The following is a 72,089-nucleotide window of genomic DNA, read 5'->3' as shown; positions in this document are numbered from 1 at the left end:
TAGAGATGTGTGGGTGAGAGGCAGCAGAGAAGTGCAAGTGATAGATGGTCGAAACATTCAGTGACTTGAGTGTAAAATGTGTTTTTATCGTTTAAAACATTCCGTCATGGAAATTAGGGGCTTCCATGTATAAGCCAACCCCAAAATGGCTTCAAAGTGGTATTTTGACACACCATTGTGTCACGGCTGCCATTTAAGAACAACGAGGATGGGATTGAGAATATGTGATAGCTTCCATTTTATTCTGTTAAACTTTAAATCTCCATTAATATCTACCTTATGCCTCAGATTTGAAATTATTAATGGCCTTTTGTGCAAATTTTCAGGCTTTGGTACAGATGAAAAATTGGTTCATGCGGTTTCCAACTTTACTACAGTCATGTGAATGCATCATTGAGATGCTTAGAGGCAAATATGCTCATTCTGTTGGCTGTTATGACGAAGCCGCCTTTCATTATATTGAAGCAGTAAAGGTATATAGGATATGTCTGCATAAATGTGATATTTTGTAGTCATCAAGATGCGGTCTTTTCAGTTTTTTTTTTTTTTTTTTTTTTTTTTTTTTTGTGATACATTCATATTCCCGTTTGGCATGCTTGAGATTTCAGATCACACTTATGGTTTTTTGTTAAGATATTAATATGAGTTGTTGATCGGGATAACTTAATGGTGATCCAAAAATAACTTCATATTTTTGTGTAGCTTACGGACCGCAAATCAATGCAAGCCATGTGCCAAGTTTATGCAGTTGTTTCTTATATCAGCATTGGTGATGCTAAATCTTTTTCACAGGTGGTGTAGTACCTCTAATTGAACTGGTGCCACTTTTTGAAGCAGGTTGATCCCATGGACATTATTTTTTAACCAAAACATAGTTTTCTTGCAGGCACATGATTTGATTTTTCCACTCTATGAAGCAAAAGATTCTTTTGTAGGAGTTAGAGAGAAAGCAAATATTCTTTTTGCTTATGGTCTTTTATTGATGAAGCGACAGGATCTGCAACAAGCAAGGTAAATTTTTGTGTAATTTTGTTTAAATTCAATCACGTTGTTTGTCTGGATGTGAATCTGCAATTATTGTTTTATTAATGTTAAAGGTTGAAGAAAGAAATAGTGAGAAAATTGTACTGATTGATATATATAGACCCTTGATTCTTTGATTTCAATGGTTCAGTTTTTCAAACACTATATGGACACAAACAATAAGAACAGTTTATGTGCCTTACTTTGATGTTTCTATTTCTTCTTCTTTCCTCTAAGTTGAAAATTTGCTGTAGAATTTGTTTGGCAAAGGGATTGCAGCTGACGCATACTTACTTGGAAGACCATCAACTTATTTCCCAATATTTGACAACCCTTGGCAGTTTGCTTATTATATTGCGTGACACTGCACAAGCCAAGGAGTTATTGAGATCTTCTTTAACCTTGTCGAAGAATCTTTGTGATGTTCGTTCTCAAGTCTGTGTGCTGCCTGTTCTGACAGGTACTTCTCTTAATATTTTTCTATTGTAACATTTTATTATAGTTTGCAGATCACAGTATTTTATTATTCTTTTCTGCCCAGTTGGATAGCTTCCACGATATCTTGCGTTTCTTGTTCATTCATCAAACGAGTACACATAAATAGTATTGGTAATAGTAATTTTAGTAATAATTGATTACACAAACTATCCTGGTCCCTTGATTTTGGAAAATGTCATGAATTACATGGAAAAAGTAAGATTAGTTACAGCTCTTAATACACAGATTTCTCCATACGAAGGATGTAATCCTATTTGGTAACCTCTATCCTTATTTTACGATCTTACAATGTTCTACGAGTTGAGTCTACAAAGATATAATGAGTTTTCATAGACTCGTGTTTGAAAACTTTGATTCATTACATTGTTCAAGTATTTATAGAAAAGGAACTCAGTAATTAGCTGATCCATTAGTTGTTAGATAGAGGCAACTATGATTGGAAACAGATTCGTGGACAGATGTGTTTTCTTCATTTATTTCTTGTAAAAAATATAATATGAATATACTTCTTGGTTCTTACAGCTTTATACAAAGAATTAGGAGAAAGGGGAAACGAAATTAAGAATGTCAAGTATCAGACAAAAATATCTGCAGATTTGCAGAAGAGGGTGGCTGACGGACGAGAATCCATTTATCATATTGAAATAGTAAGTTGATCTTGACAAAGAAGAACTATCCCTGTGTTTAGGTTTAGTTGATTATAATTTGTTTCACCATTTTGATTAACAGATTGACAAAGTAAGATTTGAAGTTCAACAATTACATAAGTCGGACATCAAGCGTGCAATGACAGTCCCAACTGTGGGAGTTAATCTTGATATTCTAGAGTCTTTTGGCCTGCCAGCACCCTCACCTGTTCCATCATCAAGTTTACATGATATAGATGATCCTAGTAAAACACATGGAGAAAAAACAAGTCTTGATATTTCGGAATCTAGTGGCCTGCCAGCACCCTCACCAGTTCCATCATTAAGGCTAGTTGATATAGATGATGCTAGTAGAACACATGGAAAACAGAGGGAATCTATTGGCCTGCGAGCACCCTTAGTTGTTTCATCGTCAAGGCTAGTTGATATAGACGATGGAAGAAGAACACCTGAAAAACAGATTAATCTTGATATTTCAGAATCTATTGGTCTGCCAACGCCTTCACATGTTCCATCATCAATGCTAGTTGATATAGATGGTGTTAGCAGCAGAACATGTGGCAAACGGAGAAAACTTGATGTATCAGAATCTATTGGCGAGCCAACACTTTCACATGTTCCATCGTCAGAACAAGGTGATATAGACAGTGTTAGCAGTGGAACACGTGCAAAAAAGAAAAATCTTGATACTCCAAAATCTACTGGCCTGCCAGAACCCTCGCCTGTTCCATCACCAAGGCTAGTTAATATAGATGGTCATAAAAAAAGACGTGCAAAATGTAGAATTTAGCATTTTCCTCATGGGGGTGAACAAGTATATTTATAGCATTTGATTTTAGTTCACATATGTCAATTTGTTTCCTCATTTAGTGATGTATTTGAAATCAATTGCAAAAGTGTTAACAAATAAAAAAAAATTGAATACAAAGGTCGTTAAAATCAATTGAAATCGAGTACCACCAAAATTGACTTGCCTCAAAATCTCGTTGATAAAAAAAGGAATTAAGAAAGAGGCATTAAGACCAAATAGAATGTAGCCTTCTCACCAGCTTTAAAACTAAAAGAGATATTATTTAGACTTTGTATCAAATTTATTTGTGTTGTTATTTATAGTAGTAGCAAAACATAAGCAACCAAAGACTTTGAGATCAGTAATATGAGGATTAATATTAAACGTTTAAGTGAGTATAGATAAATGAAATTAAATAAATCAAAAAGAAAAAAAAAGCATGTGAATTAAAATTCTGGAAAAGGGGGCAAAACATCTTCATCTTCAACCTCTTGATTTTTATAAAATCATTCAATTAAATCCTCTTTTCTCTAATCTCTTCCACATCCATAGTTAATTCTTCTTGTACCTTCTTCAAATTAAAGGGCTCAATCAACGTGTGTTCTAAAATGTGAGTATTTTTTCTCTCAAAATCAAATTTTGAAACTCCAAATCAATTTCCGTACGGTACAGCTTCGTGTCTGATTTTGTGAATAAATTCTAATGGATCTTTGGATTCATCTTCAGTTGAATAATAAATTGGTGCTGGAGGTATAGTTGGAGATGAAATTGGGTGATTTTGACCTAATACACTATTTTTCAACAGACCTACGGTTTTATTTTCTCATCACTATTGATACTTGTTATGAAGAAATGAGAGTTAAAGTGTATGCAGGTTTAGTTTTCCAATTAATAGGAAAACACTGTATAGCACGACACATGATTGTCGTATCCACCCACGACATGTATTTTGCCAAGAAGCTATTTCAGTTTTTTAAAATTATTTTAATTGTAATTTAATATAAACAAATAGGATGAAGCCATGTCAGTTGTCGTGGGTTAAATTGGTCGTGCAAAATAGCACTTCTCAATTTTCTTTTCTTACCTGGGTTTGATGTTACAGAGAAAGAAGAGAAGAAGACCAAGCGCTTCTCTCCATAATTCTTTCCTTTTCTTTTTTTTTTATTCTTTTTTATTATTTTAATTCTACATATACACTTGTGGCATTTACATTTATTTTAAATTCAAAAAATAGACAGCTGGCAATTTTTTAACTGATGTGGCGTGACACATAGGTTTGACTAAGTTAAAATTGAGGTTTTGCAAAAGGGGATAAACATAGGGGGTCACTTTTGCCATTTTTTTAATAGGGGATCAAAATTGCAACTTTTCCAAAACTAGAGGGTTAAAAGTGCGTTTAAGCCTAGAAAAAAAATCCTAGATCCAATTTCAAGCTTTCTAGCAATTTCCAAAAGGATTTAATCTCAAAGATCCTGAGTATAATTTTAGTTCAACATAATTATTATTTAATCTCAAGAAGTGGGAACAGATGCGTGAAAATGATCTTGGCCCCAAGATGTAGATGAAAAGTCAACAACAACAAATTCACATAAAATAGACATTGAATGTAAAAAATGTATTTGTATGTCAATTGATATTCATTGATTCAAGTGGAAAGTTAATGTTAATTGTTGGAAACGGCCGTGAGCAGATGAGATGAAAGGAGGAAGAAAGGTTTAAAAGAAATGATAGAGTAGAGAGAGACGTATGTGTTGTTAAATGAGACTTTTTAATCTAAGCCAATCAATTTTAATCTAAGGGTTGATAATGGTTCTCACCATTCTCATATAAAATAGTCATTCTCATAATATACATCCTCCTTAAACAATACCCTAAAAACACTTGTTAACATTTTCTTTTAATTTAACGTAATATAACTTAATATTCAATTGGCAAGAGGCAAATTTGACTACTATTTTCTAACTGAATTTCAATTGCACTCCTTTTAAAAATGTCAAGGACTAAGAGAGAATCAACATTACAATGCACCTCGTGAAAGTATGATAGAGTTCTTCATTCGGTGCAAATGAATTAGTTCAGAGGGTTGTTAGTTAAATTTTCATATTAAGAGGGTAAATGTAATTTTTTAAATGTCAGGGTATGCATGTGCATGCCCTCAGCTCAATATGGCTCTGCCACTGTGTAAGATCCTAGTTTTTCTTTAAACGTATACATACATGAGCAATTCTTGTGTAGGAACGAACCTAACTATCATTCTTACAAACAATAAATTAAAACATGACACGTCATTTTTTTTCCTTTTAACCATGATTGGTGGTGGTGAATACTAACTGCAAATAATGGTTGACAGAGAGGAGGAGCAGTTATTTTTCATTTACTTAAATTATTTCCAAATTATTTTAAAATAAAACAATGATGTGTCATGTTTTAATTTGTTGTTTGTAAGAATGATATGTTAGGTTTGTTCTATACAAGAATTTCTCTACATACATATTTTATTCTATCTATGTTTAAGTCTACTTTATCTTCATTCTTATTTAAACAGTAAACTTTACTTTTATTTTTGAGATCTTTTAGTTTCTAGGAGGAAATAATTTTTAAGGGGATAATAATGTAATGTCCTGATATTTTTAGACATTATTTATGTCTTTCATAAAAATAAAACATTGTTTTGATGTATGATTTATTTAACAACTTAATAAAACATTATTTATTTTATGTCTTTGTCTTAAAACTTATCTTGATCAATTGAATTTTGAGTATATATTTTACAGAAAGCAATAATATGCTAGTTTTAAATTAGTACCCAAATATTGGATAAATAAAATTATTTTATTATTTATCAAGAGGATTTATATATATGGAGAAGTAATGACACGAGGCAAAATCTTATTTATAAAAGGTCTTAAGTTGTCTTAAACAGCTTTTTGGAGCCAAAATTTGAGGTTAATTTTGTCATTTTAATATTGACACCTCATTATTCTTATTATTATTTAATATATATTTAAGCAATTGAACAAACTTTTGTTAAATTTAATATTGACAACTCATTATTGTTATTATTATTTAATATATATTTAAGCAATTGAACAAACTTTTGCTAAATTTGTGCCATAAACTACTAAATATGTTTTTTTTTCTTCCATAATCTTAGTTTTTTTTTCGTTTTTTTTTATTTCATAATTTTATTTTGTTTTTCTTTCACATTATTATTTAATAATATATATTTAAGCAATTGAACAAACTTTTGTTAAATTTGTGCCATAAACTACTAAATACGTTTTTATTCTTCCATAATCTTAGTTTGTTTTTTTTTTTGTTTTTTTTCCTTTCATAATCTTATTTTGTTTTTTGTTTGATGAACATCATAGTTTGTTTTCTATTTTCTCTATTTTTTTGGTAGTGCTATTTTCTCTATTTATTTGGCAATGTAAACACCGATCCCCATATGTTTTTTTTTGTTTTTGTTAACTATGTTTTTCTAAAATTTCTCATTAAATTTGTGCCACCAAAGAAAAAAAAATCCTCATCTAACGTTTGTCTTTGGTAACTAACTCTGTCTACATCTGTGCCACTTTATGCCAAAATATAAGTAACATCAAATAGGATTTATAAGTCATACTTCATCCTTCGATTAAATCATCTTGCTTCAAATTAATCGTACGTCATATTTTTTTGCTTTGAATCTCTTTTTTTATTTCTAACTTCTTTTTTATATCAACGATTAAAGTATCTCTCTATTAATATTTTTAACTTTGTCTACCTTTCCATGATTTATTTCTTTTCAATTCTATGTAGATTGAATAATGGCTTCTCATATTACTGATATTGATGACATTGTTGCTGGAAAAATCGATTGGAAGATACGTGTTCGTATAGTTAATCTTTGGAAAATTCCTGATTTCAACAAACCAAAAGAGGCATCCAGTATTGAATTACTATAACATGTTTGTGTTATGTGTGATGAAACAGCATGCCTCTATATACTTTTATATTGTTCTGTTATACCTATCCATTTTTGTTATTAAAGATCTTTGATTTATTCATGTATTTCACAAGTTGTATCTTCTGTTTTTCATCACAGTCAAATTAGCCTATTAAATTAAAAGAACCATATATGAACATGTTAGTAAAACAATTAGCCTATTAAATTTAAACGATTAGCCTATTAAATTTAGAGGTGGGGATTTATTTGTTTTGGTTGGTGCTGTGCAGTTTTTGGGTGTGCGGGGTTCCTGTTCCTCCACTATAATCTTCTTTGTTATTTTGAATTCACTACACTTTCTTTTTGGGTGACTCTATTAAAAAAAAAAATAAACAGCCAAACTGCACAGCCGCATCTAACAGGACTGCTCAAAACCTATGAAGCCCGGATACTCCAAAATGGTGCCGTACCCGTGTCGGATACGTATCGGATACCGATACTCCGCGGATACTCTGGATACCGTATCCCAGAAGTATCGGAATTAATTATTTTAATTTAAAATATATATTTTATCGGATACTTAAAAGATACTCGACGGATACACACAGATACTTATAAGATACTTCACACAGACGTATCCAAAAAAAATGAAGTGTATAAAAATGAGATTGTGTTGTGAAAATTTAAGATACGAATCACTATAATTACTTTTCAATTAACAAATTAAATATTATGATTTTGGTGGATGAAAGTAACGAGAGAGGGTAGATTTAATCAATCAACATTAAACAAACTTTGTTTTGAGTTCTTTTATTGATACATTTGTTGATATCCTAACATATGAATGAAAATAGAATATGATTTATACAAAAACTTTACATTTTTTATTTTGATCATATGTATTTTTTTTTTTTGTAAATTGTAACTTTTATGATTATATAGTATGAGTAATCAATGTTTTTTTTAAGTATTTTACACGCATATAAATTTTAATATAAATATTTTGTTAACGTATCTTAGCCGTATCGTATCCTAAATTTTAAAAATTTCGCGTATTCGCGTACCCGTATCGTATCGTACCCGTATCGCACTACGTATCCGGGCTTCATAGCCCAAAACACACCCGAAAAACAACCTAAACTATTATAAATTGATAATAAAAGAAGTTTTTTAATTTGATTCATGATTGTCCATACTATGGACGTGTTGATAAGATTATATCATTGTTTTTTTATGTTTCACCTTTATTTATTTTTTTGAAAGAATTTGTTTCAGTTTTATAATTCTCATTATCTTTTTATTCACATAAATTCACATAATATTTTATTTATCTTATTTATAAAAGGTCTTAAGTTGTCTTAAACAGCTTTTTGGAGCCAAAATTTGAGGTTAATTTTGTCATTTTAATATTGACACCTCATTATTCTTATTATTATTTAATATATATTTAAGCAATTGAACAAACTTTTGTTAAATTTAATATTGACAACTCATTATTGTTATTATTATTTAATATATATTTAAGCAATTGAACAAACTTTTGCTAAATTTGTGCCATAAACTACTAAATATGTTTTTTTTTCTTCCATAATCTTAGTTTTTTTTTCGTTTTTTTTTATTTCATAATTTTATTTTGTTTTTCTTTCACATTATTATTTAATAATATATATTTAAGCAATTGAACAAACTTTTGTTAAATTTGTGCCATAAACTACTAAATACGTTTTTATTCTTCCATAATCTTAGTTTGTTTTTTTTTTGTTTTTTTTCCTTTCATAATCTTATTTTGTTTTTTGTTTGATGAACATCATAGTTTGTTTTCTATTTTCTCTATTTTTTTGGTAGTGCTATTTTCTCTATTTATTTGGCAATGTAAACACCGATCCCCATATGTTTTTTTTTGTTTTTGTTAACTATGTTTTTCTAAAATTTTTCATTAAATTTGTGCCACCAAAGAAAAAAAAATCCTCATCTAACGTTTGTCTTTGGTAACTAACTCTGTCTACATCTGTGCCACTTTATGCCAAAATATAAGTAACATCAAATAGGATTTATAAGTCATACTTCATCCTTCATCCTTCGATTAAATCATCTTGCTTCAAATTAATCGTACGTCATATTTTTTTGCTTTGAATCTCTTTTTTTATTTCTAACTTCTTTTTTATATCAACGATTAAAGTATCTCTCTATTAATATTTTTAACTTTGTCTACCTTTCCATGATTTATTTCTTTTCAATTCTATGTAGATTGAATAATGGCTTCTCATATTACTGATATTGATGACATTGTTGCTGGAAAAATCGATTGGAAGATACGTGTTCGTATAGTTAATCTTTGGAAAATTCTTGATTTCAACAAACCAAAAGAGGCATCCAGTATTGAATTACTATAACATGTTTGTGTTATGTGTGATGAAACAGCATGCCTCTATATACTTTTATATTGTTCTGTTATACCTATCCATTTTTGTTATTAAAGATCTTTGATTTATTCATGTATTTCACAAGTTGTATCTTCTGTTTTTCATCACAGTTAAATTAGCCTATTAAATTAAAAGAACCATATATGAACATGTTAGTAAAACAATTAGCCTATTAAATTTAAACGATTAGCCTATTAAATTTAGAGGTGGGGATTTATTTGTTTTGGTTGGTGCTGTGCAGTTTTTGGGTGTGCGGGGTTCCTGTTCCTCCACTATAATCTTCTTTGTTATTTTGAATTCACTACACTTTCTTTTTGGGTGACTCTATTAAAAAAAAAATTAAACAGCCAAACTGCACAGCCGCATCTAACAGGACTGCCCAAAACACACCCGAAAAACAACCTAAACTATTATAAATTGATAATAAAAGAAGTTTTTTAATTTGATTCATGATTGTCCATACTATGGACGTGTTGATAAGATTATATCATTGTTTTTTTTATGTTTCACCTTTATTTATTTTTTTGAAAGAATTTGTTTCAGTTTTATAATTCTCATTATCTTTTTATTCACATAAATTCACATAATATTTTATTTATTTCAGTTGTCAAAGATACAAGCTTCTATTAAAAGCAAGGATTTCAAACAACTTGGAGATTCTATTGAAGAGGGCGCTTCATATACTATAGAAAAGTTCTTGGTCCAATTTAATAAAGGAAATTTTAAGCCAACTAATCACAAATACAAGCCAACTTTGATAGGAAGCACTATTATAACCAAAACATCTTATGATAAAATTCCTGCAAATTTGTTTAACTTCACAAAATTTCAGGACATTATTGGTGGTACTGATAACGATGTTTTAATGGGTTAGTACTTTATACTAAAATTACAAATTAAATATTAACTTATTTTTAGATATTTATGATTTCTTTTTTACGATTCTGCAACCATGTTTATTTGTAGATGTCATTGGCCATATGGTTGGAACGACTGACATTAAGGATGTTCAAGTAAAAGGAAAAATGACTAAAATCTTGGACTTGACGCTTGAAGACCTTGAGTTAGTGGAGTTTTTTTTTTTTTTTTTATCTTTGTTTTAACTACATATATAGATGTTTTTTTAATTATTATTCTTAGTCTAATAAAAATTATTTTGTAAATTTCAGGAGCAATACAATCATTTGTACTTTATGGGGTCCTTTTGCTGAACAAATGAATAGCTATATGAGCACAAATGGAAATACTTTTCCTATTGTAGTTGTTATGCATCTATGTCGACTTAAAGTTTTTGGTGGTAATTAGATTATCTTTTTAAAGGTAATTATTTTTAATTTCTTTGTATTGTTAATGATATATATTACTTAATACCTTTTGGTGTATCGTTTTAATAGGTATGTATGAGATTGCCAATGCATTCAATGAAACCAAGTTGCTTATAAATCCCAACATTGAAGAATGTTGCACCTACAAGAAAGGGTATGCACTAACCTATCGTTATTACACATATATTATATATTGATAATTATTGAAAGTTTTTTTGTTTTTGTTAAGTATGATTTTCTTATATTTTACGATAGAATGGAAACTGGCAATGCATCTTTGACCCAAGGGGTCACCCAGATGATAGCACAATCTTCACTTTCTTTGTCTAATGATCTACTCCAAACAAAAAACATGACAATTTCAGATATTACACAAGCTAAGCAGGTCTACAACTTTGTTGATTTGCTTTGACTTATACTATTATACTATGTTGTTAAATAATTCTTAATCCATATCTTTGTGTTTTAATTTTCTAATTATTATTCTTAAAATAAATTTAATAACTATGCAGGTGGGTGCATGTGTTGTCTTGGCTAAAATTATTGACATAGACACCAATAAGAAGTGGTGCTACGTTTCATGTGATAAGTGTTTCAAGAAGGTTGAACCTGTTTGTACAAAACACTTTTGTGAAAAATGTGATACATTAGTCGATGCTACAAAAAGGTAACGTTTTCGATATTAATTTTTCTTATGTTTCACTCATGTTTTTTAAGCTAAACTCAATTATTCTTTCTATTCGGTTACTTATATAATTAGCAAATCTAATTTCAATTTTTTTTTCTTTCTAATAACTTACTATGTACATGATTATATAAACGACAAGTTGCATCATCACCACTTTTATTCTTTTGGTCACTGATTTTTTTGGTTAGTGATTCCTTATAAGGTTATTGAATCTTTCATGTATATTCACTTTTCATTTTAGGTTTATGGTGCACATTCATGTTATGGATGATAGTGGGTCAACTACCTTTGTGTTGTTTGATGGAGTTATTTCACAGCACTTTGGAAAGACTGCAAAAGAACAAATGGTATTGATAATGAACTTAAGTATATTGTCTTTTGTGTTTTTTATGTTATATTATTAAAACAATAAACATTAGTTTTAATTGTTTACTAATCCCTTTCAAAAAAAATTGTTTACTAATCCAAATCAAAAACAGGGAAAGACCACAAATGATTATCCAACCGAGTTTGACACCTTACGTGATAAGGAAATGTTTTTCAAACTGGAGATCAATCAAAAAAATGTTGAACAAAGGTTTTATACCTATGCAGTCAAAAAGATGTCCGATGACAATGAAATCATTGATGAGTTTAAGAAAAAGTATTATATTGAGTGTCATGCTGCTCCTCCGAATGGTAAGGAAGATGATGATGTTGATATCATAGGTCCTATTACTCCCCAAACTGATGATAAGATTAAGGTAGTTAAATATTCTTTATATCTACTTTAATAGTATTCATAAAACTTATTAAATTAACTATTTCTATGAATGCTTATTATTCATGTAGCTTCTTGGTGATGAAGCTAATTCTATTCCTAAAGATACTCATCTATCCAAGTCTTTGAGAAAGAGAAACGCCGACTCGGATGCAACATATATTGACGTTGATTGTCAAATTCGGTCGTCCACCACTAAATTGCAGAAAGTTGTCAAAATTAAGCAAGAACCTCAAGATTGTTTGACACCTTATTTTTATTTGTCTATTCGATGTGATAACGAGAATTCTAAATTACTTCAAGTTTTTATTGGTTTTATTTTGGACACGTTAATTCATGCTCACTTACAACTATTATTGTTTCATTTACGATTACTTTATTTATTAATCAATGTCATATCTAACTTCCCGTGCATCGCACGGGTCTAAATACTAGTTAATGATGGAAAAGAATGAGCTAAAATGTAGGAAGTTAGTGCCATGAATTGGTCAGAACTACCTTCCTCCCTTCTCCTATTCATACGTGCTACTATCTCCTATTTTCTCTCAACATTCACCTCTTATTAAATTATGATATTAACTTTGTACCCAAAAAAAAAAAATGATATTAACCCACAATTAAAAGGAGACTGAAAACAGTTCTTATGGCCTGTTTCTCGAAAACTACATACACACTAGCTCTCTAAAAGTCTTTACGGCACCATATGTTTTTATATCTTGATCAATCACCATTTTTACTTTCAATTTGTGTTACTTGAGTGTGTTCCATGCCCTTCATTTTTCGATCATTGTCTTGCCAATCACTTCTAATTTTCCCATTTGATTTCCTTCATGACCATGTGGTAGCCAAACCCTCAACAACACCATACGCGTGCTTGAGCTGTAGGTGATAATTCTCCAATTTTAGTCATTTCATTTGCCTTGTGTTTAGGCTTTTAAAGCAAACTATTCTCTCATCAAAATTATTGCCATACGATCGACTCAGCCACACATTTACCCTTGGTATTCATTTTCAACGGTTGGATTGTGAAACAAATTTTAGAGCGAGAGGAATCGTGCGCGCATTGAAACTGCGGATTTATGGGGCTTATAATCATTTGCTAAGGAATACAACGTCTAAGGTAAGGGCTTTTCCCCACACCATCATACTAGGCTGGATAAGTGTTGTGAATTGGTAGTAGAATTCTTGTCCATTAAAAAGAATTAGTTTTTTTTTTTTATGTTTTATTCTATTTAAATGTTTTATTGTATTTAATGATTTTATGTAATTTACATGTATGACTTTTTTTTTATTTGGTGTCTATATGTATGACTTCTTGTTTTGATTGAATATTGTGTTGATTGTTATGAGAATTTGCTTATTAGATTTGACACTTTGATAACTATATATGATTCTAACCGGTCTGGTTCTATTTGGATTCGGTTTAGTTGATCGGTTTGTTTGAAAATACAATTAAAAAATTCATATTCTCACAAAACTGTATTTCATGCATACAACATATTCAAATATTTCCTATGCTCTCTCTTTTTCAAGCAACTTTGTATAACTAACATGAAAAAACTAACCAAGAGATGGACGATCTTAGTGCCGTGAGGAATGATGATGGATTAAGTGTGGCTGACGGCTTGGGTTTCCTTTGTCGTAGAAATGATATAGACTAGTGATGTGATGAGATGGTGAGGGAAGAAAATGAATGTGTTGAGGAGCATTTTATATTGGACTTTGCTTTTCTACCTAATCATAAGTGTGTGCGGGGAGTGATGTTATTAGTAAAATGTGGCATGGGGTTAACATCGGTTTAGTTCATTGGCTCTTTAGATCTCAAGATAAAAAAAACTGATAGCCAAACCAACCTAGATCGGTTTAAGTTGGTTCGATTCGGTTTTGAAGTGAACCAAATAAGGTCGGATGTTTTCTTCGGTTTGAATTTTCGGTTTCGTCGATTTTATCCAAACTGCTTACAACCCTATCTACCACCATGTTTTTGATAGGTTAAAAACACGTTGAGCCAATACGGGGCAATCCAACCCGCTTTGACATCTATAGTATATAAGTACTCCAATTGTTATTAGGTTAATATGCTTTTACCGGCTTCAATTTTTTAATTCCATCTATACTATATTATTGGAAGAATAGGGTTAATAGAAACAAAGAATCAATGATGGAAGCAGTAGCATAGGGACTATGGGGATTAGCGGCGAAATAGGTGAAGCACTAAAACTTAAAACTCGTCGTCTTCGCATAGCCATAATCTTTTTTCACTCTTCCTTTGAATTCATATTCTTTTGATTCATTAACGATTAACGTGTTTTTCATTGAATTTTTGTAGTTATAGGAATTGCCTTTGAAGTCGATATCATCTTGTTTGGAATTGAAGTGAGCTTGTTATCACTTCGTTGGATAGATTCATCAACAAATTTTACTGCTTCTGCTGGACATGTGTATGTCTCCTATCCTATTCTTCAATTTTACTTCCTCAATACTATTATGCTATAAGCACGGACACGTCATAATAATTTGAGAGAATGACATAATTCATATATAATCACATGTGCATGGTGACATGCCTTTGATTGAAGTTTTTCTGCAAACCCAAATTCTTGAATCCATTTTTTTTTAGCCAATGTTTGAACTCCGACCTTGCATATACCGCCCCCAAGGACAGTCTTGAATCCATTAAAATAGCATATATGATCCCAAAGCTAAGCGAAACTTATCCTCAATAATTCAATTATTTTCAAAATTTATATTTAAATATGCACCATAATTTAAAGAACTAAATAACTAACTACAATTTTTTGTAATTTTTCTATAAACCAATTTTTCTTGAGCTAGAAAATTAAAATCGATAAATTACTTTCTGTATATTAATCTGTTCAATGGTATTCCCGTCTCATAATGCATATTTCAAAGGTGTTCACCATTTCATATGATGAACAGCTAGAAAGCTTGAAAAAAAACTCTTTTTAATTTATATATAATTAATTTGGACTTCGAATAGTAAATTATTTATCGCATATTTGTAATGTGCTATTGTCAATAAGACAACATTGAATGCAAATCTTACCAAGTTACCAACTAATGCTGGTTGCTTCTACCACATCCACATGTTCATAGTTTTTTGTTAATTTTGTTGAAGGATTTCAACGAAGTCGTGGACTTGCAATTCTAATTCCCAGCTTGTAATCTTTGTCAAATGAAGGAGACTAAATGGGTTGAATCTCCGCCTTAGAATGGCATAGTCAAGAAAAGTGTTTTCTGATACATAATCTGCTGGAGGTGACTGAGTTGGCAATTTCTTCAATGCTTGTTTTAGAACCCTTTCGAGTTCAGATGCTAATTCTTCACCACCAACGTTGGAAATCACTTGGAAAAATATACCAATTGGATCGGAGATTAGAATGGATGCAAGGTGTAAGGTTATCTTAGCATGTCCTAAACTTATTGCTGGTCTTTTAGCACTAACAAGTTCCTCATACGCCTTGTAAGGAAAATGGTCTCGATTCATTTAATTTATACATTAAAAAAATACAAAAAATAAACAAATAATCCAACTTGAATAAATGAATCGAGACCATTTTACTTACAAGGCGTATAATGAACTTGTTAGTGCTAAAAGACTAGTAATAAGTTTAGGACCTGAGATAACAACCATACACCTTGCATCCATTCTAATTCCATTTGGTATATTTTGCAAAGTAATTTCCAATGTTGGTGGTGAAGAATTAGCACGTGAAATTGAAAGGCTTCTAAAACAAGCATTGAAGAAATTGGCAACTAAGTCACCTCCGGTAGATTATGTATCAGAAGCACTTCTCTTGACTAAAGTACGCATCTGGAGTTGCAGGTTGACTAAAGTACGCATCTGGAGTTGCAGGTCAGTTGTTACAAGAAAAGACATCACATTTCATTTGTTAACTAAATTCTTACCACTAAAAGAGTAGAACCTTTTGGAAGTTTTATCATTTCAGCTTTTGTGTCAAAAACCCTAGAATCACTTTTTAATACTTGTTTTTAATAAATATTAACAAATATAAATCAAATTAAACTGAAATGTTTAAATGAAAAAAAATTCCCTTTTCATTTTTCCTCCCCTAATTCTTAACTCTTCACTTTCATCTTTTTTTAATGCCATTTTTTCTTCTATAATGACAATTTTTCTTACTATCATTCATGTTGTAATTGGAGTACCCTTTATTCTCATGTATTCTGCAAACTTTCTTTTGTGGGGACTGCTGTGGGGATATATCCATATCATATATCCATATCCTATTCCATGTTTTCTTCCCATCTTCTCTTCTCCAAAGTTTGACAGCTTGTGGTTAAAGTTCTAAATTCAAATTCTGGAAGATCGTCTTCCTATTCCTTTCGAAGAATAGCAAAGGATAAAGATTGTTTTGTAACAACATTTCACTTCTGTAAAGTTTGATAACTTGTAGTTGAAGTTCCAAATTCAAATTCTAGAAGACCGTCTTCTAACTCCTTTTGAAGAGTAGCAGAAGATAAGATTGTTTTGTAACAACATCCAATCTTCTCTTCTGCGAAGTTTGACAACTTGTGGTTGAAGTTCCAAAATTGAATTTTGGAAGATGTCTTCTGGTTCCTTTTGAAGAATAGCAGTAGGCAAAGATTGTTTTGTAACATCAGTTACAACAGGTACTAACACATGTCCAAGATGCTTCGAATTTAAGTCAATATTTGAAGTTTCAACTTAAGTAGATACAACATGTTTAATATCTTGAGTGTCTTCTGATTTTATTAAGTCATTATAGTAGTAAATTAAAAAAAATTGGTGTGGTTGGGGTGTTATACTATGATTCTTGTCCCTTTCATTGTTGCCCCTTTGTTTAGTAATAGATCACTTTTTGTTCATGATCAGCGAATTGGTGATCGGACAAGACTAGAATCAATTATTCGAATTGATCGTTGGCCTTTAAAATCATCAACAAAAAGGGATCAAGTTCTTGATATTACTAAGAAAATGGATAACATTAAAAGGGACCAGAATCAGAGTATAACCCCCAACCACACCAAAATTTTCAAATTTACTACTATAATGACTTGTGAAAAGCAGAAGACACAACATATATTAGACAAGTTGTCTCTGCTAAAGTTGAAACATCAAATATGACTTAATATCGAAGCATGTTGGACCTGTGTTAGTACCTGTTGTAACTATTGTTACAAAACAAACTTTACCTTCTGTTATTTTTCAAAAAAGGAACCGAAAGACGATCTTCCAGAATTTGGAACTTCAACTACAAGTTATCAAATTTCCCAAACTTTCTAGAAGAGAAGATTGGATGTTGTTACAAAACAATCTTTATCTTCTGCTATTTTTCGAATGGAACTGGAAGACGATCTTCCTGAATTTGAAACTTTAACCACAAGTTGTCAAACTTTGGAGAAAAGAAGATGGGAAGAAAACATGGAACATGATAGGGATATATCCCCACAACAGTCCCCACTATTGTTTGCTAAAATAAAGGGTACTCCAATTGTGCCGAGTTTGCTATAATATTGTCGTACCTATGTCACATCAATTCCTTGTTTAGTTGGATGGGTCAGATGTTCTTTACCACTTAAATATTGCATTTTCACCTCATGTAACAAGATGATACTAATTTTGTAGAGAAAGTTGTTAATAAGTGCAATGAGATTTGGTTGTCAATTTAGCTAGGGAAACTGAGTGCAAGTGTTCTTTAGGTTCTTTCTTTTTCGTTTCTAGACAATGTTCACCCACAGACATGTGCTTGTTTGCAACAAAACTCAACCATGATTCCTTTTTTTAAATTTAATCTGACACTTTCTCCATTTCTTACACACAATCCTTAGAGAGGACAATGCCCCGACTTTATCTTTTATAATGAATTATTGTATATATTCTTTCGAATGCGGGTGATTACAAGAATGTTGCACCCCAGCAGGCAATCTAGATGTTGTCGTTAAGGCTTCTAGGAAGCGAACACAACATTGGTTGATCTAAAATTGTTTGCTTTAGAGACAGTGCCTCATTGTCCTTATAGTTAAGGTTAGACTTTGAAATACTTTGATCTAAATAAGGCTTGAATATAAGGATATTTTTCAACATAAATTTAATGAGTCCGACATGTGTTATTAAACTCATAAATGTAACAAAAGAATATTGGATTTGTTTAAAGAAAAACATTATTGAATATTTATAAAATACCACTATAATTCATTAATATTTTTGAATGGAAATGTCAAATCCTTCAGTGTTTAGGCTATGAAGAGGATAATTAACTAATAAATGGAAGAAAGTTACACCCATTTATTAGTTAATTCTCCTCGTGATGGCCCCAACACTATAGATTTGACATTTCTAATTCCAAAAATATCAAGATTGAAGATTCCACTAACAAAGTTTATTTTTATCTTATAAACTTTGAATTATCGTAGTATTTTATAGATAAACATCCAATAATGTTTTTCTTTAAATTATAAGATAAAAATAAACTTTGATCATCTTTTTGAATGGTGGAATCGTCTATCTTTATATTTTTATAATTGGAAATGTCAAACCCATCATTATTAGTTAATTCTCCTCGTGATGGTCCTAACACTGATGGATTTGAATTTTCTAATTCCAAAAATCTTAAGATACAAGATTCCAACATCCAAACAAGTGATCAAAATTTATTTTTATCATATTTCCACCATTCAACAACATGTGATTAAATTTATCATATAATTCAAATTTCATAAAGATAAAATTAAACTTTGATCACCTATTTGAATGTGAGAATCTTCTATCTTGATATTTTTGAAATTAGAAATGTCAAGATAGAAAATTCCACCATCAAAGTTTATTTTTATCTTATCAAATTTGAATTATAGTGGTATTTTATAAATATTCAATAATGTTTTTCTTTAAAAAAAAATCCAATATTTTTTTTGTTACATCACATATGAGTTTAATAACACATGTCAAACTCATTAAATTATCTTGAAAAATATCCTTATATTCATGCCAAAATTAGATAAAGTATTACAAAGTCTAATTTACTCCTTTGCTAGCTCTAGCATATATTGTGTTTGCTTTTCCAATCAACCTTAACGGTAGCATCTAGATTGTCTACATGGGTTGCAACATTCTTGTAAAACCTACCCGGATTTGATCGAATATGTGCGGTAATTCATTATAAAAGAGCAAGCCAGGGCATTGTCCTCTCTAAGGATTGTGTGGAAGCATGGAGAAAATGTTTGATTAAATTAAAAAAGGAATCATGGTAGATTTTAGTTGCAAGCATTCACATGTATGCGAGTGAACATTGTCTACACACAAAATAGCAAGAAGCTAAAGAACATTTGCACTCACTTTAATCTCATTGCATTTATTAACAGCTTGCTCAACCAAATTATTATCATCTCATTGCATGAGGTGGTCATGCAATATTGAATTAGTGTGAGACCGATGTCAATGTTATATAGCAAACTCATCACAATTGAAGTTCCATTTATTTTAGGAAACAAGAGTGTTGACACAGTTGCAACATGCGTGAAAATAAGTAAAACTGTCATAATAGAAGCAGGTGAAAAAGAACAAAGTCAGGAGTTAAGAATAATAGGGAAAAAGAAGGGGGAATTTATTTATTTAAAAATTCCAATTTAAGTCTATTGATATTTGTTATAACTTTAACAAAAAAAGTGATTTTAGGGTATTTAGCACAAAATTTGAAATGGTAAAGAGATGCAAATGAGATGTCTTTTATTGTAACCTTTGACAACTATCCTGCAATTCAGTAGCACACACATATTTTAAAATTTTGATATTTCGAAATATATTGGCATTCGAGCACCTTCACATGTTCCATCATAAAGACTAGTTTATATAGATGTTGTTAGTAGTAGACCATGTGAAAAACGAAGACATCTTGATACTCCAAACTCTATTGGTCTGCCAACACCATAATACTCCTTGAATATATATGTCTAAACTAACTTTACAATTAGTGCATAGAAATTCCCCTCAAAAAAAATTGTGCATAGAAATTAAACTCTTTTTCCAAATAATATATAATTTAAATTAATAAATTTACATTTACTTCTACCCAATAAAAAAATCATTATTTTAATAAATAATCACATTAAATTTTATTATTTTTAACAAATTATAAATTCAAGTATATTTATCACTATAAATTTAAAACAGTATCATTTTCATTCTATGTTATTAATCATAATCATGGTCTTTATAGACAAGAAAAAGAATAAAAATATGACCAGAAATTAGAGAGTAGAAGATTTTTTATTTATTTTTAGTTTACATTATACTCCCTCCGTTCCAAAATAACTGAGTCTTTTGTTCATTTCAAACATACTGAGTCTTTTTGTTCTTTTGTTCATCAATAACTGAGTCTTTGTCAAATATTGATGTATTCACCTATTATAAACGTAAAGTATAACATATTGATTTGAGAATGATGAAATTAGTATTAATTGGTGTCTTTGTGACAACTTTTTTGCAAATGACTCAGTTATTTTAAAACGGAATGAGTATTATTTATGTACAAGTAAATAACAAATGCATTTGATTTGGTGTGGCAGATGATTTACTGAAGTCAAAGCCTTAGAAAATGAGGTCAATGTTATGAGTTTTGGCTTTTATGGTAAATAAAAGTCTACTACCAAAGAAAATAACAACATTAAAAGTCCTTTTATGAGAAAATTAATAGCATTAAAATTAAAATTTAAAAGATAGACGTCACCAATCAATATGAGACGCGTGAATGTGGTTCAGTCTTGGCCTCTTGAGCGAGGAGATGCAAAACAAAAATAATATGAAAGTAAGATTAAGATCATTGTTGCAAATAGCAAAAACTCAGAGTGAGCAGGTGGACACCCTCAGGCCTCAACTATACCTGGATCCGCCTAGATAATTCTTCTTCACCATTCTCACATCTTCAACGCTCTGTTAGTATCTTCTTCCTTTGAATTCATATTCTTTTGATTCATTAACGTGTTTTTCATTGAATTTTTGTAGTTATAGGAATTGCCTTTGAAGTCGATATCGTCTTGTTTGGAATTGAAGTGAGCTTGTTATCACTTCTTTGGATAGATTCATCAACAAATTTTACTGCTTCTGCTGGACATGTGTATGTCTCCTATCCTATTCTTCAATTTTACTTCCTCAAACCTATTGTTATAAGTACGGACACGTCATAATAATTCGAGAAAATGACATAATTCATATATAATCACATGTGCACCATGACATGCCTTTGATTTAAGTTTTTTGGCATACCCTAATCTCAATATATCTAGGTTAACCTCAACTAGTTTTAGTCTCGAATCCATTAAAATATCCTATATGGATCCCAAAGCTAAGTGAAACTTATCCTTAATAATTCAATTATTTTCAAAATTTTATTTAAATATGCACCATAATTTAAAGAACTAAATAACTAAATCAAATTTTGATAATTTTTCTATAAACCAATTTTTCTTGAGCTAAAAAATTAAAATCGATAAATTACTTTCTGTATATTAATGTGTTCAATGGTATTCCTGTCTCATAATGTATACTTCAAAGGTGTTCAACATTTCATATGATGAACAGCTAGAAAGCTTAAAAAACAATTTCTTTCTAATTTATATATAATTAATTTGGACTTCGAATAGTAAATTATTTATCACATATTTGTAATGTATTATTACCACCAATATGACTACGTTGAATGCAAATCTTACCAACTAATGCTGCTTCTGCCACATGTTCATAGTTTTTTGTTTATTTTGCTGAAGGAATTCAACGAAGTAGTGGTCTTGCAATTTCAATTCACAGCTTGCAAAAGCTTTGTCAAATGAAGGAGACTAAATGGGTTGAATCTCCGCCATAGAATGTGGATATGTATGTTCTACTGAAGTAGGCATCCGGAGTTGCAGGTTAGTTGTCAGTTGTTACAAGAAAAGCCATCACATTTGCTTTCTGCATCTAAGTCATTAGTTAACTGAATTCTTTTGGAAGATTTATCATTTCAGCTTTTTCGTCAAAAACCCTAAAATCACATTTTAATACCTTTTTTTTAATAAATATTAACAAATATAAATAAAATTAAACTGAAATATTTAAATGAAAAAAATCCCCTCTTCATTTTTCCTCTCCTCATTCTTAACTCTTCACTTTCATCTTTTTTTAATGTCGTTTTTTCTTCTAAAATGACAATTTTTCTTACTGTCATTCATGTTGCAATTGGGGAAATTTTACCCTGTACCCCATCACTTGTACCTTCACCCCTACATATTATTAAAAATTCCAATAATATCCTTTATTTTTCAACATTTATGAATCCATGTGAATTCACCCCCACATCAAATTAAAGTCCAATACGTTTTTGTTCTTTCGGAAAGCATTGAAAAACAATTCCGATTGAAATAATTACGGAAAACTACATTTCTGAAAATTATATCGGAAAACATTTTCACTGGATTTTATATCGTATTATCTCACTTGAATTGAATCCTCCATGTGATTTAACCGGAAAAATAAAATTGTGGTGAAAGCAGTACAATTGATATAGATTTGAAAAATATCAGTGGAATTGGATTATCAATTTGAAACAAAAGTATGTTCATCTTTTTTAATCAATTGAAAACTGACATAATCGACATCCATTTGAAACAAGAAGCAATTTCCTCTGTGATAACGTTGAAACTGCTATCAATTGGATATAATTGAAACTCGAAGGACTTGAATTGGAATATAATTGATAAAACAAGAAGCAGTGGAATTTGAATATAATTGATATTAATTGGGAAAATAATTGGAACAAGAAATGGAAAAATTGAAGAAACCGGCAACCATGGAAAGAAGAAGAAGGTTGGAAACCTTGCAAAGATTTTTCCTAGAAGATGAAATTGTTTTTACGGAAAGGGAGATAGAGGTTTTCCGAAAAAGTTTCACACCCATACAAAGCTGAAAGGATTTGACAAATAACAATTAGAGGGTATAATAGGTATTTTAGGTAAAATTTTAGGGTGAGAGTATAATTGTAAGGGTGTGGGGTATAATTTCCTGCAATTGGTGTACTCTTCATTCTCATGTATTCTGTAAGCTTTCTTTTGTGGGGACTGCTGTGGGGATATATCCATATCATGTTCCATGTTTTCTTCTCATCTTCTCTTCTCCAAAGTTTGACAACCTAAGATTAAAGTTCCAAATTCAAATTCTAGAAGATCGTCTTCCAGTTCAAAAAATAGTAAAAAATAAATATTGTTTTGTAACAGCATTCAATCTTCTTTTTTTGTAAATTTTGATAACTTGTAGTTGAAGTTCCAAATTCAAATCCTGGAAGATCGTCTTCCAGCTCCTTTTGAAGCATAGCAGAAGATAAAGATTGTTTCCAGACAACATCCAATCTTCTCTTCTGCGAAGTTTAACAACCTGTAGTTGAAGTTCCAAATTCGAATTTCGGAAGATCCTCTTCCGGTTCCTTTTGAAGAATAGCAGAAGGTAAAGATTGTTTTGTAACAACAAGGTACTAACACATTTCCAACATTCTTCGAATTTAAGTCGATATTTGATGTTTCAACTTCAGCATATACAACTTGTCTAATATTTGGAGTGTCTTCTGATTTTATTAAGTCATTATAGTAGTAAATTCGAAAATTTTGATGTGGTTGGATGGTTATACTCCGATTCTTGTCCCTCTCAAAGTTATCCATTTGCTTAGTAATATCAAGAATTTGATCACTTTTTGTTGATGATTCTAAAGGTTAGCAAATTGGTGACCAAACAGGACTAGAATCAATTTTTCGAATTGATCGTTGGCCTTTAGAAGCATCAATAAAAAGTGATCTAGTTCTTGATATTACTAAGCAAATGGATAGCTTTGATATGGACAAGAATCACAGTATAACCCCCAGCCACACCAAAATTTTCGAATTTACTACTATAATGACTTAATAAAATCAGAAGACACTCCAAATATTAGACAAGTTGTATAAGTTGAAACATCAAATATTAGCTTAAATTCGAAGCATGTTGGACATGTGTTAGTACCTGTTGTTATTGCTGTTACAAACCAATATTTACCTTCTCCTATTCTTCAAAAGGAACCGAAAGACGATCTTCCAGAATACGAATTTTGAACTTCAACTACAAGTTAGTACCTGTTGTTATTGCTGTTACAAACCAATATTTACCTTCTCCTATTCTTCAAAAGGAACCGAAAGACGATCTTCCAGAATACGAATTTTGAACTTCAACTACAAGTTGTCAAATTTTGTAGAAGAGAAGATTTGACGTTGTTACAAACAATCTTTATCTTCTGTTATTCTTCAAAAGCAGCTGGAAGACAATCTTTCAGAATTTGAATTTGGAACTTCAACTACAAGTAATCAAACTTTCTAGAAGAGAAGATTGGATGTTGTTACAAAACAATTTTTATCTCATGTTATTCTTCAAAAGGAACCGGAAGACGATCTTCCAAAAATTTGAATTTGGAACTTTAACCACAAATTGTCAAACTTTGGAGAAGAAAAGATGGGAAGAAAACATGGAACATGATATGGATATATCCCCACTATAGTTTGCTAAAATAAAGTGTACTATAATATTGTCGTACTTGCTATAATATTGTCGTACCTATGTCACATCAATACCTTGTTTAGTTGCAAGGGACATATGTTCTTTTCCCCTTCATGCAATGAGATGATTCTAATTTGGTTGAGAAAGTTGTTATTAAGTGCAATGAGATTTGGTTGTCAATTTAGCTAGGGAAACTGAGTGCAAGTGTTCTTTAGGTTCTTTCTTTTTCGTTTCTAGACAATGTTCACCCACAGACATGTGCTTGTTTGCAACAAAACTCAACCATGATTCCTTTTTTTAAATTTAATCTGACACTTTCTCCATTTCTTACACACAATCCATAGAGAGGACAATGCCTTGACTTTATCTTTTATAATGAATTATTGTATGTATTCTTTCGAACGCGGGTGATTACAAGAATGTTGCACCCCAGCAGGCAATCTAGATGTTGTCGTTAAGGCTTATAGGAAGCGAACACAACATTGGTTGATCTAAAATTGTTTGCTTTAGAGACAGTGCCTCATTGTCCTTATAGTCAAGGTTAGACTTTGAAATACTTTGATCTAAATAAGGCTGATATTTTTCAACAAAAATTTAATGAGTCCGACATGTGTTATTAAACTCATAGATGTAACAAAAGAATATTGGATTTGTTTAAAGAAAAACATTATTGAATATTTATAAAATACCACTATAATTCATTAATATTTTTGAAACTGGAAATGTCAAATCCTTCAGTGTTTAGGCTGTGAGGAGGAGAATTAACTAATAAATGGAAGAAAGTTACACCTATTTATTAGTTAATTCTCCTCGTGATAGCCCCAACACTATAGATTTGACATTTCTAATACCAAAAATATCAAGATTGAAGATTCCACCAACAAAGTTTATTTTTATCTTATAAAATTTGAATTTTCTTAGTATTTTATAGATAAATATTCAATAATGTTTTTCTTTAAATTATAAGATAAAAATAAACTTTGATCATCTTTTTGAATGGGGGAGTCGTCTATCTTTATATTTTTATGATTGGAAATGTCAAATCCATCATTATTAGTTAAGTCTCCTCGTGATGGTCGTAACACTAATTGATTTGAATTTTCTAATTCCAAAAATCTCAAGATAGAAGATTCCAACAAGTGATCAAAATTTATTTTTATCATATTTGCACCATTCAACAACAGGTGATTAAAGTTTATTTTTATCATATAATTCAAATTTCATAGAGATAAAAATAAATTTTGATCACCTGTTTGAATGTGAGAATCTTCTATCTTGATATTTTTGAAATTAGAAATGTCAAGATAGAAGATTTCACCATCAAAGTTTATTTTTATCTAATAAAATTTGAATTATAGTGGTATTTTATAAATATTCAATAATGTTTTTCTTAAAAAATTTCCAATATTTTTTTCTTACATCACATGTGAATTTAATAACACATGTCAAACTCGTTAAATTATCTTGAAAAATATCCTTATATTCATGCCTAAATTAGATAAAGTATTTCAAAGTCTAATTTACTCCTTTGCTAGCTCTTGCATATATTGTGTTTGCTTCTTATCAACCTTAACGGTAGTATCTAGATTGCAACATTCTTGTAAAACCTACCCGGATTTGATAGAATATGTGCGGTAATTCATTATAAAAGAGCAAGCCAGGGCATTGTCCTCTCTAAGGATTGTGTGGAAGCAAGGGGGAAATGTTAGATTAAATTAAAAAAGGAATCATGGTGGAGTTTTGTTGCAAACAAGCACATGTCAGTGGGTGAACATTGTCTACACACAAAATAGCAAGAAGCTAAAGAACATTTGCACTCACTTTAATCTCATTGCATTTATTAACAGCTTGCTCAACCAAATTATTATCATCTCATTGCATGAGGTGGTCATGCAATATTGAATTAGTGTGAGACCGATGTCAATGTTATATAGCAAACTCATATCACGATTGAAGTTCCATTCATTTTAGGAAACAAGAGTGTTTACACACATGCAATATGCATGAAAATAAGTAACACCATCATAATAGAAGTAGGTAATAAAGAAAAATATTAAAGAGTTAAGAATAATGGGGAAAAAGAATGGGGGGCTTATTTATTTAAACATTGTGTGTTTGAAATAGTTGTCCAAATAACATTTCTCATTTATTTTTTTGTACGTTACAATTTTATTTCGAATATAGCACAATTATATGCAAATCAAACTTATATTATTCACATTTTATTGTGATTTTGCTTATTATAATGGAATTTAATTCATAGTTTTAATCAAAGATTGAAATAATATGTACTTTTAAGATAAAATTTCCAATTAATGAACAGTAAAGTGTCAGATTAGTGAAAATGTCAGCTCGATCAGGTGAAAATTGTGGTTCAGTTTTTATTTGAACCAAGAAAGGTCAAATAATTTTCGGTTTGGTTTTATTTAGTTTTTCGAATTTATCGGTTTGTCTCTTGCACTTTTATTTCCAACCCTACATTTCTACTTGCATTGTTGACCAATTTTACAACCTTAGATCTCCTTTCTGGTACTCCATCCATCCATCCTCTCTCTTTGTCAGATGGAACCAAGATGCCCTTCCTCCTGCATGGATCCAATTGCAGCTTTGGTGCCTCTGTAAGTCCTTGAATTCTCTAATCTCTGATCCCAAATACGCTAAATCCATAAAAAGATCAAGTGATTTTGGGATCAGAAATTAGAGATATCAAGTACTTGCAACCAGAACTTGGAAGCAATGAATCTAGTGCCATGATCAGATATAAGGTATGCTCTGTTACACATCTCATTAAGTTTTTTTTTTTAAATTATGTAAGTAAACTCTATATAATTCGTCTTTACAGATGTTAAATAAATCCAAATATTGTTAAGCATAGAAGTTTATATTATCATTACATGTTGATGTGCTGTTTTTTTTTTTTTTTTCCATCACTACCATAATCAATAAGGGACTAATTGTGTGTCTGCATTAGTTGTTTTGTTGATGAATTTGGTTGAAAGAGGAACCTTGTTGTTAAGGGAAAACCTTGAGTTTGCTATGTTGAATTCAAATTTGACGTATAAATCAGATTACCTCAGTAATAACATAATCTTTTCATTTAATGGCTTATCCGGTGTTTTCATATTTGATTTTGTTTGACGTGCTTATCCGGTGTCTGTAAGAAAGTAAGTGTTACACTTGTTCCATTTATATACATATTACATGCCTTTTGGATTTTATTTCGAAGATTACAAGTGAACTGTTCCATTGTGTAGTTCCAAAGTTATCAGTTTAACAAGTTTCTTTAAAGATGTTATTTTTCTCTTCAGATTGATACGTAGGTTATGTCTGAATGCGATAAAGTGTTTCAGATCGATATAATGTTAATATGCTACATTAAGCGATATGGTTGTGTAGAAGATTGAAAGGAAGTTTGGAAAGCATATAGGATGGGATACAAGGATAAAGTGGTGGAAAGTTCAAAACTTATTTGTTAACAAGTGTAAAATTGTAGTGGAAAGTTCAAAACTTATTTGTTAACAAGTGTAAAATTGTAGTGTTTAGTGTTGTGTCTGTGTTCTTTATGTATGTGCCGCAAAGTTATGCAGGTTCAATCAGGTACACATTGGTTTCAAGCTTCAAGCTGACTCTGAAAGAGGTTATGGTGGGAGTGTTGTGTTGTTAGTATGGTTGGTTTCATAGTCTTAAGAAAATCAATTGTGTTGTAGAATTTTGTAATACATTCTGAACATCTTGTGCATATCATTTCTACAATTCATTTTGATTTTGCCAAAAACACATGTTTATATCATTAATCAAAATCACCACTTTGAATCTGAAGTCCACCCAAATATACAATAAGTATGCAACAACGATGCAGTCTCACTAACAAGTCATATTTTGTCAGTGTGTGTAAATTGCCATTTTATCATGAAAAATCACAAGTTGCATTGGCATATACCTATTCTGAACCTTGACCTTGGAAATCTTCAAAACTCCGGAATATTTTCCTTATAAATGTCATTTTATCTATTGTAATTTTTTTTTTGTTGCTTATATATTTGATTTATTTTTACCACTCTCACTTCTATGCCAAATTTAATTGGCTAGTATGGTCTGGTAAGCTCATAAAAATTAAGCTCCTATAAACCTACTATCGAAAACAAATATATTTACAGAGAATTTTATGCAGCTACAAAAATATTTATACCATACTCAAGTGGTCCTGCAAAAAGTGTACTCAAACTACTCATAAAGATTTGGGGATTTTCACTTGCCTTTACACAAACAGAATTATAAATCGAAAAACAACAAGAAAATCTAAAGAAAATCTAAATATACATCAAGAGGGCCAGTAATCTTGAACTAGAACAGATACTATGGCTGAAGAGAATGTAACCATTAAGCCTCCTACAAAATACAAATGTTTCCAAAGAAAATCTAAATATACATCAAGAGGGCCATTAATCTTTGAACTAGAACAGATACTATGGCTGAAGAGAATGTAACCATTAAGCCTCTTTCATCCCACCATCATGACATGTACCATAAAAAATGCAGGATTTGCTCAGAGTTGAGGGTGTAGATCTACAATTCAAAAAGGTTTCCCATTAGACCGGAGAGTGAAACAACAGAACAGATCAAAAGAATAAAACCACAAGAAGGCGAATGCCTATTTCTTAATAGTGAAATTAAAAATAAAGAAATTAGTTCCTATCTACCACAATAACGCAAGTCTAAACTGTAGGTGACACAAGGGTATATAAATAAAATTTAATAGCAGTATATCATTACTAGGTATAGAAATAAAATAAGTCTCACTTCCAAAAACATTTGGTGTAATAATCACTGTCAGACCAAGACGAAATTCAGTATTTATTGGTTTGCAAAAACATTACTATACACTTAAAATACACATAGATAACTGAGTTCTAAACATGGTAATAGGATCTGTCCATTAATTCAGCATATCTATGACGAAGTTTTGGAATAGAGGAAATAGTCACACTACTTAAACGAAGTACATGAATTAATATAAGTTAAAATAAGTATATTGCTAGATAAGAACTTAATTAAATTCAAAATTTCATTGGAAGCAAATTTATCAGCAAGGTAATTTAGACCACAATTTTTAATGCAGTATGTAGTTAGCGTGAGTCAATTTGTTAGGTACAATTCGGTTTATCTTGAATTTCACCATACTCTTTGTTTTTTTCCATGCTAACGCCGATCCTTCAGGACCATTTGCTTTGTCTTACAGACTCCAATTCTGCTCAGTTCAATTCCCTCCTTTGCATCATTATGGCTTTGCCGGCTTGGTTACCCTTTATCATGAAATATCATGAAAGGTTAAAAGACATTCTCAAACTTCGTAACATGCCTTTGCCAACTAAAAGTATTTCTGAATTTTGCTTGGCTTGATGTTAGAGTAATGTACATCACCTACCTCGACATCATCAATTACTGAACATCAGCATCAATTTGAAATGGTCTTTTGTGATTTATGGGGACCCAGTCTCATCAGAATATCAAATTGATGGTACAGTTAAATCAGTCCAAACAAATTGGGAAGGTGAATCCTTTTCAAAAAATTCTAGCTGAATTAGACAAACATCATGCATTGGTTTATCCCCATACTCATCATCAAAATGAATCTGATGAGAAGAAACAAAAGCAAATTGTTTAAACTAGCCTTAGCTTATTTGCTCAAACTAATTTACCCTTTCAATTTTTGGAATTAACAGACCTTCTTCTCATTCTCTAAATCAAGAGTCCAGATACTTCCTATTATACCATCACTATCCTGACAAAAAGTTCATCGAAACCTTTGGGATAGTGGATGTATTCCCTTCCTTAGACCTTATAACACTAACAAATTTAAATTTTAAAAGGCCAAATTAGTGGGCCAAAGATTTGTAACACAGGTTTGACTACACTAAGATATTCTTTCTGATAGTCAAACTTGTCATTAATTTTGACTCTTGCACTCTCCCTAGGCTGAGGCATCAGATGGCTCCCTAATTTGCAAGCTAAATAGACTTGTTTGTGGCCTCAAACAAGGCCAAAGAGCTTGGTTTGAAAGATTACAATCTGCAGTTACTCAGTTTTGTTTAAACAGAAATTTTACGTATTACTTAATCTTCATTTCAGAAGAAAGATACATAGTTTCATCATAACTCACTGACCTTAACCTCATAAAACTAAACCCTTAACCAGAGTGTTCTAACCGCATGAAATAAATTAGTCTAACTTAAAGCTATTATGCTGAATTATCATTCTCACTTCCAATTTGAGTATTATAGTATCAAACCGGACACATTAGAAATTACCTCGCCAAGTATGGGAAGTGGGATTATTCTGCACAAGTTAATGTGGTCTATGGGTTTTAAGGGATCAACATTTACAATAGTACCATGTTAGTTATCAACATCAACAATAAGGAGTATGTCATTATAAGGTATAAAAATAATAACTCTCACTTCAATAATCATCACGCACTTACTTGAATTGATGTAATCGGACGAAGAATATATATATATATATATATATATATATATATATATATATATATATATATATTGATTAGCAAAAACAGTATATGCTTTAAATATACATGCATAACTGAGATCTTAATATGATAATAGGATAAGTTGGTTAATTCAGCATATGTGTGACAGTAAAGAAAATTATCACACCATTGTAACTAAGTACATGAAGTAATATAAATTCAAAAAAAGTATAAAGCCAGAAGAGCTTACTTTCAAGAAGTTGAAACCAAGCTTTCGACATAATCTTTCATTGAGGACCAACATATCTTTCTGTTAATCCTAGTTTTCTTTGCTCTGTTTGTTCTCAGGTTATAGAGAATCACTCGGTTTTGAATCATGTCCGCCAATACCATTGTTTCACCGTTCTCAGAAAGATGCAACGGTATTAATCTTATAAGCAGGCTACCACCCTGTTTGTAATTCTTTGGAATATTGTGATAGCTAACTTTGTGGAATTGAGTCCAAGAATTTTCATCTCCAAATTCTATCATCTTCCATATAACTAAATCAGTATTCTTGAAATTATGATACAAACACAAGGAGTCTTTCAATGCACAAATACTCGGCAGTCCAAAACTATCAAAACCTTTAGGAGGCATAAACTGTGTGTATTTCTCTGTAGCAAGATCAAAGGAAAGAATCACACATTCTCTAGTACTGTCATTCCAACGGTCACTCTGATTGGCCAACCAATTAACAGTGCAATTCAAATGTACACTATCAAACCCCGTGGAATTAAGCAATTGAAGAGGAACTACCGGAAAACTTTGAATAGTTCTCCAAACATTATCTTCCAAACTAAAGACTCTCACCTTCGTTTTCGTTTGAGGATCATTGTTTCCACTCGAACTTAATTCCACCAACTTATAAATGTCGGTTGAATTATCATAACAAAACACGAAAATACAATCTCTCGAACAAGACATGGACCCTAATTTATCAGATATTTTTCTGGTAGCGGGGTTCCAGAAACGGAACCAAACATTTTTATAATTAACACTAATAGTCGCGTTATAAGAATAGCCGAGCAAACAAATCAATCCATTGCATGAACCAACAATTTTGCTACAATCCTTGTTATTCAAACGGTAGTAACGATTCCTAGGAATGGTGATCCGAAGGTTTTGCAGTAAACTACTAACGGGGAAGTGTGTGAAAATGTAATCATCGAGCTGCGGCGTAAAGGCTAGTGACGAGAAGTAAGGGTTTCGTGCAGATCGATTAAGATGAATTTTGACGAATTTAGGATTGGAGATTAGAGTGTTCCAAGAATTACTTACACATTTCATCTGCATCAGAGATTTCACTGGAAGCCATGATAATATTTCGGTGATAAGCTCGTCGGGGAGGATTACTGACGGCGATGGATTGGATCGAGGTCGGAGACGCCGCCAAGAATTCGGCGGATGGGTATCCATCAGTTACGAAAGAGATGGTTGTTTTTCCTTGTTATTCCATTATTACCCTTATTTCACTGCTAAAAACTTCAACTACCCATGTTTCATTAATTTTTTTTTTTTTAAGGAAAAATTTCATACATTTTGTTTTTTTTTTTTTTACAAGAATTTCATACATCTTGTTGTTAAATAAATTTCATACATCTTGTTGTTTTAATTAAAATTAGAAATAATTATTTTATGCAATTTAGATTAAATTATGTTGGATGTTTGTTGCTTATTGTAACAAATCATGCTTATAATTTTAAGTTATACTATCAAAATTTTGTCAAAAAAAAAAAATTGATACTATCAACATAACTTTATTTTAGAAAAAAATGTTTAAGGGTATAATTGAAATAATGAAAAATTCAACAAAAAATCTCCTATTTTCTCTAGATTTTTAAGATAATATTGTTCTCGTTGTAGAGCAATGTTATAATGAGATTTATAAATTTTTTAATTAATAATTAAAATTATGTTATAAACAAGGATAAAATAGTAAATAAAATATTTTAAATAAAGAGTAAAATTGGAAAGTAAAAAAATTAACTAAAACTCATGTATTTTCTTTATATATACTAGCAAAAAGGAAGTGTGTGAATGAATATGACTAAGAGATGTAACTCTTTTTTTTTTTTTTTTTCAAATAGTCTAGTGACTCTAGGGTTGGGCTCAAGCCCTATTATTCCAGCTCGTATTTAAACCGGCCTTTTTAGCTCGGCTCTAAAAAACCTGTCACCCGCTCGAGCCGCCCCGAAACAGGTCGGGCAGCATGTTTTGACTGCTCTAGTTAGAGCTCACACATTTTAAATGTGGATAAATGAGGTGTTCGGAATTCGAACTCCTACCCCTGCATATAATATACAATATCCTTATCACGGGGATTCAAGAAATGTAACTTAATACTGAAATATTTGAATTTCACCTTCATATTCATATAACTTGCCTATGGAAAAATTCTTTTGCTTCAAATACCAACCGTGGGTTGTGTGGACGAGAAATACTTGGTTAGGCACAACACCAAATATTACATGTTAGGCATACACACATAAAATTAAAAAAAAAATAAAAAGAAAAATATTTAAGTGATATTAATTGATTTGACTATTTTATTTATTTTTAATTTTATTTATTTATGTATGTGTTTCTAAATTTTGTGCTTAATTGCTTGTGCTTGTGCGAGAGTATCTCATGTGTTTGGACATATTCAAATGTATGAAGCAAGAAACTTGCACATCTCTATTATATATATTTGTCTTATTTTTTTTTGAAAAGTACACTTGGCACTCCTTCTTGCTTCATCTCATTAATTGCTTGATCAAAGATTAAAAGCACCATATATTTACTCACATTTTATTTATGTCATTTGCATCACTCACACAAATTTAATTTATTTCAATTAATTTATTAAAAAGAAAAATGGAAATTATAAACATTTTAATAGCCTTATCATGAATATGTTTTGTATTATCAACCAATAAAAATTGACCATGATTCATGATTTAAATTATCAGCCAATCATGATTCATGATTAAAATTACCAACCAATCAATTTTGAGCATACATGTCATCCTTTTAACTTTTACTTAGGTTTTTCCCCCTCTATATAGTCAATATGTCTGTCATGATTTTCATCTTCATCATAACACACATCCTTTCTCTCTATCTTCATTGTGACACACACCTTCTCTCTCTCTCTCTCTCTCTCTCTCTCTCTCTCTCTCTCTCTCTCTCTCTCTCTCTCTCTCTCTCTCATATGTTTATAATTTTATTTGTTTTCGTTTCCTTTATTTTTCGTTTTTTTTTATTACAACAATTCTTTTTAAATACGAAGAGACAACTCTCTAAATTTTTGTAACGTCTTCCATAGTTATGCAGCATGAGAGGAATGATATGGTACATAATATGTTTATACACATTTTTAGTTTTTTTTTGTTACACATTAAAATTAAATAAAAATTTATTTGGTCAAAAAATAGTGTGCGTATGTAGATGTCAAATATATGGTTATCAATAAAATAAAATTGTCAAAAAAAAAGTTATCAATAAAATAAAATCATTTGGTTTGAATTACTACGATTTTTTTTCTAAGAACAAATGCGCCAATTGATGAATATTAATGTACAATTTTTTTTTCCGTTACAAGATGCATGAATCAAGCACTTGATTATTTTGGTTACTTTATGTCTTTGGCTATAAATATCTGTTTTGACTCTCACACTTTTCACACATTCTCTATTCACAATTCATATTATTGAAAGTCTTCTATGAACCTCTATTTTCTCTCTTTGTTACAATGTCAATTTTTTACATTTTCTCTTATTAATGTACATGACCCATGTATTGTAACAACTTATTTGATTTCTTTGATATATGTAAGAGAAACACGAGTTTCGGTAATTCATATTATTGAAAGTCTTTTCTGATTATGTTTTTCTTTTTTTAGCAAATATAATGTAGTTTTTCTTCTTCGGTATAAAGTTGTGTTGTTGAATATTTTATAACTTTTATGTTTGTTTTGACTTTTTAACTTGCAGAAATTATTCATGAATAGACAATATTCATGAAGATTGAATTATGAAAAGAAAAAAATAGTATAGTTGAGATCCAAAGAGAACAAAAGACAAACGTGCTTCTTTATTCTTTTAATTGGAACTTTTTCTTTGGCATTGAAAGAGATAATTATGATAGTAGCTATACTACCATTTCAGTTGTAAGATAGATGTCAATTATAATTATAATAGGGGATGACGTTATAAATTGAATCAATATTCTATATTTTTAGGAAATTGTCTTAAGGATGTATCTAGCCAGGGCAGGAACAAGACGATAGAAGACAATACTACTATTGTAATTGATCACGCATTAATATGACAATTGATTCTTGCACTTAAATTCATGATCAGAATAAAACTTATTTACTACGTTGACTACCTTGCCTTAACTATATTAGAGTAAATAATTGTAATTATTGTTTATTAGGGTATTAAATTATTTTGATATTGATTGATTTACATTTATTAATGTATATCTTTTCATTAATGTGCACTCTTTTTTTTAGAGAAGGAAATTTGTATTAATGATGTAATTGTATTATTATCTTTTTTTAAGCAAAGAAAATATATTAAATAAAAGCAAGTATAAAAGCTGAGAGTATATAAATCTGACCCAGTAGCCACGAAATCAACCTAAAAAGGATATTAAAACATATCATAAACAACAAATTGTATTGCTATCAATATTGATTAAACTCATAAAAATAAGTAATGTAGAATAAATTGATTTTGATATATCAGGAACTAAATTAAAAACTAATTATTAACATGATCGTAAAATAAATCAAAATTAATCAATTTAAGAGTAGTACTCATCACTTTAAAAAAAATGTAGCACAATTGCGAAAAACAAATGTAACATTCATCTGGCATTTTGGAGTATCCTTTTGATGGATAATTTTCAAGTATTTGTATAAACGCTCTTTGAATCATGAGACATGTTATGATCCCGGTGAGCAATTGAGAACCAAACTCATCTACATTTTTTATCTTAAAAGAAAATGTATTGTTTAAATTTAAAAATTTAAATTTCAATATTGGTCATTGAAAAGCCTCAATTTTTTTTATCCAAAATGAAAGCCTTAATTTTGATATTCTAAAAGAAAAAAGATTACTCAAGAATATAGAAAAGTCATATAATTATAGAAATGTAATAACAACAAGAGTATAAGGAAGAGTTGAATGATACCCAAAATTAAATGCAAGCAATAAATCCATTAATTTTTCAAATTCCAATTTTTGTTTCTAAAAAATTGTCTTAAAAAAAAATCAAAGTACATCGTGTCTTTTTGTAGGATTTGGATTCTCTACATTGAAAATTCTCTCAAATTTTCTCCAGTGTAATCTCAACAATTAAACACGAGAGAGAAGTTGAGAATTAAATTATAAAAAAATGGTTTTTGTATTTTAATCGTGTAGATTGGAAATGGATAAAAATTGAAAAAATTTTCAATGGAGATAATCCAATTCCCTTTTAGTAGCATAGTGCACATAAAAGTCTTTTATAATACAAAAAAATAATAATACATTTATGGTTAATTTTATAAAGAAAAATATAAATGGAATAAAACCTTAATGGTCTTTGCGCCGTAATGATTTTTGAGGTTTAACATTTAATATCGTTATTTAAATAAAATCAAAAACCACAATGAATTTATTTCTACCAAAACCATACAAGACATTAGTTATATTGGTCTCCTCACTTATATGTTGTTCAAAATATACTTTTGAATTTAATGTTGAACTTTAACTCATACTTGACACGTCAACATATTTCCCTTCAGTGTGAGACTCTTTATGTTTGTGCTATAAAAATATAAACAAATAAGATCAGACAGAGACACAACATGCTAAAAAAGGTGGGTTAGTTGTGTTTTCATGCAAGAATATTTTCGTTCCTTTCTTTCATGGGAAGAGGGAAATAAACTTAGAAAATATAACAGAATGACAAATGAATTTACACCTAAGAAAAATGATAAAGGAAAAAAAAAGAAGTGTGTGATATGTTCTTAAGAGTATAGGAAATAGCGTGAGTTGCTGGTAATTTTATGAGTTTGTCAAATAAGCTGGAGATTTACGAGTAATTATTTTAACAAAAAAAAATTAGACTCATTTAGAAAATGCGACATCATTTTGAAATATCTAATGAGCATGTATTTCGTCAATTCAACATCGTATATATGCCTCTTTCCATTTTCACATTCACCAAAGACAAAATGTGAAAGAATTTGAACTAATGGAGGTTAAATAGAAAAAATAGCATAAAAATGAATGACATTGAAAGACTTGATTTTAAGATAAATGAATTAAACAAATGATACAATCTCACTAAGAAGTCATAATGTTGGGGCTTCATGGGGAGCCTCGATCATCATATTAGGCTAAGAGCAATCGCACAAGTGATATTAATACCACATTTCACCTAAAATGTCTTATAAACATGTATTTGTGAATTCAGCACAACACAACTACATTTTGCCAATGTCAGATCCCACTACATATTAATAGTGAAGAAATTTGAAATAATATAGGTTGAATAAAAAAATAGCATCAAAATCAATGACATTCAAAAGCTAAAATGAAGGCGATCAAATGGAGCATGTTCAAAAAGGTGGGCTGGTGCTGGTTTAAAGGAGGTTGGTTTATGTTCATTCTTTTCAAATTAAATGAAAATAAACAGATAAGAAAAAATTATTTAAACATGAGAGAAGATAAGGGAAATAAAATAAGTATTGTGTGTTTTGTTTGTAAGAGTATAGGGAATAATGTGAGTTGCCAATAATCTTATAGGTCTGTCGAAGGAGTACGAGATTTTTAGGTAATTATTTTACCAAAAAATTAGATCTAATTAAAAAAACCTCACATTATTTTTAATGTCTAATAAGCATATATTTTGTCAACTCAGCATAACATGTCTGCAATTTTCCACTCTCATTTGCCACCAAAGACAAAAATTGAATGAATTTGAAATAATAGACGTTGAATAAAAAAAATCACATGAAAGAGGAAGACATCAAAAAACTAAATTATAAAATAAAATAAACAAATGACATCCAAAAATAAAAAATAAAATACAGTTCATCGTAATGCCGAGACTTTCAAGGGACGCTACATTGAATTGATCATTACATTAGACTAAGAAAACCCACTTAAGTGAGTTTGACTCCATATCTTCATCCTAAACCTTAAGACATTAGGTATATAGATCACATCACTTATGTTCCGCTCAACATACACTCTTACCTCCAATATGAAACTTTAACTCAGACTTGACACATTAACTTCTATCCCTCAAGTATAAGACTATCCACATCAGGGATCTACCACTAGGAACCTCTTCTGCTTCCTCATAGTCAAATTGGGATATGATGCCATCGTTGAACCTTATGGGGTAGTCAACACTGGTGTGCATTTATCCATTGAACAAAGATCAACCACACAAATAAAAATGATACTAGACTATGCTTGGCGCAGGTGTTCATAATAAAGAATAAACATTTATCTTACCAAAAATTGAGGCTCGATTAAAAAAAAAAACACAACATTTAAAAGTGTCTAATAAACACGTATTTTGTTAACTCAACAAATCACATAAGAGTTCAACCATGATTAAATCCATCAAAAATCGAAAGTGAAGGGATTTAAATTACTAGAGATTAATTAAAAAATATTGCATGAAAGTGAACAACATCTTAAACCTTAAATTTAATATAAAACTTAAACATCTACTCTTATATTGGTCATCTTTTTTTTTTTTAGCAGAAAGAGGTAACATCACTTATATGTTTGTCAACATATACTCTTGCATCAACTATGGAACTTTAAGTCAAAATTGACACATTAACATATTTCCCTTATGTGTGAGACTTGATGCATTTGTGATTTGGTGACATAGGCACAACATGGTAAAAAAGGTAGATTGATGATGGTTTATGTAGGTTTATGTTCCCATATTTAATGAAAAGAGAGAAAGGAAATTAGAAAAGGAAAAATAAAGCAATTTGAACATGAGAGAAATGATAAGGAAAAAAAAATTGTATTTTGTCTGTGGAGGTATTAGGAATAGAGTCAGTTATTGGTAATTTTATGGGTTAGTTGAAGAAATTGGAGATTTATGAGTAGCTTTTACCCAAAAAATAGATTCAGTTAAAAAAAGTCCCACATCATTTTAAAATGTCTCTTTGTCAACTCAACATAAAACATTTGTATTTTTCATTGTCAGATTCCACGAAAGACTAAAAGTGAAGGTGCAATAACAACCAACAACAACAACCAAGTCTTATCCCCACGAAGTGGAGTTGTCTATAGAGATTCAATTTTTTAATTTTTTTTTTTTTTATGTTTGTTGTAGATGCTGACACAACCTTCTTTTATTTTATTTGGGATTGGGACAAAGGCTACCATAAACAAGATTAAAGTTCAAAAGTGGATGTATTTGAAAGAACATAGGTTGAACAAAAGCAATTGCATGAAAGTGAGTGTCATCCAAAAAATTCTATTTAATATAAAAAATTAAGCAAAGAACATCCAAAAACTAAGATAACAATTTATCATAATGTATGCAGCTCCGAGGGAGCCTGTAATGACTTGGATCATCACATTTGACTAAGAGAAACCCCATAAGTGAGATTGACACCACATCTTCATCCAAAACCTTAAGACATTAGGTATATTTTTCATTTAACTTATTTGTTGCTCAATATATACTCTTGCATCCAATGTAGAAGTTTTACTTACAAATGACACATTACCATCCCTCCCTTAAGTGTGAGATTCTTTGTGTCTATGATATGGTGAGATAGCAAAATAAGATAAGAGGAACAACATGGTAAAAAAATGTGAGTTGGTGGCTATTTCATAGAGGGGTGTCTTTGTTTGTTTCTTTAATGTGGAGATAGAAAGTAAATTAGAAAAAGAAAGAAGAAAAAAGAATTTGAACAAGAGAGGAATGATAAGAAGTAAAATTAAGGAGAGTGTGTTTTATCTATGACAATATAATTAAGAGATTCAATTGTTGGTAATTTTATGAATTTATTTAAGGAATTGGAAATTACTGGGTAATTATGCTACCAAAATAATAGATTCATTAAAAATGTCGCATCAATTTAAAATGTCTAATAAACATGTATTTTGTCAACGTAGCAGAACACATCTACATTTTTCCATTGTCAAATCATACCAAAGACCAAAAGTGAAGGAATTTAAAATAATAGAGGTTGAATAAAAAATTGCTTGAAAGTGAATGACATCCTAAAACTAAAATTTAAGATAAAAATTAAACAAATGACACCCAAAAACTAACAAAACAAATCATTATAATGTTACGACTTCCATTAGAACCTACATTGGGTTGTATCATCATATTAGTCAAAGAGCAACAACACAAGGAGATCGACATCACTTCTTCACTCAAAGTCCTAAATCATTAGGTATATGGATAATCTCCCTCATATGTTTCTCAACGTCTACTCTTGCATCCAATGTCAAATTTTAACTCATAATTGACAAATTAACATATCTCATTAAGAGACTCTCCGTGTTTGTGATAGACCATGAAGAAGCACTCCATCCGCCGTCCACAATGTTGAACCGGGATATGATACTGCCTCTGAGCTTTATAGGGGAGTCAACATTGATGTGATTTGACACATTACAGAAAGAGAAACCACACAAGTGAGAACAATACCACATCTTCATCGAAAAATTGAAGACTAAAATATGAGTTTTATTAAGTTATTTGTTGTTCAACCTCCACTTTTTTATTCAATATTGAACTTTAACCGACACTTGATACATCAGAGCATTTTCTCCCTCAAATATGACGAAATTCTAGCCGGTGCTTGACACGGGTGTCCATTTGGGGTGTTTGACACTTGATAATGCATTGTCATTGTTTTGAGGCGTTTGACCGAACAATGTGCGATATAATGTCTTATGACGGCGTCGATAATACAGACAAACCATTTGGAGGTTTTCTGTGGTTTTGGACGGTGATTTCAGACAAATTTTGCCAGTGATAAGAAAAGGATGCAGAAAAGACATACTTGCTTCATCCATCAACTCATCAATGTTGTGGAGTCACTGTAAGGTTCTAACACTTACAACAAATATGTATTTCATCCATCAACTCATCAATGTTGTGGAGTCACTGTAAGGTTCACACACTTACAACAAATATGCGTTTACGTGCTTCAACCGTTCGTGTCGAGCAAGATGAGATACGAAAGTTTGTCGATTGGATGCTTTCAATTGGAGATGGAATATGATCCACCAACGAGTGTGGATAAATTAACGTACCCATTCCTGATGAGTTGTTGATAAAAGATTCCTCTGATTTGTTGCGTTCTGTGGTTGATTTTGTATATCCGAATTTTTTCGCAAAACATGAAGATCTCGGATTTTTTTCCAAGTGCGGGGGATACTTGCTCCCACGCTGGACGCAGTTGATCACGTAAACAAATTCCTTCTATCATTGGTTCCAGGAGACAAAAAGGAATATACCAGGTCTGATTCGATTTGCAAATCAGACGAGAATAGTGAGGTACAAAACGAATGGTTTACCACCAAATTCTTAAACAATAACAAGTTTTCCGGTATTCCAAACCACAAGTTGAGATTTAAAGTTGGATGTCGAGTTATGTTGATGAGGAACATTGACCAAGCAACTGAATTGTGCAATGTGACTAGGTTGATTGTAGACAATCTTGTGAAGAACTTTATCGCTGTAACTGTTATTACCAAAAGAATGCTGGTGAAAAAGTAATTATTCCAATACTGAACTTAGTTCCAGGTGATCTTGAACTGCAATTCAAATTTACTACGAGACAGTTCCTGTTGGCTGTGTGTTTTGCAATGACAATAAATAAAAGTCAGGGTTAGTCGTTGTCTCATGTTGAAATCTATCTTTCCAAACCGGTTTTTACTCATGGACAGTTGTATGTCGCTGTGTCAAGAGTCACTTCCAAAAAGGGATTGAAAATGCTTTTACTCGATGAAGAAAATCACGTGTGTATACTGAGACCACTAATGTTGTGTACCGTGATGTTTTTCGGAATGTTTAACCTATCGTTCTTGATGATGCAGGTGGGTATGAGTTTTTTTTTCTTTAAACTTCGTTGTAATATATATTTTTTATTTAGATATGAATTGGTTGTTTCTACTTGCAACCATTCTAATAGTTGCCTAAAGAAAGAGTAATGGATTGGACATGTAGATAAACTACAATTCTAGAACTAACAATTAAGATCACACTTCTTATTTCATTGTATAAAATCCAATGACATTTATTGTTGTGCAAAGAACAGCCGAGTGATCAATTTGTTATAGGGACTAATATGTTATATGGAGTAATATTTTTGATCCTTTTTAACAATATTTTTGGTCTCATGTACCTTCAGGTGCTGTCTGCTTTAGGTGAGGTGATATCATTCAGATGTACACAGGCTGACGTTAATGGAATTTCTATGGCATTGAAATATCATTGACCAATTGCAATAGGTGCAAAGCCTTCTCTTCGACTCCAAAATTTGCCTGATACATTAAGGTGTTTATCTACTGAGACTTCGGTTTTTCTATTATCTGGTAGAGCAACTTTAATATTCTCATACTCAGTTTAATTTTATTTATAATGTCAGTATCCTTCTGATCATTCTCATTTTTTCTAATGTAAGTCGTACTCTTTCAGTGACCATATTATCAACTATACTCTGCTTCATTTTTTATACAATCTGCTATATATCCGTCTTTTTTTTCTTTGTTCTTTGGAGCGCCTATGTCTATGTGCATGCACATGACAATTTTGTAGTCCTTTTTAAAGCCTTTTCTGTTGTGTTTTTATAATATGCTTAGTTAAAAAATGTGATGGATAGTTGGTGTCTTTGTCGTTGTTTGTTATACTTATTTGTTACACGATTGAATAATTACAAATTCGTGTTAGATGTTAAGATGAATCAAGTGTATGCACGATATTAACTTTGTATATATAAGAGTATCCACTATAGAAATCATGGAATTTGAAAGAAACTATATATAAGGGCATCTGATAGAGACGATTTGTTGGGTAGGGACAATTAATTGTATATGCAGCGGTAGGCCTCGAGACTCCAACACCCCCAGTTATATGCAGAACATAAAAAAAAAAAAGAATCGTGTCTCCATAATAAATTTTAGCCATCCATGTAAAATATTCCAGCATTAAATACTAATATTTTGACGTTGCATCCGTTAAATCATTCATGTTTAACAATACGAAAATCGAAATAACTATATACGCGTTGATATTTGTATCTATAAGCAATCGAAAATACGATAACAATGCGTTCTATTTATATATTGTGTATAAAATAATAAATTTGCTATTTAATTAAATTTTATATAAAAAAAATAGTCGTAATTCTAGCCCGTGCTTGGCACGGGTTTCCAAGCTAGTATATATATATATTTAAACAGACTAGTGGAATTTTATCCGGAATTCCGGATCACCACTCAAAAATAATAAAAATTTATAAAATAAAATAAAATAAAGTATAAAGCATGGGAATTGATGTTTTTTTTTTTTTTTTGTGTATTTTCTTTTCTCCTTATCTCTTGTTCTTTCTCTCTCTGTTTTCTTTTCTTCTGCAAAGATCCAATTGCACCTTCGATGCCTCTGCAAGTCCTTGAATTCTCTAATCTCCGATCCCAATTACACTAAATTCATACAAAGATCAAGTGAGTTTGGGATCAGAAATTAGAGATATCAAGTACTCGCAACCAGAACTTGGAAGCTGTGAATCTAATGCCATAATCAGATATAAGGTATGCTCTATTACACATCTCATTAAGTTTTTATTTTTAATTACTTAAAATCTACATAATTCATTCTTTACTTTACCGATGTTAAATAAATCCAAATTGAAGATGAATTGTATATTTTTAAGCATGATCAATAAGGGACTAATAGTGTGTCTGCAGTAGTTGTTTTGTTGATGAATTTGGTTGAAGGAGGAACCTTGTTGTTAAGGGAAAACCTTGAGTTTGTTATATTGAATTCAAATTTGGCATATAAATCAGATTGCATCGGTAATAACATAACCTTTTTCTGTTAATGGCTTGTTACTAGAAAACCGAATTTCAACTTTTGGTGTTTTTCACATATGATCTGTTTCCATACTCAATAGATATCTTTGTAGTTCTCTGCTTGTCCTGTCCGGTGTTTTCATATATGATTTTGTTTATCGTGTTTATCCGGTGTCCGCAAGAAAGTAAGTGCTACACTTGTTCCATCACATTTTTACATTCATATGCTATTACATATTATTTGTTTCATATGCTCCATTAAGATATATGGTTGTGAAGAAGATTTAGACAATGGTATTGTGAAGGGATGTTTGGAAAGTATATAACATGGGATACAAGGACAAAGTGGCGGATAGATCAAAACATATTTGTCAACAAGTGCAAAATTGTAGTGTTTAGTGTTGTGTCCATGTTCTTTATATATATATGTGCAGCAAAGTTATGCAGGTTCAGGTACGCATTGGTTTTGAGCTTCAAGCAGACTCTGTGAAAGTGGTTGTGGTGGGAGTGTTGTGTTGTTAGTATAGTTGGTTTTATAGTCTTAAAAATCAATTGTGCTGTGGAATTTTGTAAGAAATTCTGAACATCTTGTGCATATCATTATTACAATTCATTTTGATTTTGCCAAAAACACATTTCTGCATCTCATTAAACAGAATGGTTAAAGGGACAATTTAATCAAAATCACCACATTGAAACTGAAGTCCACCCCAATATGCAATAAGTATGGAACAATGAATCAATGATGCAGTCTCACTAAAATGTCATATTTTGTGACTGTAATTTTCCATTTAATCATGAAAAATCACAAGTTGTGTTGGTAAGCTTTTATGCGAACAAAAACTGTTTTTTCATAACTACCTTGACAAGCTTATGAATAATACATAAAAGCTTGTTCATTTGCATTACCCTTTATATATTGTAGTTTATTTTCCGCTGCCTACATATTTGATTTATCTTTATCATTCTCACTTCTCTGTCAATCTGACATTTCAATTTTCTCTGTCAACTTCCATGCTTAAGAAAAATTTAAGGTGAGTAAATGATGTCTCAATCCAAGATTCGTGAGCATGTTTGAACATTCACCTCAGTTGGAGTTCAGACATTCGACATTGAGTACAAGCTCTATAATGTTCCACTAGTCAACCCGCTAGGATTATATGCATTGCCAAATTTAAAAGGTTAGTATGATCAGGTAAGTTCATAAAAATTGAGCTCCTATAAACCTACTATCGCGTTCGTATATGTATTATTATAAACTTTAAAAATATTCATCTGGCCCATGTTAAGGTAAGCAGGTGCCTTCAGATCCGGGATAGCTTCATAATTATGTCATACAAGAATGCTTGACAGTACTTCAATCCATAAGTAACATTAGTTCTAACTTATGTACTTTTGCATTAACAAAAAGTGTGTCATACTGTTTTAAGGATGAAAGAATACACCGTTCAAAAGCATTGCCTTCATATGTACATTGAAAACCAGAAAAAATAAAACAATCATGAACAACCAATAATCAAACAACCTAACTGTTGTCTAACAACATCTAGGTTTCCTGTTTTTGAAATGTTGGAAGATTTATATTAATTTTTCCATGCATCAAGAATTTTATGAAAGACTTCACATATTAAATCTCGATCTGCAGTTCGCAAGAAGGAAGTTAAATCACCCTGAACATGGTATATTTCACCAAATTTCACATGATACTGCATACATGCTCTGCTAAAAGAAAAAACAATGTATGTAATTCTCTTAAGGACAATGGTTGAAGGGGGCAATTTAATCAAAATAATACTGAGAAACTGAAGTCAATCCAGTGTACATTAACTATGTAATAATGATACAGTAACACTAACAAGTCACATGTTGAGAGGAAGTAATTTGCCGTTTGAAAATGAAAAATCTTAGATAGCATTCCTTGTTGGAACTATTCCAACAGCATTTGTTGAATTATGTTTTATCTTGCTCCACTAATTAACTCATTAAGATAGTAAGTTCATTGAAATCAAGTTCTTAAAGGGGCCTAGGCCCCTGTTGCCTAACAATTCATATAGATGGTAGTAAGTTGTAGACTTGTAGTTGGGTTGAGCACTTTTGCTAAATGCCTATAAATCCCTTTGGTACAAATTCTAGTCCAACTAATTCAGGAACATACGTATAAAAGAAAAAAATTAAAGTATTCTTATATAAATTATGTTGATTGGATTAATCATATATTCATCTTGGTATATTTACCTTAATTTTATTTTATTTAGAACAGAAAATAGTGCAAAGATAACAAACCATGACATATCAACTTGGCACCTCTTAACCGTCACCTATTAGTTGCAACGCGCTAAAAAACAATTATTAAAACTAAAAAGAAAGATACAAAGACAGTTGGAGAACTAGACCAAAATCCAAGCTAGAATAACCTAAAAAACTCACGTCTCAGTAAAAACCTTGTTAAGTGAAACCATAAGGAAAAAAGGGTACAGACTACATAGCAAACAACAACATAAACAATAAGAAAGATCAACATCAAAAAAATCTATATTTAAAAAAGTCTAATATGTTACGATTTAAAGAATCTAAAATGTATAACGGAATATAATCCATCCAAATCAATTCAATCGGTTGAAGACTCTAGAAGAAGCAATTTTATAGCACACAGGTTGTCCTCCGAGGGCCAATAGAAGCAATATTGACCTAAGAAGCAACATGGAAGCACATTTTATAGTCTTGTTTTGTTACTTGCTTTTACAAAACAGAGTACTCATCTCCAATATCTCAGCCCTTGATTCCACAATGACCGATCTCTGCATATGTCCTTGGATCATTTTGACTCCCACTGCTCATGTTTTGCCTTTTCCCTCATCAAACAAAATGACTTTTATTTATGTTTAGGTAGTATAATTCCTCAAAAAAAAGTTTTAGTAGTAGAAATAGTAAAGTATATATACCACTGTTTTCATTTTATATCCATTAAAAAAGAACAAGTTCCTTGAAAATAGGTCTAATATCATATTGAAAAAAGTTAAGCTTCAAAACATATTTTTCTCAAAAACATTAATATGGAGAAAAATATTTAAGGTTAGGGGGGGGGGGGGGGGGGGGGGGGTACTGTCCCTATCCAAGTTAGGATAACCATTGATGTTTCAATGAGCACTTACGACAATTCACCTCACCCCAAATAGGTTAACGGGGCCTCAAACATTTGCTTGTGGTATGTTCGGTGGTTACAACAAATACATAATGAATACAAAACATAAAATGAAATTGAACAGTTATTATATGAGTTTCCATTTTGAGTGTTCAACAAAACAACTTTCCATCGACTATAGTACTAAAGTTGGTCTTCCACTTTTCACCCAATAGAAAGAGGCCACATGGGCATTCAAATGCAAAGAATGTGAAAGGAGATAAAATCTCCACATCCCTTTAAAATGTGAGCACTGCACACTCTACTCCAACACTCTTTGTTTCCATTTACTTAGTCATATCCTTTCATGATATCCTTCCATTGACGAGAATTAAAGGTTATGATAATGTGTAATATTTCACAAAGGAAGAACTTATGGAATAATACTTATCATCATCTCCTTTGTTCTTGTCAAGGGTAGAGCATCTTGAGTTTCCAAAGAAATGGTCTCAGATTAGATGGAAAGAAATGCTTTGATATTTGAAGGAGAGCTTTGAAAACCGATACTACGTTCCATGGTAAGAATAAAGTCAAAGGGTCATTTGCTCTTGTTTTGTAATTAATCTTTCTGGCTTTAACATTTTTATCCCTACCTGTAGTTGGGAGGATTATGAACAATATTGTGTTTGGTTATAAAAAAGTGCCAATATGTTTTGAACAATTTCCTTGTTTTGAACAATTTTGACTAAGTGGTGAAAGATCAACATATTTGTGAACAAATGCTAAATTGCAAAGTGTTTAGTGTCGTGTCCATGTTCTTTATATGGATGTAGCAGAGTTGTGCAGGTTCTTGTATAAACATGGTTTGTTGATGGGGTGATTTGAATATATTTACATCCCATTTAATGTTAGTATCTACTTATGTTTCTGTATGTTGTGATAGAATATCAGAAAATAATGGATTGCAAATGTACTAATTTAGGTTGGTTTTATAGTCTTAAACAATCAATTATGCTGGAATATTTTGTAACACATTCTGCACATCTTGTGCATATCATTAACACAATTAATTTTGCTTTTGCAAAAAGAAACAAACCTATGTGTGATCCTCTTAAACACAATAGTCTGAAGGGGACAATTTAATCAAAATCACCACTGAAAAAAGGAAGTCAAACCCGATTTGAAATCACCTTGAAAATCTTATATCAAATCTCTATATGCAGTTTGCTAGAAAGCTGTTAAATCGCCTTGAATATCAATATACTTTATTAAATTTAATGTAACTTGGCGAATAATAATATATGTATTATAGACTAAAAAAAGTATTCAACTTCATCTGGCCTATGATAGTAATTCAATAAATATATGATCTTAATACTAACTTACATGCGTCATTTTGCATTAACAAAAAGTTTGTCAACCTGTTATAAGAATGAAAAAATACATTCATAAGCATAGAAAATTATACACAGGAAAGAGTGTTATAGTGAAATAAGAATAACTCCAAATCAGGAGAATGATGAAGTAGTTTTGCATCAAAAACAAGATAAGTATTTGTATCGTCTCCACAGGGATTAGTGCGACATCACGGATATTTGAACATCAAATATCATTCCAAGTATTAAGAGTACTTGTTTGTTTGAAATGTGATTAGCTAAACTAATTTGCACAAAGTAAAAGTTGAGATAAATAAGGATTGAAACTTGTTAGGAGTAGAGTTCCTTAATCAAGCGTCACAAATAGCCTAATGATCCATACGAATTCTAGCTTTATAACCAATATTATCACAATCAATTCTAGACTATCCTTCGTGTCCAAAGTGATATAATTGACTCTAAGGTATCGTTTAAACATTCGTGTCCAAATCCCTTAAACGATCATAAAGACGATCGGATCACTTAATCGATCGTGTCCAGCCTGACTAAGTGTCCGAAAGCATTAAACTCTTGATTATGGTGATTATCAAAGATTAACAAAGATGTCAAGTAAGTTTAACCTAAGATATATTGCTACTCTAGCTCTAGATTCAAGAGTTCGTGTCCAAATCATCTTGAATCTCATTGAAAGCATTAACACAAGAATAACAACAATATTGAATATAAATTGCTAGAACCATATATTGCAAGATCAAAAGATTACATGTTAGCAAGGATTAAGTACCTCTCATCCCAACAAAGAATATTTAGCTACACATCATCATGGAAGCCTTGCAAGGATGGATTGAAAAGGAAGGATTCATTCACTTTGTGATGTCTCAACAAAGGAAGAAAGATCCAACTTCCAAAATCACTCTCACTCTATATGATCTACCCTATTTTATCTCTCTAAGAATGTAGAAAATATCTAATAAAACAGTCTATATCTAATTATCTATCCAAAGAGAGGTAAAAGTTCTATTTAAATGGGCTGAGTTTTTATACCTACGCTAATAGCGAAATATACGCTATTAGCGAAGTAGGTCGGCCTAAGCTGTGGCCAATGAAATTGTGCCACGTTGGTCTTTTTGCCCTGCTTTGCCCAAATCACGCTAATAGCGTAGTCCCCTGGAGCATTTACGCTAATAGCGTAGATCACGCTAATAGCGTGCTTCTTGACAACCAGCTCCTGCTTCGCTCCAGGTACGCTATTAGCGTAGTTGTCTGGAGCTCTTACGCTAATAGCGTAGATGTCGCTAATAGCGACTTTCTTCCAAACCACGCCCCAGATACGCTAATAGCGTATCTCTCTGTACAGCTTTCTGCCATTTTGCACTTTTTCAAGATTTTTGGTCTTTGCTCAGTGTCTTGGGGTAAATTTCTGCATAAAAGGATAGAGTAAGATATATAAAGCGTAATAAGGCATTTAACGCTAATTTCTCGGCTTTTCCTTCAATAACTTGCAAAACAAGTAACAAAAAGTGCTTAAAATATAACATGAAATTAACACTTTTTAGCACTTATCAAAGAACTACCTATATGTGTACATTGAATTCAAGAAACAAATAAAGCAATCACACAGCCTAACTATGTTTAGTAACATGAGTCTTCCTATCTTTTAAAAGTGGGAAGATCTATATTACATTTTCCAAGCATCAAGAATTTCATGAAAGACTTCACATATCAAATCTCTATCTGCAATTAGTAAGAATGTGCTTAAATCACCCCGAGTATCGTATATTTTACCAAATTTCACAAGATATTGCATACAACTGTTCGTTAGCTTTGATAAGCGATCGATACAGAGATGCAATTTGGAATTTCTCAAGTAATAAAACAACTGTTCTTTAGCTTTGTCATACCGTTTTAAGGATGAAAACTAGAAAAAGCATTGCCTACATGTGTACATTGAAAACTAGAAAAAATAAAAACAACCTAACTGTTGTCTAATAACATCTAGTTTTCCTGTCTTTGAAATGTTGGAAGATCTATAGTACTTTTTCCACGCATCAAGAATTTCGTGAAAGACTTCACATATTAAATCTCGATCTGCAGTTTGCAAGAAGGAAGTTAAACCACCCTGAACATCATATATTTCACCAAATTCCACAAGATACTGCATACATGCTGCTAAAAAACAAGTGATTGTGAAGCAAGAACAACTTGACGAGCTCTTATGCTTCTATCGGAATTGAGATCAACATAAAAACTTCACTTAGTGTCTGTTTGGATCAACATAATTTACTTTTGGGTCCGCCTCTGATCATAAAGACTTTTGACACAAGGAGTTGGTTGAACTCTTCGACCAACCATCGACTCTGAAGGGTCATGTGAGATCATCAACATGGGTTAAGAGCAGTCAAACAAGTGAGTTGGACACCACATCTTTATCCAAACTCTTAAGGTTTTGGGTTAAGACGTAGTATCCAACTCACTTGTATGGTTATTCTTGGTCTAATGTGGATGATCTTTTGGACTCTCCTCACGATCCAACAAAATACAAGTTGCAAAAAAAACCTACTTGTTTTAGTCTCTGCTCCCTTCCCAGACCTTGATTACATGATGTCCGATCTCTACCTATGTCCTTGTACCATTTTGACCCCCACTATATTCAAGTTTTGGTATTTTACTCATCAAACAAATGGCCTTCAAATATGTTTAATATCATATTGGACTAAAGTTAAGCTTCAAAGTATTTTCATTGAAAACATTACCAAAATATTGTTTTCCTTAAATACATTAATTTATGCATAGTAGTCTCTCATTTTTCTTTGATTAAGCTTCAATGGATACTTAACTCACCTCACCCTCAAATAGATTAGAGGGACCTCAAACCATGGTGGTTGTATGTTCATTGGTTACAACAAATAAATAGAAAAAAGAAAATTCGGACAGCTATCATGGATTGATGGGTTTCTATTTTGAGTGTCCAACAAGACAACTTTCCATGGATTTTAGTACAACAAAACAAAACCATCCATATAAGCATGAAGTTGGTCTTCCACACATGGTTATCCAATGCAAAAATAAATTCAAGATAATAAATAAATAAAAGGAGATAATAATGCAAAAATACATTCATATCTTTTCTTTTGTTCAAATCCCAACCCTCCATTCAAACTTAAATCTAAGACACCAAAAATTTCCACCTACCTATTTATTTTGAACGCTGCAATGTCAACACTCTTCACAACACACTTTTTCACTTTAAACTTTAACCTGTTTCTCTGTAATTTCCAATTTTCTTTTTCTTTTTACCACTCTGAAATTTGAACTCTCTTCTTTTCCTTGAAGCTTTCCCCCAAGCCACCTTCATCTTGAGATCTTTCTCTCTTGAGCTTACTACCAATATAAACTTGGACTTGACCTATACTCCTTCCAGCTTTGTCCTAACCTGTATTTCTTTTTTAGAAACAGATTGCCTAGTTTGAACTTTGAAGGAATCAAGATCCACTTCCTCCGGTGAGGATTCAAGGCAATGGTAATAATATTTTATTATGTATAATTCATTATGTTTTTTAAAAGAAAATAAAACATGATGAAATATCACATACCACCATCCCTTGGTTTCTCACTGGATGAAGGACGTCTTGAAAAGAAGGGGAAAAAAAAACTGATGTTGGAGCTAAAGAAATGCTCTTATTTTGCATGGAAATATATGCTATTATTATGTTTATTTGAATAACCCATACCTACATTCCATGGTAAGAATAATGTCAAAGGATTATTTGCTCTTGCTTTCTAATTATTCTTTTGAGAGGTAACACTTAACATTTATCCCCGTGTGTAGTTGGGAGAATTATTAACAAATGGACATATATATATATATATTGGCATTTACTAGGCTTTCTTTTTGGTGATTCAACATTATGTCACCAAAGTGCCACCCATTTCAACACAACCACAGTTCTTTTCCACGTATAAATGCCTTCATTTCATAAGAACAAAACATAGCAATATATAAACAAATATAAATATAATACTAAAAAATGTTAATAATTCTTAACTTGTGTTGCTCGCTCACAATCCAAGTTGACAACTTGATAACATGATAAATGTTAAAATGTTTTTTCAAGAAACAAACAAACAAAAGAAGGAAATAACGTTTTGTCTAGAACTATTAATGTAGTGTTTCATCAAATTATTAATTGTTTTGCTGACTCAATTCTCTTAGCATTAGCAAGTGCAGAAACAGCCACTCTCACATTGCTATCACATAATCGCATAGACTAAAATCATATTTAAAAAAATGTCATTTAAAATGTTTTGTTTAAAATAAAAACAACAAAATTGTGACTTGGTTTCTTTTAACTATAGTGTTAATGCCACGTAGTTGTCATCAAATTTGAAAGTTAAATTTATGAGAAGGATCAAACGTCTTACATTTTGAAAATTGAGGAAAAGAATTATAAATAATTGGAACGTGGACATATTGACTTGCACAAACAAACTTGTGGTCTTTGTGCTTGTGAATAATTAATTTTATCCGGATCACCACTCAAATTAAATAATGAATAAAAATATAAAAATACATAATAATACTACTATAAAGTAGCATTGGTGGAATTCATGTTATTGTGTGTCTTTTCTTTTCTTTTGCTAGGATCCAATTGCAGCTTTGATGCCTAAGTTCTTAAGTTCTTTAATCTCCGATCCCAAATACGCTAAATCAAATAAAAAGATCAAGTGAATTCGGGATCGGAGATTAGAGAATTCAAGGACTTGCAATCAAGTGAATGGTTCAATTCTAAACCAAGAAAAAGATGACCTGTTTTGCTGGAGGGATGATCTAGATCTGTTTGATGAATTGTATGATTTGTTTTTCAATTTTTTGGTTTTTCATATATGATTTATTTCTGTACACACAGTACTAATTTAATCAAAAGATGTCTTTGTAGTTCTCTACTTGTGTTATTGGTTTTTCTTTCACTATCTCTTCTTGTTTTTGGCGCCTTTTGTTTAATGTGCTTATCTAGTATATGTATGAAAGTAAGTTAATGCCCTCTTTTGGATTTTATTCTTAAGACTACTTATGAATAATTTCAAAGTTATCAGTTTAACAAGTTCTTTAAATATATCATTTTTCTCAGCCGATTGACACAAGAGTTATGTGCTACAGATTGTAAGTCAGAAGACTTAAGTTGCAGATTGATTGATATAATGCTAATATGTTAGGTTGTGAAGAAGATTGAGACAGTGTTATTGTTAAAGGAATTTTGGAAAGTATCGCATGGGATACTAGCACAAGGAAGATCAACATACTTGTTAACATGTGCAAAATTGCAGACGATTTAGAGATGTGTGTTCTTTACATGGACGCGGCAGAGTTATGCAGGTTCAGGTATAAACATTGGATTTCGAGCTTTTAGCTTGATTGTTGACTCTGTGAAAGAGTTTGTGCTTTTAGCATGGTATAACATTTAATGTTCCAAAAAGTATATCAAAGTGACATGATACCAACATATATGATTGTATAGAAATATGTCATTTTTTTTTAATTATTATCGACGTCAATATGTTTGTGTCATGTCAGTGTTCTTCATAGGTCGCTACTAATGCACTGATTATGGTTGGTTTTATAGTCTTAACGATTAATTGTGCTTGGAAATTTTGTAAGACATTTTGCACATTTTGTGTTTATCATTAATACAATTCTTTTGCTTTCACAAAAAGAACTAACATGCATGTAAGGGCATCTTTAATGCAAGTTGCTTATTGATTGCTTAAACCTAAGGGATGCATCTTATTTCATGTTTACCACTGGAGTACGCCAGCATGGCATTTCTCATTGCTGAAAACTAAGCAACGTTGCCTAAATAAGCAACAGCAAGACTGGATTGCTTGTTAATAAAAAACTATTTATATGCCTCGATAGCAGCAAACAAATGAACATGTCTATGCTTGTAGAAGAATTGGAGAGAGAAAGTGTCAAAGAAAAATTGTTTGTTTTTTGGGTTGAAATTAAGAGACGCGTTGGAGTGAAATCTCAATAGATTTCTTAAAAATGATTTGGCACAAATGGCCCTACCAAAATTGGGTCAAGCAACCCAATTTCACTTAGCATTGGAGATGCCCTAATAACATGTCTAGTTAAAAACCTTGTTAGGAGAATACATAAGGAAAAAAATAGAATACACATCAAACAACAATATAAACTACAAGGAAGAGAAAATTTTACAAAGATAACATCAAAAAATCCATATTTAGGAAAGTCTAATATGTTACGATTTAAAGAATATAAAATGCATATCGGAGTATAATCCATCCAAATTAGATCGATGAGTTGAAGACCAATAGAAGCATACTGGTTGTCCTCTATTGGGGCCAATAGAAGCAATATTAACCTAAGTTTAAAATTAAACCATAATAAGATATCTAATCATTCGAAATTATTCATATGAAAAATTAAAAAAAAAAAAAAAGGACAAATGAAGGGTTGCAAATTTAAATTTACTTTTACTTGCTATTACATAACAGAGTACTCTGTTCCACTCTCAGCCCCTACTTAACCATGACCGGTTTTGCATATGTCCTTGTATCATTTTGTTTTTGACTCCCACTGCTCAATTCCTCATCAAACAAATGACCATTATTAAAGTAAAGTATATATACCACCGTTTTCATTTTAATTCCATGTACAAGGAAGGACAAGTCCCTTAAAAATATGTCTAATATATCATATGGGATAAAGTTAAGCTTCAAATATAGAGGTATTTATGCGCGAAACTATGAGTGAGGGAGTGGTTTAAAGGCGGTGGTTAGAGAACAATCCCGTGAAAGGAGCATGGAACAGGAATCGTTAGAGTTCTTGAATTATATTTGGCGGGAAATGTGAAACGGAGCGGACAAGTTTGTAATTTTCTTAATTCAAGCGGAAAATTGTTACAAGGCTCGGGAGGGCCAGGATTCATCACTCCAACTTATGATGAGTCAGGCCGCAATGCTGCGATTTTCATTAGAACACTGTCAAAATATAATATATTTTCCTTAAAAACATTAATACAGAGAAAATTCCAAGATGGGATAACAATTAGGACAACTCACCTCACCCCAAATAGACTAATGGGGCCTCAAACCTTGCTTGTTGTATGTTTAGTGGTTACAACAAAACAACTTTGACTATAGTACCAAAGGCGATCTTCTACTTTTCAGCAACCAATAGAAAGAGTCCACGTCCAATGCAGAGAAAATGAAAGGAGATAAAAATGACCTACTACATCTTTTCTTTTGTTTTAATTTAACCATACCAAAAAAAAAATCTCCACTTCCCTTTAAATTGTGAGCACTCCACACTCTACACCAACACACTTCCTCACTTTCAAGAAAAAATAAATACATTTATTACTTCTCTCACTTTATAAAAGATCTTGAAGGAATCATGATCTTCTTCCAGGTAAGGACTCAAGAGAATGGTAATAATATTATATTATTTATATGATGATCACCATTCCGGGTTTCCTTACGCCGGAAGGACATCTTGAAAGAAAAAAAAAAACACTTATATTTGAAAGAAATGCTCTTGAGCTTGTTTGAAAACCTACGGTAAGAATAATGTCAAGAAGCTTATTAAAAAATAAAAATAAAAAAGTAAAAAGTGATTTGTTCTTGATTTGTAATTGTTAAGTATTTTTTGTTGAGGATGATTATAGATCATCCTTGTTCACTACTTGACTTGGAATATGACCTTTTATGAGATAACATTTCAAGTTGAAGATGATTTTTAGTTACTAGAAACATATTTTCAATTTTTTGGTTATGGATATATGATTTATTTTTATACACATAGTTCTGCTTGTTTATGTTCGTGTTGGGTACTCTTTCACCGTTTTCGGTGCTTTTTGGTTAATGTACTTTATAAGGTATCTGCAAGAGTCTAATAGTGTGTCTGCAGTATCAGAAGATTTATTTTCTGTAGTTGTTGATGAATTTGGTTGAAGGAGGAAACCCTTTTGTGAAGGAAATTTTTTTAGTTTGTTATGTTGATTTCTAATTTAGCAGATTAATCAGATTACCACAGTAATAACATAACCTTTTTCTGTTAATTGCTTGTTACAAGAAACCAATTTTCATTTTTTTTTTTTTTTGGTTTTTCATATATGATTTGTTTCTGTACATGCAGTAATAGTTTCCTTAAAAGATGCTTATGTTGTTCTCTACTATCCTTATGTCTTTACATGTCAATAGACATTTTCTACTTGTATATGGCCAAGTTCATGGCTTCTTTTGGATTTTATTCTACTTGTGAATTGTTCCTTTAAGGATGTGTTTTTTCTCAGCATATCGACACATGGGTTATGTGCTTCGTATTGTGATCAAGTGTTAGCAGAATGCGATAAAATGTTGCATATTGATATAATGCTAATATGCTGCATAATGGGATAAGGTTGTGAAGAAGATTAAGATAATGGTATTGTGAAAGGAATTATACACATTAGTGCTAAACACGAATGAGAAAACAAATCATTCAAATGCATAGAAAAATATGCACATTAGAGTGCTAAACACAGGAATAGCTCCAAATAAAGAGCACTGCCTATATATATATACATTGAAATCAAGAAAAAAATAAAACAATCATGGACAACCAATAACCAAACAACCTATCTATGTTTAGTAGAATCTAGTCTTCCTATCTTTAAAAATTTGGAAGATCTATATCACTTTTTCCAAGCATCAAGAATTTCTTTGAAGACTTCACATATCAAATCTCTATCAGCAGTTTGCAAGAATGAACTTAAATCACCTTGAATATCATATATTTTGCCAAATTTCACAAGATATTGCACACAACTAAACTTCAACGTTGTTAATTGATACAAAGATGCAATTTGGAGTCTCTCAAGTACATTTTTTGGATCAATATCTTCTTGAAGACTCTTTTCACATGCCTCTCTTAACTCATAGATATCATACTTGTCAGCCGCATGTAATAGGTCCAATCTATGTATAAGAAATTCTTCATCATTGACATTGCCATAAAGAAAATTTATAAACGTCTGGAAAGATTGAATTGACATGTCGGTGATGTTTATGGTAGACGAATCAGTCTCCTTAACATTGTGTGAAAACATGCTGTGAAACACAGGTGATTGTGAGGCAAGAACAGTGCGATGAGCTCTTATGCTTCCTTCGGAATTGACGTTGATTGTTATGTCTGTATAGATACTTTCTCCTATCATTCGACCAAAGGATTCAAGGGCTGCTGCATTTTGTCTCTGCTGCATGAATCCATTAGACCAAATAGAGCAAGCTTCCCCACCCTTTATTCAAATCAAGCAAAATTTTAAATTAGGTGCAGAAATTGTAAGTCAATAACCCTCAGATCAATACTATGATTATGCTTCAAGACTAGTGCTTCAAAAATTTAAACTAAACAAAATATAAAGTAAATGGAAAAAATTATATGAATCTGTTAGATATATTATTCAATACATTCATGAATCATGTTTCAATTATCTTAATTTCTGAGTCAGTACCACATGGATAACTAATAAAAGTATGGATATATTATATACTTACATACCTTTGGACATGAAATTTTCAAATCCAGAAACTCAATGTCAATTATGAATTTTCCAGGTAATGGAACTCCAATCTCCCACACAAAGCTATCCTTATTGCTAAGAAGTTTATCTTTTATTTCTACATCAGTGTGGAAAAGATAAAGATCAAAATCAACACACATATTAATACTATATCTAACTTGTTAAATCAAATACTATTCGTGTTAACTAAATGATATATTTTTTTAAACATAGAACTTGAATCACCTGATTGAGTCAAGATTTTGCTATTTCCAGCATAACTAAGAATCCTAACTATGAAAGATGCAATTGGAGGATTGTGTGTGATTGTTTTGGACATTTCTGAATATAATTCAATACGTAAACCACAGTTCTTTTCCACTGATAAATGCCTTCATATCATAAGAACAAAACTTAGCAATTTGTAAACATATACAATATTAAAAAATATCAAAAATTGTAAACTTGACTTTACCAGTTCCACATGGCTATTTTGAATGGATCAGCTTTGATATAAGTGCATGTTGATAAATTGTGAATTTTCCATTGAACTAGACGATTCATGGTTTCAACTTTGTATGCAAAATCATTCATCTTGAAGTACAAGAATTCTTTTAAGGTTCAGTCTTCACTCTATAATAGCATCAAATGATTTTTTTTTTTTTTAATTATGTTCCTCACAATCCAAGTTGACAACTTGGAAACATGATAGGTACTAAAATGTTTTTCCAAGAAAGAAAGAAACAAAAGAAGGAAATAACATTGTCTAGGACAGGACTAATAGTGTTGTGTTTCATTAGAATACGAAAAGTAGTGTAATGCAAGGTAGATAGACGTGACAAAGATGAATTCTTTTTGCTAGTTGTCCTTGTCGATATTTAATATATTTCGGTGGCTGTTATGTTGCAAGTTGCTTTAAAAAAATGTTGCAAGTTGCATAAAGGGTTTCTCACAAATTTGAAATATCTATCCTTATTTGTCAAAAAAGAAATATCTATATATGCTTTATAAATAACTGCAACTAGGATAGTGAAATACCATCAATTCTGACTTTGAAAGTTTTAATCCGGTTAACATTTTATAAATCAACTTTGGACTTGCGTACGTTTGGATTAAACTTTAAGGGTGTGTTTGGTTTGCAAAACAGTAAGCATTGGACATAACAGTACAAGACAGAACATCACAACATAAGGCAGAACAACACAGGACAAATTTTTATGGCATTGAATAATTTTTTGCTTTATATGACTTTTGGGGGACGAAATGTTATTTTGGATTTTTAGACAACTTGTACGTGGGACAAAAAGTTGTGTTGTGGTTTAGTAAAGGACAAAAATATGAGTTTTTGTCCTTTCCCTTGCATCCAGTTTGTCCTGTACCTGAAACAGTTTTACAAATCAAACACTGGACAACTGAAGTTGTTTTGTCCTGTCCTTCATTTTTTAGCAAATCAAACGCACCCTAAGTATCCCCAAACCGACTTTGCAAATTCGTGGTTAGTATTCATATGATTTTCAACATCAACCGGCCTAGATGTGGAACTTTTTCGTGGACCTTGTTATGCTTTATCTAGTCTATCAGAACAGTAGATTATCTCTTATGTGATATTGATTTGTTTGTCATTTTAGTGTGGTATTGTTTGAATTTTAATCTTGTTACGGTGTTTGTTTAATTTGGTTTTAATTGACTAGTAAGCTTTTATTATATATTCAACCAATGTATGTTTCAAAGTCAACATTACAAACAGGGCCGTCCCTAAGAATTCGGAGGCTCGGCTCTGGGAATGAAAAGAGGCCAGTGATAAAATCAAAACGTATTTTTTTTAAAAGAGCAATGTTCTATTTATTTTTGTTTAAAAGATAATTATAAGGTGTCGTATATATGCGGTACACCTAAAGGTGAAAACGACTACCGTATACATGAGGAACCCCCACCTAACACCAAAAGCAACATGACCTAATTCTAATAGGCCTAAAAGGCTAAAACAAGAGGACAGAAAATGGCTGGGGGTACTAAAAAAGATTGGAGGGCAGTAGTATTAGTGGATATTGAAAAAAAGAATTGAGGCCCATGGCTGAGGGAGGCCCAGCTCTGTTGAGCTGTTTGCACCCCCTCAGGGCCGGGCCTGATTACAAATACGAAAACATAGATATTCTGATCACTTTAATTTTATCATTTTCATAGGGATTTTATCATTTTATACATTTCAAAAGCATCACAAAAAGGAAGTGGCTAAAATACACAGGTCGTGAAACTTAGCGAATTTATTTTCGCTGTAAACAACATTTTCCATAATATATACCTCACCTTCCATTGATGAATAATGAAGTTTTTACAAGAACTTTCTTTTGACAAAATAGGGCATTCTATCTCTAAGCGGAATTCTCTAATATCTATCTTTTTCTTTTAAAATTAAATGTATCATCCGCGCAATTATGAAAAGTAATCCTTAGGTAACTGAGACTCGTTTAAAGTGTTGACCAATTCCATAAGTTTTTTTCCATGCATCAATCAAAAATCTAACATTAGATCAAATGGTTAATGAATTCAAGTATCTACAACTCATGTCACACTATCTTATGATGTTAAACTTCACGTTATCTAATGAGTAATAAACCTCTAAGACTATTACGTTTTCCACCTTACCAATTTCTCATGTGCCATGTAAATTTTACAAAAATGGTCATGAGGTTTTCAGATTTTAAAATTCGAAATGATTTTTCACTAATTCGGAGTTTATAATCTGAAATACACAGCCGTTCTTTGGGGAGTGCAAAGAGCTCAACCGAGCCGGCCTCCCAAAGTGTGGGCCTTAAGAAAAAAATTATTACTCAATATCCCCACCCCCACTCATAAAAGAAAAATATACATGTTTCATGTTTCAATTTCTAAGTAAAAAATCATGCTCCATGTGTCTATTTCTAAGTTAAAAAAACAAGTCTTTAGTAAAAATAATTGCTAATTTTGATTTTGGTGGCAAAATAATCATTATACGAGTGCTATTTTCAATTTAAATAGAAGATTAATCTTTTAAACAAAAATTGTGGGTTTTTTTTATTAGGGGCCTATTTTTACCATGAGAGCCGAGCCTCCATTTTCATAGGGACGACCCTGCTGAAATATGCTTATGTATAATCAGCAATCAGAATCTCTCTCATTTCAGCAGTTTTAAATTTTGCTTTTAAAAACAACCAAAAACAAAGTAAAAAATGCTAAAAACTTGTCAAATAAAATCATAAAAATATAGAAATACAACCAAAAAGTTCTAAAAATCAAATAAAACTAATGCAATTTTTTTCAAATTTTTCTGAGAGTATGAAAAATTATAAAAAAAAATGAAAACTGGGTCAAAAGGATGAAATTTTGGATTTTTAGGGGCGGAGTCTCGTAAAAAGTCCCTTCTAGAGGAGACTTCATCCTTGATTTTTTTTCTGATTTTCTGGGGAAGTTTCAGAGTAATCCGATCAAGTAGCCCGAAAACTGGATGTTTTACAAAGAACAGCTAACAATGACCCAAGATAGAAGGATGAGAGTTAGGAAAATTAATATTGTCTTTAAAATGACTATCCATGTTACAAACGGGTGCGGTTATCATGCATAAGGCATCCTTATGCACCCTGCATAAATCCCAGCCCATTAACCGGTAGCCCAACATAATTGTTACGTACACCCCAACCCATTTTGTCATACACCCCCAAGCGAAACCACAATTTTGTTTCTTCATCTTCTCCGGCACGATACCGGATTTTCATTAATTAATGGCCAGTTTATTTCTGCAATTCACGTGTTCACTTTACTGATATGTGGTCATGGCAACACATATATGCACAAATCTTTAATTTTTGGATTAAGCTTTTAGCAAAACAATATATACATATGCTTGACTTGGTAACCGTCAACATTTGCATAACAATCCAGTGTCCACGGCGACACCGACACGAACACATCAAATGAGGAACACTCAACAGCAACAACACACCACATCAATTTCTATTTTCCATCGTTGTCATACCATACATTTGATTTGCAGAAAGGGTTGTTGCTAAATCGAAACAAACTTCGGGGTATGGATTACTGAAACCATAAGTATGGTTTAATGGTTTTGATAGTCTTGTATGTGAAACCAAGATAATTGTGTAATGGTTTTTAATGAAATTATTATTGTTACATGGTTTTAAATAATGATTAAGATGTTATACACTGAAATTATTACTGAAACCATAATTATGGTTTAATGGTTTTGATAGTCTTCTATGAGAAACCAAAATAATTGTATAATGGTTTTGAGAAGTGTTTATGCAGGGTACTCCAAAACCATTTTGCTGTGAAAATGGTTTCTGTGAGTTGTACTCCAAAACCATTAGATGTACTTAATTGTTTTCTTTGATCGAGCAGGATGCATATGACAATCAAAAATCAAAAACATATGGAATTTTCTAACCATAACAGAACATTTTCAAAACAAAGAAAAAACACATTGCATTTTCAAACTTAGTACGCATCCTCTGTTTCCAATGGTAATTTGGTAGATGATTAAAATTGATATATCATGTCAAAGAATAAACTCCACAAACATATCGAAAACATCTTGCAATTGAAAACAGAACCGCCGAAAATCAGCCACGGGTAGAGGAGGCGACCACCATCAGCTGGTGCCAAGATCACCTAAACCAAACCCAAAGCTAGGATTCAAGACTCGATTGTACGAACCCAGCAACCACAACTCACTGGTGTACGGCGTCCCTGTAGATAACTAGAAGACTAAGATTCATCAGAAGAACGACGAATTTCGTTTTGAAGAAACACAAACACAACAAAATCACGTCGCAATCGCTGGAGAAATCAGTGCAACCTCGCCGGTGAAATCACGTCGCAATCACGTCGTCGTGAACCTGGCCGGATAAATCACGTCGGAGCGGCGAGCAAGGGTGAGAATCACGTCGGCGTCGGAGCTACGATGAGCTTCTGCGTGTGTGCGATCTGATAGTGGGAGTGTGAGCTGATAGATCTAGGATTATTACACGTGTAAAACAAATCTGATGGTTGTGAAGTGTTTATGCAGGGTGCATAAGGAAATGACTTATGCATAATAACTTTTTCCGTTACAAACATGTTTAGCATTTGAGCTGATACAATCCGATTATATAATTCAAATTGTTTTTCCCTTGAAAAAGGGTGTTCGGATTCTATAATCCGGAAAAATCAAGTAACACGCCCTATTTTTTTGAAGTTTTTGAATTATAAAATCCAAATTGGTGAAGAACTCAATTTGCCACCCTTTAACAAAGGAAAAACTCAGTTCAAATTCTAAAATCCGAAAATCACAAAAGCATTTTTGAAACAAACATAGGACACGCGAGAATGGCATAGGTGGGAAAAGTAATAATCAACCTCTAATAATATTGGGCCAAAGCACTACGCATGATCAACCTAGGTCCAAAACTGAATGGAATGAGAAAAAATGAACCAAATATAAATACTAGCTATTTTATTTTATTTTTTATTTTATCATTTATACTAGCCAATTTTTAAGTAAAAAGAGTAATATCTTTCCAAGATAAAAAAAAAAAAAAAAGGATGAGAAAAACTAGCTAATTTTAACAGGCTCTTAAGATTTACATGGGATGGTCGGGATATTCATGTTGCATGAATGAATAATATAGAATTGCGTAACTTAAATATTTTTATAATGGGCATGACTTGATGGGAAAAGGTGTTGAATCATAGTGACAAACTCCAAGTATTTGACATGTTCATCTTGACCAACCAAGTTTAAGATTGAAATGTTGAGCTTAAGCTTCGGAAAATTGTTGTTTACATCAAATGATTTGCTATCATACACATGAAAATGATCAAAATATTCTAATGGTAATTAACTACCGTTCACTTCAAAAGAGAAAATTATGTCGTGAACTGCAGTTAACTACAATTGAAAGGTATTGAATGTCATTTCTGTGTGTGATAGCAAATTATTTAGTCTAAAAAGCAGTTTTCTAAGCTTCGTACTTAGTTTTTTGTGAAATTCATATAGAGTATTACTTTTCCCACCCTATGGTCTTCTCCCGCGCCCTGTAAATTTTCCAAAAATGCCCTTGTGCATTCCGGATTATAGAATCCGGATTGCATTAGCACCATGAAAAAAAGTATAAATGATGGAATTTTGAATTTTGGGTGTAAAAATCATGGAGCAAATGATAGAGGAGAACTTTTGTATATTGTTAGTGCACTCCAATGTGCTCCTGGCTTGGTTGAACTTATTATACATGTAAACATGATTACCTAAGCTTCTTAGCTTATTTCTTATTGTTGTATTTTGACACTTTAATTTTTACACTTCAGAGTTACATCGATGTTTCTACCGTACAAGTGTCGGATCATTCAGAAGAGTTAGTATGCAGTAGTGATTGCCTTAATAATCTGCCGATGGTGAATATCCATGTTAGAGCATGTAGAATTTCTCAGCATGCAATGAGTTTGATACGGTTCGTACTTGCAAATTCAACATCGTTAAGGACTCTTACTTTTAAAGCTTGTCCTGGTTCTAAGAGTTTAGATGCACATAGAATTTTAGAAGATTTGTTACATATGAAAAATTTGGTGCTGGTGCATTCCGGAATATAGAATCTGGATTGCATTAGCACCATGAAAAAAGGGTGTTTAGGGGGTTTTCGGATTATGTAATCCGAAAAAATCATGTAACGCGCCCTATTTTTTGAGCTTTCCGGATTACAAAATCCAGAAAAATCCGTAACTCACGTTGAAAGTCAACAAATAGAGTGAAAAATGATGTTTTCGGATTACATAATCCGGAATACGTTAAACAATTCGGATTTTGTAATCCGGAATGTGATTATATGGAGGATTTCTCTAGTATGACCAATACATTTTTTCCAGAAACAAGCTTTGAATTGCATAAAAAATGGTTGGGATATTTTGTCGGGAAGAATAAATCCTTGGAACCCGGTGTTGGAGTACTTATTTCTCTACATAACAATGCTCAAAGTATGAAGTTGACATATCCATAACTCTTGTGATGAATGAGACAAGTAAAGTTTCAATATTCACTTCAAAGCATTAGAATCATGACCTAACAAGTATTTGAAAACTTCATTCAGTGCTGATGCCTTTGGAAGAAAGAAATTAAGAAAGACAACTCAGTAATATCATTCATATTATATATAAAATCTGCAGCACATTGCAGAATATACCTCTCTCCATAAATGTTAAGTGCACCGTTATTTTTAAAATCTGTAGCTTGTACATAACCAATTCCACAACAATAGAAAGCTTAAAATCAAAAAAAATCTGGAAAAACATCATTCCGGATTATAAAATCCGGAAAACTCCGAGGGTAATTTTGGAAAAAAAATAGGGCGCGCGAGGAAAGGCATAGGGCGGGAAAAGTAATACTCATTCATATATGGTTTATCATGGGCCTCTAACACAACAATGGTTTATCATGGGCCTCTAACACAACAAAGACCAAAACAATATGTTTCTTAGCCCATTTTGAAAATTGCTCTTTTCACCATCAGTTTTGCTCCAAAATATCAAGGAAATACAAAAAATTTCCCCGTGGCAGTTAAGTGCTGCTGGGGATCAACCACAACAGCATTAGTCGGTGGTAGTTAACTTCTGTCGGAGAATATTTTTGTATTTTCTTGGTGTTTTTGAGCAAAAATGATGGTGAGAAGAGCATTTTTCGCAGATTTTAGTATGAGCGGGTTGTGCAATTCGTCTCTTTTTCACTAAGTAGATCCATAGTTAACCAAAAGATGAAATATGAAAATTTCTTTTAGAGACATATGGTTTGCTCAAAGAAACCTCAAACTGACGAAAATGTCTCCACGACAATTAACAACATCCTTTGATGTTCCAAGAGTACGCTTATATTTAAGTGTGTACAAGATTTGTTAACTACCATTGCAGGCACAAAAGGGAATGCTATTATCTTATATAAGTGTATGTATTGATGGCGTTTGTAATCCATTAAAATGATTATCAAAACTGTTAGTATTATATAATAGGCTTAATTACAGGTACTAATTGGAGGATTATATCATTTTGTTTCATTGGATTCATTAAATTCTCAAACACCGATGTGAAATTGTCTTGCTCCTGATGTTGTTGGTATGCTTGATGCTATTTTTGGATGTTGATGATTTTTTGGTTAATTTGTATTTCATCACTCTTACAATTTTGAAGAACCATAATTAAAATGCGAGAATATACATACCTCACATGACGATACAACAAAATTAGATTAATTCATAATATCCGTAAAGTAGATAAATTAGTCTTAAATATACTCGTATGTGTGTGTGTAACTTTTTTTGAGTATATAATGAGCAGTAATTATTAAGTGCATAATTTAGTCAAATATGAATTCTTTTGATTAAGATCCCGCCGGAAGAAAGCTCACCAAAGCTGGATCATAATCCAATTTGATTGATTCCTTAACAATAATATGGACCTTTACTAAGAGGGCTCACTTTCTGGCTGTTATGTTTTCTTAGTGCTTAAACATCCTACGTGGCATGTACATAGTTTGATATCATGGGACACCACTATATTACAAGTGATATACATTCACAATCCAAACCCTTTAATCAAATTCACTATTTTCACATACATGTATCATAATTTTTATTTTTGGTACTTATGTACCATAATTATCTATCAAAAAAAGCATACATGTACCTTAATTGGACAAAGTCTAAACCATGTAAAACTTGAAGACTTAAAGATGAAGCAATGAAAAAGGTGACTGCTCTCTTGAGCTCATAACCCTTTAGTATTTTCTCAAACATTGTCGCATACAAAAAGCATGAAAATTCAAAATCTAAAAAACATCAAATGTGACCAAACTTTATCCCACCTACACCACCTTTAATTGCCAATATCTAAAAAAATAAAAAACATTGTCCCCACTTAATTAAAAAAAAGCTTCTTTCTTAGAATAAATAAACATTTCACCCCTTATCTCTTCTCCTCATGACTTTGTTTGATTGAATTGGCCTTTTTTCAAAAATGCATCCCAACACATCTCCACCCTCAGAACAAACTAATATTGAAATTTCTCCTGAACAACCTATCATATCAAAACAAACCAAAAATCAACATCCTCTTAGAACAAGATCATCAAGAAAGTTAGCAATACTTAAGGTTGATGACCAACAAAAGACCAAACCAATTGTATGGTTTGCTGCAATACTATGTTTCATATTCAGCTTTACACTTATCTTCTTTGGAATTGCAACAATAATTTGTTACCTTACACTTAAACCAAGCAACCCTTTATTTGATATTTCTAATGCAAGCCTAAATGTTGTAAATTTTGACTCAAAGCAATACTTCAATGGTGATTTTGCTCTTCAAACAAAATTTTCTAATCCCAATAGAAAAGTTCATGTGAGGTTTGAGTCTTTATATATTCAACTTTTCTACTCAAATAGGCTCATATCATCACAATCAATCAAGCCTTTTACTCAGAAGCCAAAGGAAACTAGATATCAAACGGTAAGGTTTATATCAACTTTGATTTTTATGCCTCAAGAAGTTGGTGTGAAACTTCAAAGGGAGTTGCAAAACAATAGGTTGAGTTGCTATGCAAAGGGAACATTTAAGGTGAAGGTTAATATGTGGATTATACATTCATCTTTTTGGCTTCATAGTGTGTGCCAGATTGAGATGACTGGTCCACCAAATGGTTCTCTTGTAGCTAGACAATGTATAACAACTCGATGAAGAGGGAGGGTAGATTTTATTTTTGGGAAATGCTAACCGGTGTCCCTGCAGCATTGGTTAAGGATATGAAAAAGGAAATTATATAGTAGTTAATGCATTGAAATTGTGTAATTAATTTATAATAAAGTCAAAAATAGTTTTCTTTTATGATAATAATTCCCTTTTATGGTATGCTTAATCAGTACCCCGGAGGCACCGGTTAGCACAACCCTTTATTTTTATGCTTGTTTAATGTTTTCTAGTTTATATATACTATTCGAATATATATAGTAAATTAATCATGTCATGTGTGCACAAAGAGTGATATGATTCATCTCAAAATGAAGAAAAATATACATTAAAAGATACCATTTTATATTTTATATTTTTCTCAATCAATCTACTTATATATATAAGAAAGGAAATGTCCGTTGAAATTACCAATTTGCCCCTATGAGGGGCATTTTGGTAATTCAATTATTGGAAGTGGTTTTTTTTTTTTTTTTAAGGTTTGGCCTATGAATTTCCATTTTTGCCCCTAACCAATTTTTTTAATTATTTTCTTATTTTTATATTTTTAATAACATTTAATTATTTTCCAATTTTTATATTTTTAACTGTTTTTCAATTTTTCCTCCCAAATTCAATTGCTTCTACATTGCCGTTGTGGGAGATTAAGGTATCGTTTGACCCGACTTTTTTCAAACTTCTCTACATTTTTAAGGAGATGTTAGGCCGAATACAATATCAATTAAGTACTTACTACAAAAAGTACTTTTTTCAAACGCATAAAATTGAATGGAATGAGCTTTGACCAGAAGCTGTTGAATGTTACTTTAAAAAACTACCTCTTTTCAACTCACGCCGGGAACTTTTTCTTTATTTTTTAATATTATATTTCAATATGTTTTTTTCTTCCATTTAACTTTATTTTTTTTAACCGTTCCATTAATTTTTTAAGGAGATTCCATTTAATTTTATTACCTTTTTTTCAAATGAATTTTATTATCTTTTTATCACTTATATATTTAATTTCAATATCGTTTAATCATCACAATCTCACAAATATTTTTATTCACGCTGTCATTTAATGATCCCAAATATTTTTATCTCCTTTCTTCAACCTCGCGAATATATACACACATTAACGTTTAGAGTAATATTTTATGTCCGTCTGTCTGTTTTTTTTTGTTACGCTAATGCATATAATTTTTTTAGTGTTGCTTGGTTGAGTGCTACCTCACCAATTTTTTTAACTATTTTCCAATTTTTATATTTTTAAAAACTTTTAACTATTTTACAATTTTTTATTTTTAACTATTTAAAACTAAGTTGATGGTTCATGGTTTTTAAGGTTTATATTTTGACATATTACAATGATTCACAATTATCCGTCATTTTACCATCTATCCTTTCAATGTAATCTTCCAGACTGAATATTACTAAGCATATGTGAAGAGACTGAATATTGCTCAGTTGATATTACTTTTTTGACGTCAAAGAGATTTTTTATTTTTTAACGGTCAAAATATTAATAATCAAGTTCCTACACAAGACGCTAAAGAGTTTATTGTGTTTCTTTCGTTCATTTTGTGTCATGTAAATATTGGTGTTAATCCCTTTTTGGTAACTCTATGACAGTAGCGCTCACTTTTATAATTTTAACTATTATGTAATTTATGATGTTTTCCTGCTCTTGATAAAGCTTTCATAAATATTTTGATAAAGTTTTTTAATTTTTGTGCAATATTCATTAATTTGTTCATTTTTCCTTCGGAACAATTTTTTTACAAAATACGTTACTGAACCCCATGCCTTAAACCATGCATCACAAATATTTGGATTATGCGAACTTCATTCTCAAATTTACGAAGAATGGTAATATTCCGTAATTTGAACATCTCTCCTTTAAAATAAGTTTTTAAAAGTGCGTATAATTCACATGAAAGAACTCGATACTAAATTGCAGTTAATATCTGCCTTTGCTGTAGATCATGTGAAATGATTTATATACGTTGAAACTGAAAGGCAAAATGATATAAATCAAGTAGAGAGGCATTCAACTATCTGTCTGATTCGGAAGTTTGTTCACCTGAAAGGAATGGATACTAAATTGCAGTTACTATCTACCTTTGTTGTAGATCATGTGAAAGGATTTATATACGTGGTACTAAATTGCAGTTAATATCTGCCTTTGCTAGGGGTGGCAAAAATACCCATGTCCACGGGTACCCGTGGGTAAAATCCGTCACGGGTATGGAGCGGGTAGCTAAACTGGTATCCACGGGTATAATAAACGGGTATTTGACTACCCATTATTATATGGACACAGACACGGATTGGATTGTATCCATACCTACGGGTACCCATACCCGATAATAAATTAAGTAAATTACTAATATATCTTTATATATCATATCTTATTACTTAAAGTTGGTACCTTATTGAAGAAAATTTTACCCCCCACCTAAAAATCCTCAATAATAACCTATTTTTATTTTAAATTTTTTTAATTCATCTTATTAAGTTCACCGTTTCCACTTCATTCACATCATAAAACATATAGATTATATAAGAATCATGAATTTTCTATGAATTATGTATGATTTATGAAATTTTGAGTGGATTATGTATGGATGTTTAAAAGTTGAAGTTTTTTGGTAATTAAAAAAAGTTATTATTTGTACCAAAAAATAAATAAATTCAAAACTCCATGGGGTACCCATGGATACCTCAATACCCACGGGTACCCGTATAGTGAGTACCCACGAGGATACGGGGCGGGCACGGGTATCATACTTATCCAACGGGGCGGGGACGGGTATCATATTATCCGTACCCATGGGTATCCATTGACATCCCTAGCTTTTGCTGTAGATAATGTTAAAAGATTTATATACGTTGAATCTAAAACACAAAATGATATAAATTAGGTAGAGAGACTTTCAGCTATCTATCTGATGCAGAAGTTTGTTCGCCTGAAAGAACTGGATACTAAATTGCAGTTAATATTTGTCTTTGCTGTAGATCATGTGAAATGATTTATATATGTTGAAGCTGAAAGTCAAAATGATATAAATCAGGCAGCTTTGGTAATAGAGTTTTCATTGGTTTATAAATAGATATCAATTATTACTGGAAAAGTGTTTCTACCGCTGACAAAATACGTTTTCATTTGTTACTTGTGATCAAACCATTTTAAAGATTTAATTTTGTAATCCATAATGCAAAAGTACTCTAAATATTGTATTATGGTTTATAATTATTTGTCATTTCACAATCTATCCTTCCAATATAATATTTTGTCAAATACGTTACTGAACCCCCGTGCGAAGCACGGGTTTGTAACTAGTTGTTCATAAAAATTTAAGAGTAGGGTGTTCAAGTCCTTCAATATCAAGATTGAGCTTATTTATCCACTAGTATTAATTTAAGAGGAAGTTTATTTAGATTTATCTGCTAAGGAAAATATTTCAAAAATATTTTATGAAATTTACACAAGGTATTTTTATTTTAATTCACGTAAAACAAATTATAAACAAGAGCTGGTTCTAGGGTGTTCTCTCTGTTGCTACAATATCGCTCCCCTTTGATATCAAAGATAACTTACAATAAAAAAAAGGGTTAATATGTGTTTACCCCCTGTAATTTGGGCGAGTTTCGGTTTTCCCTGTAAAAAATTTTGTTTGAATTACACCCTTGTAAAAAAAAAAATTTCCGGAAAACACCCCTCCCCCCTCCAACTCAGCAGATTCGCTGACGTGGCGCTGACTTGGCTTTTTTTTTTCATTTTTTATTTTTTTAAAATGCCACGTCATATTTTTTTTAAAAAAATATTTAAAAATAAATTTTAAAAAACAAAAAAATCCAAAAAATAATAAAAAAATTTAAGTTTTTTTTCCAAAAATTTAAAAAATCGAAAAATAATTTTAGAAAAATAAAAAAAACATAAAAATATTCAGTTTTTTTTTCCAAAAATGTAAAAAATCGTAAAATAATTTTCAAAAATAAAAAAAATAATAAAAAATTTAAAAATTGAAAAATAATTTTAAAAAATTTTCCACGTCAAATCGAAATTTTTTTTTCAATAATTTAA

At 31.3% G+C, this 72,089-nt stretch overlaps 4 protein-coding genes, 4 long non-coding RNA genes and 1 pseudogene across 10 annotated transcripts in view; 7 read left to right on the top strand and 2 right to left on the bottom strand.

The window, feature by feature from the left end:
* LOC146925294 (sister chromatid cohesion protein SCC4-like) overlaps window positions 1–3,096 on the top strand; it is a 6,819-nt pseudogene extending 3,723 nt beyond the window's left edge. Inside the window, exons 7-12 of the transcript XR_015010464.1 lie at window positions 327–473; window positions 703–792; window positions 887–1,011; window positions 1,278–1,483; window positions 2,044–2,168; window positions 2,251–3,096. The product of XR_015010464.1 is annotated as a sister chromatid cohesion protein SCC4-like (transcript). The remainder of the gene's footprint in view (window positions 1–326; window positions 474–702; window positions 793–886; window positions 1,012–1,277; window positions 1,484–2,043; window positions 2,169–2,250) is intronic.
* Window positions 3,097–9,138: 6,042 nt separating this feature from the next.
* Window positions 9,139–12,507, top strand: LOC146925293 (replication protein A 70 kDa DNA-binding subunit B-like). Its single transcript, XM_085711953.1, has 10 exons — window positions 9,139–9,259; window positions 9,894–10,175; window positions 10,273–10,369; window positions 10,476–10,603; window positions 10,701–10,785; window positions 10,887–11,016; window positions 11,144–11,298; window positions 11,561–11,666; window positions 11,799–12,062; window positions 12,151–12,507. Exons 1-10 carry the CDS (start codon window positions 9,139–9,141, stop codon window positions 12,505–12,507), a joined length of 1,725 nt encoding a protein of 574 aa, XP_085568079.1.
* Window positions 12,508–14,157: 1,650 nt separating this feature from the next.
* Window positions 14,158–15,548, top strand: LOC146925292 (uncharacterized). The gene is made up of 3 exons (XR_015011025.1): window positions 14,158–14,285; window positions 14,409–14,520; window positions 15,219–15,548. It is a non-coding gene; the product is annotated as an uncharacterized LOC146925292 (long non-coding RNA).
* A 6,443-nt stretch (window positions 15,549–21,991) lies between these two features.
* LOC146925291 (uncharacterized) lies at window positions 21,992–28,404 on the top strand. The gene is made up of 2 exons (XR_015010463.1): window positions 21,992–27,394; window positions 27,938–28,404. It is a non-coding gene; the product is annotated as an uncharacterized LOC146925291 (long non-coding RNA).
* Window positions 28,405–28,790: 386 nt separating this feature from the next.
* On the bottom strand, window positions 28,791–32,604 carry LOC146925290 (F-box/kelch-repeat protein At3g23880-like). 2 transcript variants are annotated; one of them, XR_015010462.1, is made up of 3 exons: window positions 31,367–32,604; window positions 29,811–29,932; window positions 28,791–29,195 (listed from the first exon to the last, which is right to left on the bottom strand). XR_015010462.1 is itself a non-coding variant. In XM_085710252.1 (2 exons), the coding sequence occupies exon 1, from the start codon at window positions 32,572–32,574 to the stop codon at window positions 31,369–31,371; it is 1,206 nt and encodes a 401-aa protein (XP_085566378.1). In that variant the 5' UTR covers window positions 32,575–32,604; the 3' UTR covers window positions 28,791–29,195; window positions 31,367–31,368. The 2 variants fall into 2 exon arrangements, 1 of the variants encoding a protein (XP_085566378.1); XM_085710252.1 differs by lacking the exon at window positions 29,811–29,932.
* An 11,107-nt stretch (window positions 32,605–43,711) lies between these two features.
* Window positions 43,712–48,260, top strand: LOC146925289 (uncharacterized). Its single transcript, XR_015010461.1, has 2 exons — window positions 43,712–43,946; window positions 45,231–48,260. It is a non-coding gene; the product is annotated as an uncharacterized LOC146925289 (long non-coding RNA).
* A 5,039-nt stretch (window positions 48,261–53,299) lies between these two features.
* Window positions 53,300–54,359, top strand: LOC146925288 (uncharacterized). The gene is made up of 2 exons (XR_015010460.1): window positions 53,300–53,552; window positions 53,919–54,359. It is a non-coding gene; the product is annotated as an uncharacterized LOC146925288 (long non-coding RNA).
* A 2,832-nt stretch (window positions 54,360–57,191) lies between these two features.
* On the bottom strand, window positions 57,192–59,065 carry LOC146925287 (BTB/POZ domain-containing protein At1g55760-like). The gene is made up of 4 exons (XM_085710251.1): window positions 58,743–59,065; window positions 58,514–58,659; window positions 58,267–58,385; window positions 57,192–58,003 (listed from the first exon to the last, which is right to left on the bottom strand). The coding sequence occupies exons 1-4, from the start codon at window positions 58,859–58,861 to the stop codon at window positions 57,401–57,403; spliced, it is 987 nt and encodes a 328-aa protein (XP_085566377.1). The 5' UTR covers window positions 58,862–59,065; the 3' UTR covers window positions 57,192–57,400.
* Window positions 59,066–67,091: 8,026 nt separating this feature from the next.
* On the top strand, window positions 67,092–68,192 carry LOC146925286 (uncharacterized protein At1g08160-like). Its single transcript, XM_085710250.1, has one exon. The coding sequence runs from the start codon at window positions 67,298–67,300 to the stop codon at window positions 68,012–68,014; it is 717 nt and encodes a 238-aa protein (XP_085566376.1). The 5' UTR covers window positions 67,092–67,297; the 3' UTR covers window positions 68,015–68,192.
* The last annotated feature ends 3,897 nt before the right edge of the window (window positions 68,193–72,089 follow it).

This window comes from Medicago sativa, chromosome 5, assembly GCF_051527215.1.
Source record: "Medicago sativa cultivar Bolivia chromosome 5, Bolivia_mono, whole genome shotgun sequence".
Classification (NCBI taxonomy): Eukaryota; Viridiplantae; Streptophyta; class Magnoliopsida; order Fabales; family Fabaceae; genus Medicago; species Medicago sativa.
The sequence above is the reverse complement of the archived record's forward strand: the minus strand, read 5'-3'. Positions and strand labels throughout refer to the sequence as shown.

Bases quoted from the DNA above. Each gene is read 5' to 3' on its own strand.
- LOC146925293 (XM_085711953.1), top strand. From the start codon at position 9,139: ATGGCTTCTCATATTACTGATATTGATGACATTGTTGCTGGAAAAATC. The intron at 11,017-11,143 runs GTCTACAACTTT...ATAACTATGCAG, and splicing joins ATATTACACAAGCTAAGCAG to GTGGGTGCATGTGTTGTCTT. The intron at 11,667-11,798 runs GTATTGATAATG...AATCAAAAACAG, and splicing joins AGACTGCAAAAGAACAAATG to GGAAAGACCACAAATGATTA.
- LOC146925290 (XM_085710252.1), bottom strand. From the start codon at position 32,574: ATGGATACCCATCCGCCGAATTCTTGGCGGCGTCTCCGACCTCGATCC.
- LOC146925287 (XM_085710251.1), bottom strand. From the start codon at position 58,861: ATGAATGATTTTGCATACAAAGTTGAAACCATGAATCGTCTAGTTCAA. The intron at 58,386-58,513 runs GTGATTCAAGTT...ACACTGATGTAG, and splicing joins CAAAATCTTGACTCAATCAG to AAATAAAAGATAAACTTCTT. The intron at 58,004-58,266 runs GTATGTAAGTAT...ATTTGAATAAAG, and splicing joins TGAAAATTTCATGTCCAAAG to GGTGGGGAAGCTTGCTCTAT.
- LOC146925286 (XM_085710250.1), top strand. From the start codon at position 67,298: ATGCATCCCAACACATCTCCACCCTCAGAACAAACTAATATTGAAATT.